Raw genomic sequence first — 60,948 nt, 5'->3', positions numbered from 1 at the left:
AGACGGGGGGCAGGGGGCAGGTGGCCACACTGGGGGGCTGAGGATGGGCAAGGGGAGGGCAGCACTGCCACAGAAGCCTCTGAGGACAGTTGTGACAAGATCATTCCATTCCACAGCCCCCGCTGGCGTCCGGTGGAGGGCAGAGCCTGGCCCAGCCCAGGCTGCAGGCGTGGAGGCAGGCAGGAAGGCCTGAGGCCAGTGTGCACTGTCAGCGTTTAATACAGAGAACTCAACAAGGACAAAGACAAGGACGGGCAGGCTGGGCAGTGACCGAGCCCCGTGGCTCAGGTCACATACTGGGACAGCTCCATGATGTCCCCCATGAAGTTCAGGTAGAACCTGCGGCACGTGGAGTCCGGGTCCTGCCTGAGGGTGTCCAAGTCTGCAGCAGAGACCCCGGGTCTGACTCGGCAGCCTGTCCCACTGGGGACCCGTGTGCAGCTGGGGAGTCCTGCCTGCCCCGGCCCGACTGGAGGGAAATGTGGGGCTCCACCCTCAGAGGCACCTCGCCACCAGAAGGACCCTTCCGGTGCTCGGGGAGAGACCCTGCACTGCCCAGCCCTGGGGCACAGGGTGCGGCTCACATTTCTTGAGGGTTCTTATGTCCCCTTTCTTTAGGTGGAAGCAGAGGTCAGTAAAGTAGTCCTGAAGCATTCCCCCTGAGACAGGAGGGGTGGTGGTGGGTGGTGGGCACAGGCCTGCCAGCCTGCAACCACCCGCAGGCTCCAGCCGTGGGGGCCGAGCTGGGCGCGGGTCAGCACCTACCAATGAACTTCATGGCTGCCAGCTTCAGGTTCTTGTGGGGGCTGTTCAGGTAGGTCAGGGCCTGCATGAGAAACTGGTGGTAGTTGCCAAAGTTGCTCTCCACCTGGGGGCAGAAGAGGTGGCCGATGGCCAGGCTGGGGCCCAGGTAGCACCTGGCCTCTGCGACCCTGCTTCTGCCAGAGGCCCCCACGGCAGTGCCAGGGAGTGAGGGGGCACTCACACCAAGCTGGGCCCTGAGACCCTCAGTGTGGCAGGAGGGAAGCAGAGTCACGTCCCTGCAGGCCCAGCTCCTTCACCCATCGACCTAAGGGTTGTCAAAGGGTAGGGACCAGCCTTGTCTAGGGCCCTGGACATCCTCTGGAAGGATGTCCTTCTGCTGCTATGCCCGGGGCCCAGTCCAGCCCCAGCACAATACTGGCTGCCGTGCTGAGTTAGAGTGAGACGCCGGGAGACCCTCCGGGTGAGCAACAACCATCTGCAGGACTAGCAGGGCTGGAAATGGCTGGAGAGGCCCACTCTGCTCCCCTCCTGGGCAGGCCTACTGTGGAGCCAGGACAAAGCCAGCCGAGGTGGCAGGGTGGGGTCCTCACTCAGCCTCTGATCAGGCCCAGCTGCAGCAAGCGTCTGGCAGCCTTCGGTCTGATAAACCAGTTTGTCTGAGCCTGTTTGAATGTGCTTTTGGGCCACTGGCATTCCAAGGATCCTGATGAGTATCATCTCTCTGGCCTCAGTCCCCATGCTCCCCACAGGGCCTTGGGGACATTTTGTACCCAGCCGCACTGTTGTAGCAGCTGCCATGGTCAAGGTGCTAATACCACCCGGCCGTCCCTGCCCAACCTGGGATGCGCTGATGGGCTTCCATCAGCTGAGTGGACTGAGCCACCCACAGCCACCACCCTTTCTGCCCAAGCTGGGCCTAGCCTAGCCTAGCCTTCCACACACAGCCCGGAGGCGACCGGGGCCCTGTGAAGTTCCTCCCTCCAAACCCACCTGCTCACCTCAGCTCACCTCCAGCAGAACAGCCCTGCTGTCAGTAGACCCTCAGCTAGAAGCTGCCACCCCCTGCTGCCTGCCCTGCCAGGTCCACCCCGCCAGCAGACAGACGCTGGCTAATGCCAAACTGCACACGTGTCCTCCAGCTCCCCAGCTCTGGTCCACCATACAATTTCCTGCTCCAAGGACCCGAGACTCCCTGCAAGCCTGATCCTGTGGCTGGGGTGGGGAAAACCAGGGGGGTCAGAATGTTTCCATGTAGCCAGGGAAGAATGTTTCAGAAGAACTCCAGGCAAAGGGCAGCTCCTGGCCAAGATGTGACCACCTGCCATTGAAGCAGCGATGCCAGCAGTTCCTGGAGCGCTCTGTATCATCTGCCAGGGGCCCAGCGCCTACTGCTCCGAGACGGAGCCTCCCACGGCTGGCAAGGGGAAACCAGGTCGTCAGGGTGGGCCCAGTACAATGGCTGCTCCTCATGGAAAGGCAACCCTGGCAGTCTGGCAGAGGTAGCCCGACTGCCGAAGTGCGTGACCGTGCACCAGGAGCTGTGGGGCCTGGAGCCAGCCTCCCGGGGCAGTGCAGCCCCTCCTGCCAGAGGCGACCATGTTCCTGGCTGTCTTGCCTGTCAGCCGGCAATGGTGCTTTGGTCAGACGAACGCGGGCCAGTAAGCAGAGAATCATGAAGCAAGCAGGAAGGAGGTGAGATGGAGGGAAGGGAAGCAGGGGCTCAGCAACTCAACTTCTGGTGTTGCCTCTCATGACTTTGACCCACGAAGCACTGATGGGAGCCGCTCCCGCTGTAGAACCAGGAGGCACCTTGGGCGGGGCTAGAGGGGACTGTGGCCATAGACCTGTGGCACGGGTCAGCTCCAGGCTAGGCAGCAGCCAGCGGGACAGGCTTTGCTGGCCCTTGCAACAACACTAGCCATGACACGTGGTCCACAGGGTGCCAGGCGAGGAGCTCCACCTGTGCTCACAGCTGGGCCGACAGCCCAACAGGAAAGATGCCGATTCTAGAAGTCAAGTCTGCTGGCCAGGCACGGCGGCCACGTCTGTCATCCCAGCAGCTCCAGAGGCTGGGGCAGGAGGATCTCGAGTTCACAGCCAGCCTCAGCAACAACAAGGTGCTAAGCAGCTCAGTGAGACCCTGTCTCTAAATAAAATACAAAACAGGGCTGGGGAGGCGACTCAGTGGCCGAGTGCCCCTGAGTTCAATCCCTGGTACCAAAAAGAAAAAAAAAAAGAAAGATAACAAGAAGAGGAAGAGGAAGAAGTCAAGTCTGCTTCCTAGGACAGTCAGAGGCCGCTGCAGCCAGATCCTGCAGCCAGCAAGCCCTGATGGTGGCCGTGACCAGGCGCCCAAGTGGGGAACCGACACTGGTGCAGACTGATGAGCTACAGACAAGCCAGGGGGTTCAGACTAGGGAAAACTCGAAGGGCCAGAAGGGCCGGCAGGGAGGGACATCGGCAGTGCAGATGCACACCCAGAAGACCACGCGAGGGTCTTCAGGGCTGCAAACGCTGGCAGAACCTGCTGCTACAACGTAGGGTTTCAACTCAGTGTCTAGAGCCGTGTGGTCATTGTTATAGAAATGTTCAAAGAAATTCACTTTGCTAAGTAAGACTTAATTCATAGACTGCCCTAGTGATGGGCAAATGCAATGTTAGCAAAGTTGACCTTTAAGGCTTTAAAAGGTGGTTTTGATGAATAAGATTTCCATGTTGGGTATTAAGACAATAGAATCGGTCGTGCATATACCTCTCCACGTAGGATACAGCTCCAGGATCAAAGACCCGTCAACAAATCCCTCCTAAAACCCTTCAAGCAAGCTGAAGAACATGGTGCTCCCCAGGGCAGGCCTGGAAGCAGAGCTGAGGCCAGAGCCCAGCACACTGCCCACTCGGAGCTGGGCTCAACTCCAGCACCCCACAGCACCCGAGAGGAGGCCCCAGGGCAGGCAGAGGCCAGAGAGGGGCTCTCCCCCTGCCGCTTGAGGCACGGCATGCCCAGGAGGGCTGCGGTGTGGACTCACAGCCTGCATGCCACAATCAGAAGTGGGAAGGAGATGACAATGCACCCCAGGTCAACAGCAAGCACAGACGCCTCCCGAGCACACGGCCGCAGGATTCCCACCAAGGCCACTGACGCATGGCAACAAGGTCACTAAAGGGGAAACTGGAGGGACGGAGGGAGAGCGCGGGGCAAGGCCAAGTCCTCGGTGGCGCAGGTGAGCCACCGAGCTGCAGAAAGGACAGACACAGCAGCAGGACGAGGCCCTCTGTGCTAGCCAGCTTTCTGCCTCTGTGACCAAAACACCTGCCCCAAACAGCGTAGAGCAGGAAGGCTGATTCTGGCCCACAGTTTGAAGGTCTCAGTCCATGAGTGGCTGGCCCCATTGCTCGGGGCCTGAGGGCGCAGGGAGGAGAGCTGCTCGGTGGGGAAGGGGCAGGTACAAGGCAGTCCCCCAAGGCCACACTCCCAGGGACCTGCTTCCTCTAAGCACGCCCCACCCACCTACACCTGCCACCTGTCACCTCCCGCTGTCTATTCAGATTATTAATCCATCAAATGGATTAATCCACGGACAGGTCAGGGCCCTAGGCCCCAATCACTTCCTAAAAGCCCACCTCTGGACACTGCTCACTGGGGTCCCATGGGGTCACTCCAGATTCAAAGGAGAGCCTTGAAGACGAGGCTGACGGAACTGCAGCCATCACCCCAGATGGGCAACGATGTCTGAAGAGTGAATCAGAGGAGGGGCTGCTGGGGGGCACCCAGAGGACCCCCAGCACCCAGCCCGGAGCGCAGCACCAGACGCGGGAAGAGGAATCGGAGCAGGGGTCAGGCACAGGCAAGGCGCAACCTCCTGCCCCCTTGGACTTGTCCAGCTGTGTCCACTGTGCTCAGGTCAGGGCCCTGAGCACATCCCTCTGCCAGCTGGCCTTGGAGGGTCCCCGCAGGGGAGGGTCTGCCACCCGGGGCCTCCAGCATCATGGAGCACGGCGGCAGCTTTGCCCCGGGAGCTCCTGGGGCGTGCTCGCGTGTACGGCCCCGAGCGGCCTTTCCGAGCTCCCCAAGGTTTACAGCAGCACCCCACTGCTTCTCCACTATCAACCCGTCACCCCGGAAGGCGTCTTCCTTGGCACTTCTCTTAGAGGAACAGCTACTACCGGGGACATACGCCACTCCTGTATCCTTGAGTCCTCTCCACTTCCTGGGGGCCAATCCCTCGTCCCCACAGCCACCTGCTGCCTGCTCCAGAGGGGCTGACCACAGCAAACACTTGGTCAGGACTCTGTGTTCAGGATTCTGTTATCACTGGCATCAAACATGTCCCATGGTGACACTGGTGCTACTGCATACAGTGTATGAGCAGCACCCAACTGCATGGATGGGGAGTTCAGCACCACGCCCCTGTCCACAGGCACAGTCCAGTATATCCTCCGTCCACGGGCTCAGGCCAGTATGCCCTCCGTCCACAGGCACAGTCCAGTATGTTCTCCGTCCACAGGCACGGCCCACTAAGTCCTCCGTCCACAGGCACGGCCCAGTATGTCCTCAGTCCATGGGCTCAGGCCAGTATGTCCTCTGTCCACAGGCACAGCCCAGGATGTCCTCGGTCCACAGGCACGGTCCAGTAATGCCCTCCATCCACGGGCACGGCCCAGCCTGGAGACCCTCACCACCCCACTCCAGGGCCTCCCCTGCCGGCACAGTCACATGGGGCAGGGAAGGCACAGGCCAGACGGGGACACAAGTGACTCCCCTACAACAAGATCTTCTGCACAACCAGAAACGCGTGAGCAAAGCAAAAGGCCGAGCTGCTGGCTGGGCGGGGGCTGCAGCACGGTACGAAGCTCAGAGCCCACCCCGGAGCAGGGCAGCCCACCCACACTTGCAAGCCGCAGACAGCAGTCTGGGGTCAGCGGGATGGCTCTGCCGAACACCTGGCGCCTGAGAGCGGCCGTGAGCTGTCACTGCCCCCAGGGAGGCCAACGCGCTGCAGCCAGCCTGGGCCCTGCCTCTGCAGGAAGGCCTCCCGGTCTGCTCCTGGGCCTGGAGACCAACTCCACCTGTCCACACCTACCACATGAGCCTGCTGGGTAGTGCCAAGACCAGCCTGGCTGGGCAGCGTCAGGGGACTGCCACTGGTTTCCCTCTTCCACTTCTCCCCTTGGGCCCGCCAGCAATGGCTCTGCCCTACAGCCGCTGGAGAGAGGGCGGGGCAACAGAGTGGCACCTTCCTGCCTTCTGGTCCCACAGACCTAGACCCTAAGGACACCGTGGTCATTCTGATCAGTGGAGGAATGAAGCTGAGGAATAGCAGGGGAAGGACAGCAGAGATCAGGAGGCCTGTGGACAAGACAGACAGCGTCCCCAGCTTGTGGGCCCTGGCTGTGGCCAGACCCAGGGAGGCCTGAGGGCTAAGGACAGGCCTGTAGCATCTTCTGGTAACCTCAGTCCTGCCCCAAAGCTTGGAACTGTCATCTGAACAGCCTGAGTCTCGGGTAAGACAGGAGAGGCTGGGTCAGAGACTGAACTGTCGCTGAACAGCAGAGGGCAGTGTTTCCTGCACCCACTGCCTGGCCCAGCTATGCCTGCAGTAGAGCTTTAGCCCTTTCTCCAATCAGGTCTGCACTGGACACGGGGCACCATGTCCTGAGGTCCCTCCACAGTGGCCTTGGGCACAGTTCAGGGACATGGTGTGGGGGTTGTGTCTCCCCAGCCCGCTGGAGAGGACCTGGGCTCCACTATGGAGGGAGAATGCTCCCCTCCCAGGGGCTGAGGCCACTTAACGGAAACCTGCAGAACAGGCTGTCCAGCGCTGATGGACCGCACTCAGTGGGCTGGGGTGAGCCGCACAACCACCTCCCTCCCTGGCCTGGGCCCATTCAGGGAGCGCCCACACCTTACCATGTAGATAAAGACGTCATTCTCGGCACCCAGGCCTCGGCCCCACGCCAACTTGCTGAACAGCTCCTTCTGGAACTCCCACTTCAGCAAGATGGCGCAGCGCAGGAAGGTGAACTTGGTCTTCTGTAGGCAGAGCAGGTGGGTCACCCCAGGGAACTCAGGCCTCTGCCTCACCACATCCCTCCCAAGCAGGCCCAGGGGAGGATCCCACAGGGACAACGACCCAGCACAAATGCACCCTGCTGGGGTGAGGAGACTATGCTGCCAGAGGAAGGGGCAACCACATAAGAGGATCTCCATTCCCTAAGCCCCATGGTGCCCTGCTCTAATTCGCATGAAGCTTCCAGAGTGGCAGTGGTCACCCTGGCTGCCCAGGCCAGGCCTCCTTCTTCAGGCCAGGAAGGAAATGGGCTGAACAACACAGACAGGGCCATCCGAGGATTCCAAGGAGGGGCCTCCGCTGTCTGGGAAGGAGCCTGTCTTCTAACAGGGTAAGCTGGAGCCCGGACCAGGTTGTTCGGTTGTTGAAGGTGAGGCCCTACTCCCAGAGTCCTGCGATGACAGTGGACAGCCTAGTGCTACAGAGTGGTCTGCAGAGACAGATGGGACAAAACTGGGGGCCCCCGGGCTACCCCTGTGGCTCCTTGTGGAAACAGAAACTCCCATCCAGGGAACTCCCGCGGATGGGGGCAGGGGAAGCAGGTACTCTTGTGCAAGATGCGGTCTGTACCTCGGGCCAGGGAAGGGAGGGCAGAGGCAGGAAAAGGATCCTGAAAGCCAGGTTTATTTCAGGCATGTGGGGGAGAGGGAGGGGTCTGCAGCATGGCGTTCCAACGGCAGGACCATCTCCTGGGTGGGGTCCCTTCCTTTTCTCCATCTGCCTGTTCCCCTGCAAGGCCAGATGTGGCCCTTCCTGGCCGAGTGGGTCCAGGCGGCTGCCCTATTCTTGTCTGCCCACGGGTGGAGTCCTCCAGCCCCACGGGCAGGTGTGCTCTCCCTACCCCGGGCTCTCCCGGCCCCCACGGCCAGGCCCGCGCCTGCTCACCATGACCACTGCAGGGCAGGGGTCTGCCAGGTGGAAGAGCAGCGGCACCAGGGCCTGGAAGGCAGAGGTCTTGAGTGCCTGCCGGAACTTCTTGCCACCACTGTGGATGACATCCCCGAACAACAAGATGGCACCTCCTCGCACCTCTGCCCTCACCTGCAGAAGGACGGGTCTTCCGCTCAGGCAGGCGACGTGCCGGAGCCCCTCCAGCCCGGTGGCCTCTCAGCTGCTGACCACCTGCCCTCCCTCTCTGCCCCAGACTTCAAGCGGCTGTGCCTGCCCCACTTTGGCTCTGTGCCGCTCAGGGCAAACCCCATCGCCGGCCATTGTGCGTGGGCTGAGTAGCTGAGCCCAGCAGCTACCCCATGGCTCTGCTGCCCTCTCTGCCCCAGCTAACTCCTCCATCTCCTCAGCTTCCGGATTTACTCTCCTGGCTTTCTCTCCTCTGGGTTTCTGACAGCTGCCACTCAGGGCTCCCCAGAGGGCTAGGGCCAGATCTGTCACTTCTTAGCTCCGTGACCCCAGCAAGGCTCCTTTCCTGAGTTTTGCCTTTGGTGACGGCAGGAAACGACCTTGCCTTCTCCCTGCGCCTGCACCGCACCTGGCCAGGTCGGCCTCGGTCCTTCTGCCTCCGTCCACCTCCCCCAGCCCTTCCCCAAGGCCCGCACACGCCTCAGGGGACAGAGCCTCGCGCCCAGGCTGCCTCCACCGCCGGCCTCCGCGCCCCCACCGCCGGGCTCGCTCTGGCTCCGCCTGCTCTGCGCGAGCCCCGGGCCGCCCGCTCGGCCCGCCTTTCGAACGACCTGGAGACGGGAGCCGAGGGCACGCGGGACGCCTCGGACACCTGGGGGGCGAACGCGGTCCGCAGGGCCCCGCCCTCCCCGGTCCAGCTCCCCGCGGGGCGCAGGGCCCGCGGAAATTGCCCTCGAGCGCCTCGAGCGCTGCGCGCACAGCGGCCGGGCTTCTCGGATGGGCACTCGGGAGAAACCGCGCAGGCGCCGTGCCTGCAGGGCCGGTTCCGGGCGGTGCGCGCGCCCTGTGCCTGCCCGGTCCCGCCCCTCTGTCACCCTGGGATCTGCTCACGTCCTCGAAGAAGAGCGGCAGGTGCTGGGCGATCTTGAGACTGGCGGCACCGACGCTCTGGTCGCCCAGGCGGTGCAGGATGTCACCCAGAATTTGCATCAGCCCCAGGGGATCCTTGGGCTCGGGCTGCAGGAAGTCGTCCAGCAGCTCCATCAGCCGGCTCTGGAGCAGGGCCACCTGCAGAGAGACCCACCCAGTGTCTCCAGTTTCCCCTGGTGGGGCAGGTCATCCAGCTGCTGGTCAGAGCTATTACAGGCAGCCGGACTCCTGGCTCCTCTCCAAACCCTCCCGAACTGGCAGGGCCTGTGGCAGGGCTCTCAGGTGGATGGAGGACAGAGTGCCTGACTGAGACCTGTCGGAGGCTGGCTCCCTCTGCACAGACAGGGGAGTGGACGGTCAGGGCAGCTTATCCCGGGCCTCAGTCCCAGCCCTGCAGTAGCACCCTAGGGGCACCGACCTGTTACCCAAGGCCAAGGGCAGGAGGAGGTGGGTGCAGCATGAAAGGAGCTGACAGTGGCTGGCAGATGAGGGCCTCCTACCTGCAAGGAGGTCAAGGCACTGATCCCAGAGGTCCCTCTGTCTCAGAGTCCCTGTCCTAAGCAAATGCTGCCACCTTCTCCTGCTCCAGGCCTGAGTGTCTTTCCCATCTACCTTTCCAACAAGACATCTACCCTGCTCCCTTCCCCTTGAAGCCCTTAGGATGGGAGTGGGCTTGTCCCCAAGCTCCTCCATGTCCCTAGCTCACCTTCTTTTGGTGCATGAGGATGCTGCTGAGGGCCTGCAGGCTCATGGCCTGCACCAGCTGGTTGGGGTTTTTCAGGTTCTGGTTCATGAAGTTGACCATGTTCCTCCGATTCACATGCTGGAAGACTTCTGGACTATTGAGAAACTGAGCAGAGTTGGCACCATCAATCTACCTGCCAACTATAACTGCCAGTTAAAGTCAGCACCACAGCATGAGATGCTGGGGTTAGACATAAGGAAGCACTTTCAGGCAGCAAGCAGATCTGATGCATCAGGCACAAGTTAGGATGTCTTTTATCAGAGGAAAGTGTCTTTTTATCCTGAAAGTAAGGAGCAGGTCAGGGTGGCAGGGGAGAAGCTGACCTCTGTGAGGATGAGAATAGCCACAATGTTGTCTCGCTCCTCATTGTTCTTCAGGAAGATGATGGCTTGCCCCAGAATGGCCTTGACCTCACAGTCATAGTGGGACACAGCCCTGTTAAAGGGAGGGGCAGACATGATCCCAAGTGCTTTTCTAGGACCAGGCCCAATTGGTGGTGGGGAGGAGCTGGGGACTGGACAGTGGCCCCCACCCCCGCAGACCTCATTCACTGCATCAGATCTGCTTGCTGCCTGCAGTGCTTCCTTATGCCTAACTCCAGTGTCTCATGCTGCACCTCGGACTCTACCTGGCAGCCGCAGTGGGCAGGTGGGTTGCTGAGGCAGCCCCGCCAGTTCCCGACGCCCAGACGTCTTCCAGCAGGCGTCTTGAGTCCAGAGTGCAGGGTGCAGTGGGGGGTGTGCTCCAGGCCTGGGCTGCTGCCCTTCCCGGCCCCTCCTGGGCTGAGGGGCTCCCGTCTAGGGACTCACCTGGCCAGGAGGCTCACGCCCTCGGGGTAGGTGTCCAGGCACTCCAGGTGCTGCCAGCCGTCCAGCAGCTTGACGTGGGCGAACACCTCCCAGGAGTCCGTGGTCCAGAAAAGGCCCTTCAGCGCTTCCAGGCAGGTTCTGGGGCAGGGCGGTGGCGGAGGGCAGTCCCCTGGGGCTGGGCCGGCTGCCCCCGGGCTCCCTGGGCCCACATCCTCACCGCTGTTGGCTGCCCCCACCCACAGGACGGAGCTCAGGCCTTGCTGGGTCCTGAGCATCCGGCCACACCAGCGCCCACCAGGGACTCCCGTGCCGTGCGGCAGGGGCCAGGAGGCCCTGCGAGGGCAGCCCCTCCCACGTCGCACCTGCAGGGCCCGAGGGGCCTGTCCTCCAGGATGTCCTCCTGGTAGTCTGAGAGGCCCTCCTCCATGCCCAGCTCCAGCAGGTAGTGCAGCTGCGTGAGCAGGCCCATGAAGAGGCCGGCGAAGGCCCAGCGCACGGTGGCCCTGTACTCGCGGGTGTAGAGGAGCTCATAGATGGTGTTCAGGGCCTGCAGCGGGCAGAGCAGGGCCGCGGGCCTGGTGAGTCAGGGTGGCAGGCCCCTCTGTCCCCAGGCCCCAGCCTGCACCTGCCCCAGCCCAGGAATCAGCAGCGACAGCGCCTGGCTGCTTCTGGCTGGCGGTGGGCTGGCTGCACCCCAGTCCCGGGCAGCCCCAGGTGGGACAGGAGCCCCTCGACCAGGGCTCCGCTTGGACCCCAGGCCCTGCCTAGCTGCTGCACCCCGGCTCTCCCCGGCTTGGCTCCACCCTCTGGCAATCCGCTGGCTTTGTCCAGGTGCCCTTGCCGTGGGAGGGCCTTTCCAGAGCTTCCCCCGAGGTGAAGGCCACGCCTGGTCCTGCTGGCTTCCTGGCCCTGGCCCTGGTTTCAGGTGGCTAACCCTGTGCCACCGCATTTTCTTGGGGTGGGATGTGAGTGCTGCCGCCTGCCTCCTCCAGCCACAGAACCACTGCCCCTGTGTCCTTGGCGGCCACGTGGCCCCACTGCGCCTCCCCACCCCAGGTCCTCCTGGAGCCGAGCCCCTCTGCGGCTTCCCCTCGCCCTTAACCACAGCCGGGCACTAGCAGCCTCGTCTCCTTGTCTGCCCTGTCCTCCCAGCCCCTGACTCCTCTGTCCCTGCGGCACCGGGCAGTCCTGCTGGCTCCTGACCTGCTCCCTGGGCACACTTGCTCTAAGTTCTTGGGAGCCTCCAGTTTCCTGTTCTGGCCAAATGGACAAAGCAGGGCATCCCCTGGAGAAACCAGTGCGGGTGGCAGCAGGGAGGCCCTGGGACTGGCAGCTGGTCAGTCACCAAGTGCAAGGGGTGGCCACTCCCCCTCGCGGAAGATGGTGACCTGCCCGTGACTGGCAGTGCACAGGGTCACCGTGGCCGAGGAGACCGTGGTGGGGCCAGGCCCTGCTCACCCTCAGGCAGACGAGCTGGGCCTGGTGGGTGGGCTGGACCAGCTCCCTGGGGGGCCGCAGCTTCAGCTTCATGTACAGAATAGTCATGACCTTCCGGGCCAGCCGCAGGTTGGTGGCCAGGGTCTGCCACAGGAACAGGGTCTTCCTGGGGAGACAGAGGCCCGTGCAGAGTGACTGCAGGCCACTCTGGGTACAGGCTGTGCTGCCTGAGGGCCCGAGGCCCACTGGGGGGCCTTCCCTATACCCTTAAATGGTGCCTCCTGAGCTGGCTGTCAACAGGACAGCTGGCCGAGGGTCCCGAAGTGAACACGGCCAGCCCTCAGGAAAGGTGACAGGCGGGTCCTGGAGTCAGTGCCCTGGTGACTGCTGACTGGGCCCTGCTCCGGGCTCTGAGCACAAGTTAGCTTTGCCCCATGTCTGGGCTGGCTCCCTCCTGGTGCCCCCTTGCCCCTAACTCCGAGCAAGCAGCTGCCATCCTCAACCTGCCTCCAGGAGCAGAGAGGAGACCAGGAAAACAGGAACCACGGCAGGCTGAGCTGCCAGTCAAAGGCTGTGACCCCCGGGCAGGCCAATGTCCCCAGCACCCTCAGACTGCAAAGTGTGCGCACACCCATTAGGTGGTTGGCATGTGGCTTCTGACCCCACGGGGCTGGCCAGGTCGGAGGCAGTGTTCCTAGCAAACGCCCTGAGGAGAGCAGCTCCGGAAGCCCTGTGGTACAGTGGTGGCCAAGGAGGAGCCAGCCAGGGGCTCGGGGCCATCAGGCCCTGCGTCTTCACAGTGCCAGGTTGGCCTCAGGGCCTCTCGGAGCCTGAGGGACGTTCCAAGTTGAAGTCCCTTCCTGGGAGCACTGAAGCCCTACATAGTCCCCTCAGCCCAGGGCACCTTTGGGGCCCAATCCAGTTGGGCCCCAGAAAGAGGTGACAGGCAGGAGCTGGGCTGGTTGTGCTGTCTCAGCCTGGAACTGCGCCTGTGGCCTGGGGCAGCGAAGACCAGAGGGTGGACACTGGGTGGTGGATGGTGTCCGTCTTGGGGTTTGCGGGCAGAGGGAGGACCCACCTCTCTAGGGTGTGACTCAGGGACAGGGTCACCTCCACCACCTCCTGGGTGTGCTGGTTGCCCAGCACTGCCGTGGCCTTCATCATGGTCTGCTGGACGCTCTTGAAGCGGATGCCTGGCAGCTCCTGGAGCAGGCTGTGCAGGATCTCGGCCACCTATAGAAGGGGCAGGCAGAGCGTGGCCCCCAACAGGACAGTCCACGGCGCGACCCAGCCCTGTGCTCCTGGCACGTGCCGCCTGCCTGTTTGCGCTCCAGCCCCTGGTCATGGGAGCGGTGGGAGGACGCGCTGTGGGGCAGACGTGGCTGATGCAGAGACATGCCCAAGCGGGGGTGGCAGGAGTGCGGGCGAGCCTGAGTTCAGTGGGCCTCGCCAGGCCGAGGGGCAGCCGGAGCTGCTGCCTCCTGCAGACTGGCACCCAGGCAGCCCTTGGCTCCAGTGGCAGTGGCAGGCCTGCCACCTTGTGGGGCACAGGACAGGAGCAGGTGGCCAGGGGCCTGGGGGTGTCCCTGGGCTGATGGGCAAAGGCAGCCCGAGGCAGGGCTGCCAGAGGCCGCCTCAGGGGCTGCACAACTGCGGGGAGAGGCGCCTGGCCGTGGAGAAGAGGTGTGGAGGTGGGCGCACGCCACGCGGCCCTCGAAGGGCGGCCGTCTGCTCCCCGGGGCTATGCAGGGAGGCCCCCTCTCGGCTGAGGCTGAGGATGTGGCCCTTGACCACCCAGAGGGGCCCTGGTGCCAGGCGCTACCTGCTCAAGCTTGATGCCAGCGTCCTGGAAGATCATGAGGAGGAGCCTGGAGGCCAGGTCACAGCGCAGGTGGCTGTGGCTGCGGAGGCCGTGCAGCAGCGTGAGGACCAGCTGCGTGTGCTGCGCCACCGTCAGGTCCCTGTGAAAGGCCTGTGCGGGCGGGGCTCTGCTCAGCAGCCAGCCTGACCCGCTGGGCCCAGGCCCCGTGCCAGGCAGAATGAGCGCCACGTGAACCTCCACACAAATGCCCTGAGCCCAGACCTGCCGCGGGCCAGAGCGGCCAGCACAGGCCCAGTGGCCACCTCACTGGAGAATTGCCCTGGGGACAGCAGGAGCCAGTAGCCCTGTGGGCCCCACTCGCAGCTGACCCCCGGCTGCCCTGCCCACGTGCAGCCCCTGCCTCTCTGTGCAACCCCTGGACCTCCTGCTGCCAGCGGCCTTCCCGCTCCGCTCATCCTGAGAGCCTGTCCTAGTGCCTCCTGCACCCAGATTCCCATCCGCTGTCCTCGGGAGGGGCTCTGCCAGTGCTCTTCTCAGGGGACTCCACTGCCCAAGGCCTCGCTGCCCCTACGGTAGCTTGCCCTGGGAGCAGCAGGGTCTCAAGCCCGAGCGGCCCTCACTTGGAAGGTGGGGACGCTGAGGTCCTGAAAAGTGGAACAACAGGCCCAGGGCAGCCCAGCCGGTCAGAGGCAGAGCTTGGACCCAGCCCAACCCTCAACTCCTGGTCCAGTGCCAGGAAAAGCTTGAGCCCAGAGCCAGGTGTGTGGGGAGGGAGCAGGACCCTCCTGGCTTGCCTGGCATGGAAGGGCAGTGCCAGACCACGATGTCCCAGCAAATCAGGCTGGGCGGCCACCCTTGCAAGTTCTAGAGAGGCCCAGCAGACACCAGCAAGAACGGGGGCCTGCACTTCCAAGGGGCCTGCGTCCAGTCCAGGGAGGGACTGAGGCGGGTGCTTCTCCTGGAAAGAGCCGTGTCGTGAGCCCTCCTCCTGGCCCTGCCCACACTGCTGCCCTGGCCCAGCGGGGAGGCCTCACCTTCACCATGCGGCAGAGCCTCATCCCCCACTCCTTGGAGGCCTTCACTTCAAAGTGCCTTGCTTTGTTCCAGGGCGTGAATTCCAGCGCTCTCCCTGCATGAGGCTGAGGGTCAGGGGAGCCACTGGGCAGGGGCAGCCCCTCCTCTCCAGCACTGTCGCCCCAATTCACAGACCAGGTGTGAGCCCGAGGCCCAGAGATCCTGGAGCCAGGATGGTGGCCAGGAGCCACCCGTCTCCCTCTCCCTGGCAGCTCACCCTTCTGCTCAACCGCAAGATGGAGGAGGAGGGAGACACACTGCTGAGAGCGGCTCCGGGTGACCTTGTCCCTGTCCCGACACAGCAGAGTCAGCAGGCCTATGTGGTGGCCCAGCATGGAGGGCGTGGCCTCTTCCTGTGGAGGGCGCCAGTGAGCAAGACGGGCAGGCAGGAGCCACCTCTGTTGTCTGGGGCTCCAGCTTCTGGGAGGCGCCCGTGCTGGGACCCAGGGGAGCCCATCCCAGGTCTGGGAGACCCTGCACCTCACTGGCCTCAGTTTCCTCGTCTGGAAAGGGGGCTGTTCCCATTACTCATGAGAAGTCAGGGAGTGCCATTGCTGCCTCCCCAAGGGCACCTTCCCCGTGGGCCACCATGCCTGTCCCTACGTGCCTGTACACTAGTGTGCACACAGCTTCTTCTTTTGGGATTTTAAGACTTTTCTACTTCATGCTGATTTTCAACAGTTTTGGTTCTGATGCTCTTGGATCTGTGGGTTCAAACTTTTCGTCGGGTTTGTCAGTTTTGACGTTCCATGGCCACCTACTCCTGTCCCCATCCTCCTGGGACTTCAGTTAGCTTGACATTGTTTCACAGCTTGCTGAGGCTTTGGCTAGTCTTTCTTTTTCCTTTAGTTCCTATAGGTTCTGTGTTCTGTCTTCGAGTTCACTGGCCTTTTCCTTTTCTTCTGCAGTATCTGACCTACTAGTAAATGGATCCAGTGGCTTTTGTACTTCGGATCTTGTATTTTGTTTGTAGCTCCATTTGATCCATCTAGTTGCTCCCATTAGTTATCCCTGGATGTTTCATATCTATTCTTTTATGGTGTTCATGTTTTCCTTTAATTCTCCCCAGTACTGAACACAGGTGCGCTCTACCACCAAGCTACACCCCTAATCTGTTTTATTTTTATTTCAGGACACCTCGAACCTGCGGCTCTCCTGCATCAGCCTTTGAGTAGCTGGATGGCAGGTGAGTCCCCAGGGCCAGTTTTCCCATTAATTTTCAAGCATGTAGTGTGCACTGCACCACGTTCCATGGGTTCCTGTTGCCATATGCATGTTTCACGTCAGTGAAGTGGGGTAGAGAGATGGAGTCTTTAACACAGCGGGGAAAGGGGCTTCTGTGGTGTCCCCTCTGGATGTCCAGCCTTGGAGACCCAGCAGCTGAAGTCTGGGTCAGGTAAGAGCTGTTTGTGGGGCCAGGCAGTCCAGCCCTGTGCAGGCCTCGGTGAACCTGGCCCACAAGGGCTGGGAGGTGTCCACGACCTTCCCCAGCCTCTGCTGGCTGCGGGGAGCCCTCCACCCCATTTCCTCAGACCACCCTACCTGTGCCTTGGCCACGGCACAGCCTTGTGCACCCCAGTGCCCTTCCCCGCACACACAGACCACAGGAGTCCTGGGCTGCTCCCTGGCCGGGTGTCCCCCTGGTGGCATCAACCTGATGGTCCTCCCCCACCTGGGTGACCACGAGGGGCAGGGCCGTGGGCACTCACGGTGAGCCTCAGGGAGTCCACCACATACTGCAGGAGCAGGAAGATGGACTGCACCGCCCGCTTGCGCTCGTGGCTCTTGTCCGACCTCAGCCAGCGTTCCATGTGCTGTGGCAGAAGGGAGGGCAGAGCTGAGCATGGCTGCCACACCCCTCCTCCGCCCCACCCTGCACAGACAGTGGGGCTCCAGGCCACTCGGTACGTTCAGTTACAGGGTGTTTTCGCCTCTCATGCCAACACCGACCAAGCAATCCTGAAGTGGGTACCAGCTGGGCACTCTCCAACTCCATCCATTCCAACACCACTTACCAGGAGGGAGTGTCAGATCCCACAGACTGAGGGCTCAGTCACCAAGAGGGACCCACTTCAGATGCCAATTGCAAGCCCCAGGTGTGGCCTGTTGCTTCTACCCAATCAGCTATAAATCAAATGTATTGGCCCATCTTTCATTACTATAATGAAATACCTGAGGCAGGTACTTCATAAAAAAGAAAGGTTCATTTTTGTTCACAGTTCTATAGGTCCAAGGTCAAGGGGCCACACCTGATGATGGCCTGCTTGCTGGCAGAGTCCTGAGGCAGCACAGGGCATCACATGGAAAGACACACAGAGTACATGTGCGTCTGTGTCTCTTCTGGTCTCTGTCTCTCTGCTTCTGAAGCCAGCAGGATGCAGTCATGGGCTTTGTCCTAAGGACCCGATCTAATCCTTTCCAGCCACCCAGAGGCCTCTTGACCCCACCATGGATTAGGTCTCCACCTCTAGTGCCTCTTGGTGGGAATTGAATCTCCACACAAGGAGCATGGGGGCCACTCAGATCCCAGCCACTCACAGCCGCTCCTTGGGCTCTGTCCTCCTCTAGAGTCCCTCTCAGGACCCAGGGAGCACCAGTATGCTCATATCCTATCATGAGGGCATGGCGAAGGCTGAGCCAGACCCCAGATGGAGAGGGACGGAGGACAGGTGGCAGGGGCTCCACGCCCTCTCTGCACAGTCCTGCGGGTGCTGCGAGTGCTCGGCCCAGGGTGAGCTCCCGAGTCCCGGCCTGGTCGAGCCAGACTCAGGGCCTCTCACCTCTCTAAGAAAGGCATGGGGACAGCAAGTGGCCCTTCAGCCACAGCTGGGTCCCCTGGCAGCCAGCCCCCAGCGGCCAGTCAGCACCTCAGCCTAGGGCTTTAGGAGCTGGGAGTCGAAGACCAAGTACCTCGCCACACCGCAGGCCACACCAGGCTTCGGGCTCTGCACTCGGGAGGCAGCCAGCGTCCGGGCCTGGATCGCAGGGTCTGCTGCTGTGTCAGCACGCGTGGGTTTGGAGCAGGGACACCAGGGAGGACCTGTGGTCTCTCTTCCCTCTGTATTCCTGAGCCTCTCTGGAGGGAGAGTCTGTCCTGGGGACCCATCCCCTTGCTCTGTGGTTCCTGTCCCTGAAGGACATGTTCCAAGCTGGTTCCCAGCTGCCCGCATAGTGTCCCTGTCCCCTGACCTCAGACCCTCAAGGACAGGTACTAGCCACTCTCCCCTAGACACGTACACCTCCCGCAGGGGCCCTCGCAGGGCGCCTACAACAGGGCGTGGCTGAGGGGACGTTTCTGGCCTGAACCGAGCAGTCCTGGTCCCCACCAGGGTCAGCCAAACTCCAGTCAACCCAGAGCACTGGCCACCGTGCACGGATGGCACCGGACACTGCCAACAGCTCAAAACCAGACCTCACGCTCTAGCCGAGGAGGGCTGGCGCCCCACACGGCCCAGCCTCCCTTGGGCCATCCTGCCCTGAAGTTCCCATCAGAGCTACAGAGAGGCCATGCCTGGCTCCTCCATGGCCCTCGGGTGGCACCTGGCCTCCAACTCCACCCCCAGGTCAGCTGTGAGAGTAGCACAGGGCAGCTCTGGACACGCTCCTCCAGGCCCAGCCCCTGTCACCCACACATGCCCGAGCCTCACAGCTCTCCTGGGGACACACCTGAGCCCACTGTGCTGCCCCAAGGGTGAGGACAGCACTGACCCCACACAAAGCTGGGGGCCCCTTTCCCTACCTCCAGCCCCCCATGAGGTCGGGGCAAGGGTGGCCCTCCCAGCCCACTTACTTCCCTTATCCATCAGAGGAGGGCACGGGGGCACTCTGGACTGGAGGGATTAATCCTGGCAAAGCACAGAGCCCAGGGCCCGGCACCCTCTGCCAACCTCTGTGGGGGACCTCAGCGGCATGGCTGACTCTGGCCCGCCTGCCCAGGGAGGAGCCGAGCACGGAGCGGGACCCCCCTCGAGTGCCCTTTATCGTGCTCAGTGACTGAAGTGGGGAACAATGCCGTCTGGTTGCTGAACAATGACATCGACAGGTGGGCAGCGTGAGGGCACCGGCCAGGAGGGACACCGAGCAGCCCTGGGGACCGGGAGGGCTAGCCGGAGCGGGGTTCACCTGCAGGAGGAAGCAGAGCTCGTCCATGCTCGGGTTCTCCAGGAAGAAGTTCTGGAGGAGCAGGTTCAGGGCTCTCTCCGTCTTCCCGTACAGCGCCTGGCGGAGAGGGGTCAGCCGGTGTCACAGGTGGGCCCCCTGCCCCAAGCTGCTGCTCCTCCCTGGGCTGTCCTCCCACCCAGGACAGGCCAGGCCAGGTCAGGCTCTGATGCTGGTGACTCCAGGAGACGACCATGTGCACGTGTGTGTGCGAGCACGTCCCTGCTGCTCGGGCCATCGCTGGCCCTGCGGTCCCCCCACCCCCGAGCTCCTGTGCCTGCTGCCAGGCTTCTTCCTTCTGCTGCCCTGGGCACTGGGCTCCTGAGGACACAGGTGTCCTCCTTCCTCTGGCCCTGCTTTTTCTCCTGGGAACCTCAGGTCTGTGGAACTCAGCAGGTCCAGCCACCTACAGACCTGCTGCCCTGTCCACCCTGGTGCCCTCTGGGCCCTGGGAGCTGCCTAGGGACTGGGGGCTGTTAGCGAGGGAGTCAGCCGCCGGGGGGAGTTCGGGTCCGATGTGCTGCAGGCCCTCAGCGGCTGCCCGGCACTCTGCCAGGGTCTCGCCCAGGGTGACGGACGCAGCTGGCACAGGTGAGCTCTGCGGCTGCTGCCGTGCCCTCCTAGGTGACTCCGTAGCCTCGATTCCCTCTCAGGAGCAGGGTGCTCACTGGGTGTGTCCTGGCCCCCCAGGGGACGGGGACGCCAGAGCTTCAGTGGAAATCTCTGATCCAGAGAACAGGTCCAGGCAGTGTGTCCGTGTGGGGAGGAGGTCAGCAGATGGCGGACAACCATCCCTGGGGTCCTGGGGTGGGCGGCTCCTCGCTGCACTGAGGTCCCTCCCTCCCACAGGCACAGAGTGGCGGGACGGGGCTGCCGAGGGCGTGGGGAGGCCAGCAGGGGCTGGAGAGTCACCCAGGGGTGAGGGGACCGTGTCCAGTGCTCCGAGGGCTGGTGCAGCTGCTGGTCATGTCGGCCTGAGCAGGACACCGCTGGCCACAGCCCAGTCTCACTCACCATGGCCCACGTCCTTGTGCCACCGCCACCTACACACACGCGCACGCACACACTCCACCAGGAGTGCAAGCCAGGACCTCCTGGGCCCCACACTTTCTCAAGATCAAGAGATGGACTGAGGGATGGACTGACGGAGGAAGGGTAGGCGCAAGCGTGGCTGCAGACAACTGTGCTAGAGCGGGCGGGTGACCTGGGACAGCTGGACAGGACAGCACAGATGGAGAAACACACCAAAGACGCAGATCGCAGGCCCAAGCCACCCTGGGCACAGCAGCACGTAACGGCAAAGCCGTGAACGGTGCATCGAAAGACGCTCCGCAGGGCGGGGCCCAGGCTCCGCGGTGGAGGCTGGCCTGGAGGCTGGCCTGGTCTGCGCGAGGCCCTGGGCTCCATCCTCAGCACCGCATACGAAGAAATATGTGAAACTGAAGGTCCATCAACGACTAAGAAAATATTTTGAGAGAGAAGTTCTACTGATTGAACTTCTGATTGAAAAGGCAGAAAGAGAGGAAAAGAGGGACAAAGACGGACGGAGAGAAACAACTAGCAAGACAGCCGTAGGGCAAATGCCTGGGGCCTCACCTCCGCGGAGAGGCGGAACCCAGCCAGACCGCTTCACGCGCTTCCCAAGGAGCCACTGCAGGAGTAACGGTGCCAAGGTCGACCACGGGGGCCAGAGGGAAGGCCAGCGCTGACCTGGCCGGGGCGGCAGGGGCAGGCGCTGCAGGGGCCAGCAGTGAAGACCGCCTTCCTGCAACACCAACCAGACAACCGAGGCCTCCGTCTTTATGGCCTCATAACAGCTTTGAAATCCAGCGGCCACCTCCGGAACACAGGGGTGGACAGTGCAGCTGTGGCCAGCATGGGCATCCCTTCCCATCACTGATGGTGCCAGGTGCCCGAGGGACAGCAGAACACTGCTCCTCAGAGGGACACACAGCTGGGCACCAGCACCAGCCACGTTCCGGGCCAATGGATCTGAAGGGATCTGCACCATGAAAAGTATTTTCCTGACAGAAATGGAGACATATGTGAAGGTGATCAGCATACTTCTAAGTCGTCAGCAGGTCAAAGAGAGAATAGAAGCTGAAATCAGAGAACCCAGGAATCAAACCGAGTGAAAGTGGAAACATCGCACCAACATGGGTCACCCCAGGGGCCCTGGAGGAGCACGTGCCCTGCTGCCCATCTGCTGGACCCTGACTCTGACCCTGATCCTAACCCGAGCGAGGGCAGCAGGCTGAGGATAGAGAGGGAGAACCTCCACCAGGAAGGAGGGATGGACCACCTTCAGGCAAGGAAGCCATGTGTCCAAGCCTGTGGGATCCGGGAACCCTGGAGGAGGGTGCGGCCAGGCAGGACGCGAGACACTGTGTTCACGAGCACCAGCAAGGAAACGTCCCAACACCACGGAAAATGGGAAATAGGAAAGAAAGTTTGGCCAAGGGACATGCAGGACAGCGGCAGGAGAGTGGAAATGGCCTGACCACCCCCAAGCAGCTAGCCGGTCCCACACCCTCAGAGTGCGTGCAGCCAGTCAGACTCCAGTGGGCAGACTGCACTTCACCAGCTGATCCTAGACTCTTCTGGAAATGCAGGAGCTAGGACAGCAGAAGCAACCAGAACAAGGGCCAACGCGGGCGTCTGAGCAACCTGACCCCGGGACCCAGAGAGCCCTCGGTCCATCCTGGCTGTTGGAATAGAACGCCGTGCACCCCGTGGCTCACGGGCCACAGGAACAGGCGTCTGCGGGAGTCCAGGAGCGGGGCACCACCGGCTCCACATCCTCACAAGGAGAAGGCAGACGAGCCACCGCAGGCCCCGTGTGAGGGTGTCCATCACGTCGCCTGGGGCCGGATGCCCGTGCGAATTTCAAGGGTCCTGCACTGCAGTCCACTGCACCCCTGCCACCGAGGCAGTGTGACGGTGGCGGATCACAGATCGGGAGGCAGGGCGAAGCGATTAGAAGGAGAGCCCTGCGTCTGTGCAGGCTGATCCTCAACGAGGTGACTGAATCAAGCCAGGAGGGTCTGGTACCACGTGCTTCTGCAGTCCTGGGTGTTCATGCCCAGAGTTAAACTCCAATCCACACGGTGAACCTCACAAAACCAGCTCAGAGTAGGGCCTGAACCATTACAACCTGAGCGTCTCTGTCCCCCCAGGCTCTACGCTGACGTCTCGGCTCCAGGACAATGGCGTCAGGAGGGGGCCTCCAGAGGGGACCTTGGGAGGTGCCCATGGTGGTATCAGTGAAACACCAGCTACGGTACTTGGTACAGCTGTCCAGACAGACCCCGACAGAGCCCAGGTGTCACCTCCAAAAGAACAAAACTTCTAGCAGAAAATAGAACATCTGAAACACTGTGTTAGTGGACTTGGGCCCAATGCACCGAGGCCCTGTGCACAGCTCTTGCTCAGACACAGAGCTCAGTTTCTGTGCGCGAGTCCCTGGGGTCGCCACAGTTTAACAAGTCACCAAACTCTTTTCTCAAGAAGCTGCACTATTCCACCTCCCACCAGAAAAAATAACCAAGCTGGATTCCCTCCACATTAGCAACTTGAACAGAGAAGAGGAAGCTACAAATTGGGAGAAAATAGGTCCAAATCACAGGTCTGATGACAAAGGGCTCACATCTGGAATCAAAAGTAACTCTAAAAACCACTTAAGAGCCACAGAAGTAACTCAGTTTTAAAATGAGCCAGGAGGCTTGGACAGCTGCCTCCCCAGAGAGACCACAGAATGGCTGGGAGCGTGGGAAGACAGAAGGAGACTGAGAACCAAGGTCTGACCACGTGGCACTGTCCAGGACCCGGAGCATCCGACCCTCACCCTCTGGAGAGCCGTCCGACGGCTGGCTCATCAGTTAAACCCGAGCCCCCGTGAGCTCACTAGCAACTCAGCAGAAACAAACCCCCTAAAGACCTGGCCACACACTCCTGGCTCCTTCATCTCTAACAGCCCAAATTGGAACGACCTATGCCACCAGCCAGTGTCCATGAAGGCAATGCCACCCTACTGTACCAGGAGTGGACTGCTGGCACAAGCCAGGACACAAGCTGGCAAGACCCTCATGGTGAGTCAGCACGCTCCCGTTCGTAGGAGACTCTGAGGAAGGCAGACCTGCTTTCCTGGGCTCTCTGCAGCTGTCCAGGATCCTCTGCCTGGGGGTCTGCTGGGGGACGCAGCCCAAGGTGCACAGGGCAGCCCCCAGTTGGCCTTTGACCTCGGCTGTTGCCCACTGCTTGCTGACCAGGCTGTCCCTGTCAGGTGTGGCGTGTGTCTGGCCTGAGGGCCTGTTACTTGCTTTGCTGTTTCCACAGAGCCTAGCCATCCAGGATTCTGTGCCGGCACCGACACTGGCAGCCTGGCCCCTGGGGCTACCTCCCAGCTCAGCTGCTCCTCCCTGTGGACAAAGGGCTTGACCCAGCCTTGGTTGCACCCTGGGATGTGCTTCGGGTCATGGAGTGTGAGGTGACCCTGCTGCATGCTGGGTCCAGGCGGGAGCAATTGAGGCCTGTGACCATCAGCCTGTCCCTGCCTCAGGGTCCTGGCAAGGAAAGACCCGGGCCTGTGTAGCCCGGGTGAGGAGTGCCCGAGGATAAGGGTGCTGCCCGCACTCCAAAAGCCGCTGGGCAGGCCACGCCTCATGGAACACCAGCAGCCTGACCAGCCTCCTTAGGCTGGAACACCAAGACTCAGGGTGTTTCCAAGGTCAAAGTCAGCCAGGAACAAAGGCTGGACCCTAACTCCTTCTTCTGCCCTCCCAGGCAGGGCTGGACAGCCAGGCCAGTACCCAGAACCCGCCACGCAGGAGGAGGGGGAAAGGCCCAGGAGCACAATGTCACCATGACATCCGGGGCTGGCTCCATTGGAGGGGACTTGCTCTTCAACTCCTCTGTGGGGGGCAGCAGGTACACACTCTGCAGGCAGGTCTGCAGGATCCTGGACTTGACCAGGGGCTTGAGGCTGGGCCGCAGGTTGCTACAAGAAACCAAAGACCAGGCTTTGCAGGGTTGTTGGGCTGGGGCCAAACTCTGGCTGAAGCAGGCTCCTGGTGCTGGGCACAGTGGCCACATCTATAATCCCAGCGGCTTGGGAGGCTGAGATGGGAGGATCACGAGTTCAAAGCCAGCCTCAGCAAAAGCAAGGCACTACGCAACTCGGTGAGACCCTCTCTCTAAATAAAATGCAAAATAGGGCTGGGGAGATGGCTCAGTGGCCCAGTGTCCCTGAGTTCAATCCCCGGTACCTTCCCCCCACCAAAAAAAAGGGGGCTCCTGGTGAGGACAGACTGGCTCAACTTGGGACCTGGAAGTGGACCTGGACAGTGACACTCCTGACACTGCCTGGGGAGGGTATGGGAATGGCACTTACTGTCCTGGGAAGGGCCTCTAGGGACAGGGACTGCAGCAAGCCATCCCAAGGGGCTCCACTCTCTCGGGTTCTTTGGTATTCGTGAAAAACTTAGGGATTACTCTGGGGTCAGTCAGGGCTGTGAGTGGGATCAAGGGCAACTGGTGACAAGACCAGAACTTGTTTGTGGCCAGGTCAGGACTCTATGGTGACAAGGCCAGGGCTTGACCAGGATCAGCGCCCAGCATGTCACCTGGGTCAGGCTCAGGTGCGACCAGGACACAACCACCTGTCTGGGCGGGGAACAGAGCAGACCTAGCCCTCCAGAAGGAATGTGTCCTGGCCCCAGCCCTGGAGTTCACCCCAGCTCTTGCATCCTTTTGCACACTGACCCCCTCTCCACACTCAGAGGGCCTGGCCTGTCTTTGTTCCTGGACCCCAGGGGGAGTCACCTCAGGCCCACAATGACCAGTATGATCTTCTGCCGGCAGAGGGTGACCAGGAAGTCGGGCTCCTTCTGGAGGATGCACTGGGAGGGTAGAGCAGGGGCCGATGTGGCAGTGGCACTGCACCCGACCAGCTGCGGGCCTGCCCGCCCCCTGCAGCCCTGGGGGCACCGCTCACCAGGAGGCACTGGATGAGCTCTGGAGTCTGAGCGAACTTGTAGTTCTGGGCGCCGTATTTCGGCCTGAGCACCCTTGTGAGCAGGATGGACGCGGAAAGGAAGCTCGATTCTAGGATTTTGTCCTAAAGGATGGGCCGGGTCAGGGGACAGTGGTGGACAGTTCCCCACAGCTGCCATGCAGCCCAAGCAGCCACCCTGACCAGGGGTCACAGCATGCATGTACGCACACACAAACACACCCGTGCAGGTGTGCAATGCACACCCCGCACGCCGGCCGCCGTGCACAAAGACACTCAGGGGCACAGCAGCTCGCACAACTCACGCCAGCCCCAGGCAGCCCCCTCCTGGGGCCACGTGTGCCACACAGCACACACACACCTCAGCCCCAGGGGCCAGCAGCTCTGGGCCGTTGAGAGCCACCCCTGTGCCGGAGCAGGAGCACCTGGCAGGAGCTGCAGAGACACTAGGGGCGCTCCCGCCGCCGGCGGCTCGGGGCTGTGCAGGCAGGTGCCCACCCCCTCTGCCGGCCCAGCCCGGAATGCAGGAAGCAGACCCAGGGTGGGCTTGGCCAGGCCACATCCCTGGCCTCAGCCTGCTGCCTCCGTGGTGCACATGGCCTGGGGCGAGGCGGCTTGAGGCGCCCTGCCCTCCCACCTCATGCGGAGGGCCGGCAGGGCTCACGTAGTGACTGCAGGAGAAGTAGTACACCATCCTGGAGATGATGTTGTCCACCCAGGGCAGGATCCGCTCCTTGGCATGTGTGGCCATCTGCCCGTAGCACAGCAGGGAGGTGCTGCTGACCCACTTCCAGTGCAGGTCAGGGTCCTCCAGCTGTGGGCGGCAGAGGGCAGAGGGTCTGAGGGCTCTATTTCTCAGCCCCCCTGGCTGCCCTCCTAGCCTGCACCCACCTGTGCCCCAGGAGGGCCACGCCCTCTGCTCAGCTCCTTATGGTGGTCAGCTCCTTGGGGGTCCAGTCCCAGGCCTGGCACCAGCCCTGCCCTCCAGGGACTCCCTCGAGCTGGTGCCCTGAACCCTCCTCCTTCCCGGCAGGCATCGCCCTCTGGGGCTCTCTGGTGCTCTACTTCTCCCAGAGATGATTCTGGGAGCCAGTGGCTGGGGAAATGAGCGGCTCGACACACCCTTCTAGGTCCAGCGCCCGGAGGAGAGACCGAGTCCAGGCCACACACAGCCCTGGGATCAGGGGAGCCCCTCCACTCCAGATCCTCAGCCCAGGATTCACGTCAAGTACAGAGAGGGGCTTCATCCAGCCTGTGTTGCACGCCGGCCCCTCCAGAACCCTCCTGTCACCAACGACACCTGAAGCCGAGGCCCACCCAGCCCCACGCTGGCAGCACCCGGGAGTCTCTACCTGGCTGCCTGGGGATGGGAGGGCCCACCTCAGGAATCTGGTGCGACCCATGTGCTCCAGCAGGGCCCACACCTGCTCCAAGTGCGTGGTGGACGCCAAGCCCACAGAGAGGGCGATGCCCTGTGGGCAGAGGTTCCTGTGAGCGGTCCCAGGCCAAGGTGCTCACCCTCCCAGCCTCCTGGGCCCCATCCTCCCAGGGAGGATCACTTAGTGCCCGATGCAGAGATCCCCCACCTGAGAGTCACACAGATCTCCACACAGTGAGGACTGGGGGCTGGGAGGTGGCCAGGGGCCTCAGGAGGCACGGTATGGAGAGGGGGAAGCCATGAGCACCAACCCACCTCTCGCTGGCTGCAGGACTGGTGGGAGGACTCCAGGAGGCAGGTCAGGTGCCTCCTCACCAGGTCTACATCGGTACACTCTCGAAGGAAGATCCCGTAGAGTTGGAAGAGGAAGGCCTGGGCAGAGAGAAGGGAGCGCTGACCCGCAGGCAGGGCCCAGCCGGGTGCTCAGCACACAGGCTGTGGGGCGGGAGGGGCCTGCTTGCTCCACGTGTAATGGCTACTGCAGGTGAAGCCCAGACTGCCCATCGACAGTGCTGTCCTGGGGCTCGGGCCCTAGGCCCAGGCCCTGTCCTTCTCCCATGGGTCCCCCACACACACTTGGAGTAGTGGGACAAACCACCCTCCCCGCAGACCAGGAGACTGCGGGTTGGCCCTCACGCCCCTCAGTGCTTCCCGCGCAGTCAGGCTGGTGTCTTGTCAGCCTGGGAGGTCGCCCTCTTGGGGGGCCTCTGAGCAGCAGAGGGAGGCCCTGGGGATCTGGCCCAGGTACTGACCTTGTCCTCAGCCTTCTGGGGGTCCAGCTTCAGGAGCTCCAGCAGCCTCTGGATGTCCATGCCTGTGTCTGGCACCCGATGCTTCACCACCAGCTGTGGGCAGAGCTCAGAGCTCAGGTCCCAACTCTGCTTCCACCCACCCTGCCAGGGCAGGACAGAGGCTGAGCCCTTAACACGCCCGGAACCCTGCCTACATCCCGGAGCACTCCCCATCTGTGCTGCCACCACGCTGGCCCCTGCATAGCCGGTTCCCTCGGACAGGACACTTCCTCACCCCCAGCTCCCAAGCCTGCCTGGCAGGTCCCCATACCCAGCCGCGTGCTGGGCAGCCTCCCTCTGCAAGCCTGGCCTGCGGCAGCCTGCCTCTGCCATTCCCCAGACCTCAAAGAATCTTCCTGAGTGGCCCACGGGTGTGGCCAGCAGCCTCCAGAGGATGGAAATGAAGACTGGAGCAGAAATTTGGGGGATGGGATCAGGCTAGCCTCACCCACTTCAGGACCGCAGCAACCTCTGGTGGCGGCTCAGGCCATCAGGCTGGTCTGGAGGAACAAGTCTGGGTCCTGCTGCCCCACATCCCACAGTTGGCTGGAGAGCAATTGCAGGAGTCCTGAGCCCGGGAGCCTTGGTGAGCATCAGCAGGCAGGCAGGAGGAGGCCCTGAGCGGGCAGGAGCTTCCTCCACCTGCTCCTGACCCCCGTGCCCTGACTCCCTCACACCTGGCACCTCAGGATGGCAGAGGCCCGTGGGAGCCTCGGGGGCGGAATGGAGGTGAGCCATGAGGTGAGCCGAGCGGGGCTCAGGCTTCAGAGCCCCGTGACTCTGGGGCAGACGCCGTGGGCGAGTCCCGGCCTACCTGGCTGTGGTCACACAGGTGGATGCGGATGTTCTCCAACACCAGGCTTTGCTCGGTGACCAGCATGGCCCTGGCTTTGCTGACCAGGTGGACCTCCCAGTGGGGGTTGTGACTCCAGCACTTTTCCGTGTCTCCTAGGAACCCCGAGTCTGAAAAATCTGCAGAGGGCCCAGAAGCAGGGAAGCAGTACACTCTGCCCACCAGTCGCAGTGACCCGCACCATGACCCTCGCGGGTGCAAAGGAGAGGCGGGGCTGCAGTGGCAGTACCCCGCCCTGGAGGCGCTGTTGTCCACCCGGGGCAGGAGACCCCCGCAGCCCACACCCGTTCCTGCGAGGACCCCTCCCCGGACCTGCCATCATGTTTTCTTTAAAATGTACTTAAAGCAAACTGAAAGCACGGATGTGGAGGGAGGGCTTGCCTTGCTGAGTGCAGGGACATGTCACAGAGGCACCACGACCAGCTCAGAGTAGGGTAGTGTGCAGCCAAATGCCTTGGGGACAGGGCTCTGACAGCCCAGGGCATCGGGACCAGACCCACAACCAGAACTCAAAACTGCAAATCAACAGGGAAATCACAGATGGGTCAATGGTGCCAAGTCATTTCTAATCGTTTGGATCACATTGACCTGGATCCCTACCTATTTCTCACACCAAAATAAATAGCAAAGAGCAGCAATGTCTGAAGGGTGACGGAGCTGTGGGCTTATTCTCTATGACCCCAGGTGGCAGAGAACAGGGACGGGGAGACCACTTCTGCAATCAGCAGCACAAACTGTCCTCCACAGCAAGGACAGACTGAGGAGGTGCTTCCACAGACACACAGGGCTCGGTTAACCCGAGTCTCCTCCACAGCGGCCAGCAGTGGGCCCCCCTCTGCAACTAAACCCAGACAAAGGAGACCTACGGGCCATCAAACCCAAGATGGTGGTGCCCACCAACGACCCAAGAAGAGTGAAACAACAAGGTGTGATATTTTTTAATCTGTCAATGACACAAACATGAGAGAGCATGAAGAAAGACATTCTCACACCCAGGAGGGTGACGAGCCATTAAACTGCACGTCTCAAAACACAAATAAAAGTGTGTTCAGAACCACAGGTGTGGGGCTCTTTTCTCCAGGCAGAGTGAGACCTGGGAGCTTGGCGGTGACGCCGCAGACTCCGCCTGGCCAGTGCGCTCAGGAGAGCCAGCCCTGCTTCCATTTGCAGAAGGCTGTGAGCCAGTCACGCTGCGGGGTGGGCCAAGCAGGTCTCTCTGGTCAGGGTCCCGCCCCCACCTGGCGTGTTGCTCATGAGGAAGCTCAGTCTCTGCCACGGATCCCCTGGGGACTAAAGGCCAGCACCGCCATGCAGGATCCTCTCCTGAGCCTCGCAGCTCCCCCACGCCTTCCCACCCCTGACCCTGGCCCCGTGCCACCTTGGGGAGGAGCCAGCTGTTGGCATTGAGAGTGTCGCCAGCCCTGACGCTAACAGGTGGCCAGGAGGGGCTGTGTGGTGGGCTGGAACTCTGTTGCTCATAGATCTATGCGGTCATTCACCCCATAAAATCCACTGACTGTCCACCTGGTCAGCCCTGGGGCTGCCAATCAGCCCAGATGTGTCTGTAATGGCTTTTGGAAGACCCACACCACCTCTTCTGGGTCCCCAAAGCCCCAAGGACTGGCAGCAGAGGAGCAGCAGCAAGATCTCTGAGAAGCTGGTTGGCAGGTGGCACCCAGCTGACCCTACCTGCTCCAGGAGGCTCTGAGCCCTCTTTGTCCTTGGATGTGAGGAAGGACGTGAGTAAGGGGGAGTGAAGATGGGCTGGTGGGGGACAGAAGGGGGCTGCCAGCAAATCCCACCTCAGGCCCTTGGGGCCACTGAAGCCGTCCCAGGCTTGTCTGGGTCTAAAGGGACTGCGATGCCCTTGCACAGTGCAGTGGGAACAGATGACCCCCTGCTGAGTCTGGGAGCCTTGGCACCCCCAGCTTTGTGCCCGTACCCCAGACTCTGCCCGCTGACCCCTGCTCACCAAGCTCCAGCTCTTGCTCCTCCCTGGGTGACAGGCGGTTGGACAACCAGAGGGGCTGGTGGAAGTTGTGGTTGGTTGGGGCCAACATGGTGCACAGTGCCTCGGGACCTGGCAGGGACAGGAAGGCTACGCCTTGCACCCCACCCTGAGTCAGGCCTTGCGAGGTCCCCTAGTCACCCCCAGCCTGATCAGGCCCACCTTGGACTCCTTGATCCTAACCAGTACTCCCCTGGTTACCCCAAACTCAACCACAGCCCCCCTCAGCCACCCCTAACCCTCCAGGGCCCTCACCATGGGGCCTGCGAAGGAGGGAGGGGTCCCTGCGCTGCCCTCCTCAGTGGCCTGGGCCTGGGGTCTGCTTGGCTGTGCACACTCACAGGAGCTGAGAGTGGAAGGGAGCCCAGCACCCCTGAGACACAAGGGTCAGTCTGCAGGCAACACCAGTGGCCAGTAGCCCCTGGGCCTGGGTGAACGTCCTGGCACCTCCTGTGCTGCAGCCTCTCAAGGCATGTGGGGACTCGGAGCCTCTACTGCCCTTGCCTCCACCTGGCCTCCCCTCTGATGCCTGTCAGGGCTCAGATCAGCACCTTCCTCTCATGCCCCCAGCCCTCCCTGAGCAGTCCCCCCTGTCCACACCTGCACCAGGGTCACCTGGGAGCGAGTGAGAGTGCACTCTTTTGCAGCCATGGGGCTGAGCCAGAGCTGCATGTCCAGCTAGCCTCTGGGGACCTGCAGGGATCCAAGGTCGCTGCAGGCCCGCAGAGCTCTCTGGACACCCGAACCCAGGTGCCGGCCACAGACTCACACCCACACTTGGGTGGCCTCCCTCAGGGTGCAGAGCCCCTGCCTGCTCAGCCAGGATCACCAGACCTGTCAACCTGACGAGTGAGCCCTCGGTGGTCTACCTGGCCCGCCCTGCCGCCACCCACCCCTCTGCCCAGCAAAGGCCCCCATGGGTCTCCTGAGGCCCCCCTGGGTACTTCTCCACCCTGACCTGGGACTGAACCTGCAAAGGCCTTGGTCGCCCCACCTGTCCTGGGCCCTCACTCCAGCGGCCTGCCAGGCCCCTGTAGCAGCCCTCCCGTTGCTCTGTGACCCAGGCAGCTTTCAGCATCCCTGCCCCAGGCCTGGTGTGCACCCAGCCTCCACATAGCTCTCCCCACCACCCTCCTCACTAACCCTCTGTCCAGGGCCTCTGCCTCTGCCTGGAGTGAAGGCTCCCGAGGGCAGCAGGTCCTCCTGGCCCTGTTCACCTCCAGGTCTGTGCCCCACAGGATGCCTGGCCCGGCAGCGCTCGCTGTGCAGGGCGGCGAGACCCATATCCATATGTGGGGTCGAGTGGGCAGGTGGGAGCAGGGCCACCATGAGTAAGAAGGCCTCGTCCTCCCTGTGGCAGCGGGCACTGCAGGGGTGCCTGACCTGAGTGGTATTAACTTCCCTGAGGACCGCAGGGCCCTGTTCCGTGAGCCAAGTTCATTCCATGTCCCCAGATCCTCTACTGTCCATCATCCCTGGCCCTGTGCCAGGCCCACCCCACCCCATCTTCCTCTGTCCCCTTCCATCCCAGTCTGAGCTGCCCATCTGCTCTCCAAGACGCACTGGCCAAACCACTCAGGAGGCACATCCTGGGGACCCACTGGCTCCACACTCAGTCCTGGTCTCAGCTCCTTCATGCCTGGCCTCTGCTGACCTCCCATTCCCCACCCTTGAGCACCCCATGGCCCCTGCTCCTTAGCTGCAGGGTGAGGCCTGGGTACCTATCTCAAGGACCTCCATAAAGTCTCCCCTCAGGAACTGCTAAGGTATTTGGAGGAGTTGGTTTTGTTGGGAGATCGAAACCCCTCTGGAAACCAGTTCTTCAAATGCTTTTCATGGAGATGGCAAAAGCCATTCTGAATCCATTGCCTTCCTAACCTGGGCTGAAGGTGCCAGAGGAAGTGGGTCTGGAGGGCTTCCTGGAGGAAGTGAGGTGAGACCAGGGAGCCTGAAGTCAGGACCACTAGCTGAGGAGGTGGGGTCAGGGTGGCCTGAGGCGATTGAGCCCCAGATAAGGGCCAGAGAAGGTCGACAGCAGGGACTTAAGCCAGCCTGCACCTTCCAGCCCCCAGAGCCACTGCGCCAGGGCCAGTCCACCTGTGGCCCCAGCACGTCCTCCACCCGTGTTCTGCCTGTCCTCAACTCGCTCACCTGGAGCTTCTTTCCCTCAGCCAGGCCCCAAGCCAGTTCAGCTGCCCAGAGTGACCAGAGAGAGCCCTGGAAAACTTCCTGGCTCCCTGCTGCTCTCGGGCAGAGGGGTCCCAGCACCTGCAGCCTGGTGTGCTCCCAGCTCCCTTCCCTGCAGCAGCCACAGCCCCTGCCCTTCCCCTGGGCCAGCTTCTCTTCAGCTTTCCCTGGCAGGCAGCTGGGACCTCCGCTCCGGCGTGACACTGCAGGGAACGTGCCTTCCAGGTGGCCCCCGCCCCGGGCCTGGCTCACCTGGTCAGCCCCTGCCTGCCCTCTCGCCCCTCGAGCACGCCGGCCCCGTTCGCTTCCTGTCTCTGAGGTGGTTGCTGCATGTGGACGGGGGCGGGAGCTCCCTGAGGCCTGCAGGTGGGACAGGCACCCATGTGGCTCAGGTGGTGTGGAAAAGGCAGCTCAGATGCCACCTCAAGGCCAATAAAAGAAGCAAAAGCTGAGTGCCCACGAGCGCAGATGGCATGAGCATTATGAAAGACAGGAAGCCCGAGGCCTCCGTGCTGCCAGGGGCCCCTCGCCAGGGACACGGCTGGCTTGCCCTGAATCCCACTTCTAGGAATTAATCTGCAGAAAAACCTAGAAGTGCCTGAAAGCCCAGGACTTGAGGTTCCTCCCAGGTTTAAAGCAGCCACGTGCATAGGAGGAGACCGGGCAACGTGAAGGCTCCCTTCTCAAGACTCGGGCAACGTGGAGGCTGCTGGGCTGAAGGGAGGAAAGTCCTGAGTCTACCCCAAGATCCACCTTCTCTCCAGGGATTGGGGCTCTAGGAGCTCTTTCTTTCCCCCGGATCCTTTTTGAAAGTTCCCAATGAGTCTGTAATGAGCATGACTCACTCTTGTCGGAAAAAAAAACAGAAACAAAAACAAAAACAAAAACAAATGGTGCTTACTTAACAACCAGAAAGGATGTGGGATTTCAAAAGACAAGAAAAGAGAAGCCATCATTCACTACCTTTGGCCCCACAGGGAGCTGGATGGCAGCACCTGGCCCAGGGCTCTGTCCAGTCCTAGGTCCGAGCCTGGTGACCTTGGCAGCCTGAGGAGAAGATGGGGGGCTCAGGCCTTTCAGGGTGGAGCCGCCGGCCAGTGGGGGCTGTGCAAGCCGGGAGCAGGTGGCTCTCTGCCCCTCGGGCCCTGGGCATATTTGCCGAGGACACCCGTCTCCAGGCGTGTGGCTGTGCCGAGATCCAGGAGGATCCATGGAGGCAGCAGAGGCTTCTGGGGAGACGGTGTGAGCGACTGAACCCACACAGCACCGCTGACACCTGGTCTCACTCTGCACCTGTTCCCAGGGCCACCTATGTGGGGAGCCCCACAGCCCTGGACAGGAGGACCGCCCTCCTCCCCCACAGAGCCATTGGTGGAGTTTCCTGAATGTCATCTGAGCGTCCAGAAAGGTCCCTGTGCTGGAGGGACCCTGGGCAGACAGGGCAGAACCAATACCACAGGTGACAGGGCCCGGGAGGGGCAGGAGGAGGCGGGCAGGGGCCCTTCTCAAGGGGCAGAGCACGGGAATGTGTCCCTGGAGAACATTTTGAAAGGGTTCCTGAGCCCCCACTGTGGGCAGGGGACAGGCTTGGAGGTGTCCTGGCAGGACTTAAAACTAGACCATGCCCAGAGCCAGCTGCCCACGCCCCCAGGGCAGCCTGACAACGTCATGGGGCGGGTGCCAATACCTCCCCAGAGAGAGCCTTCTTCAAGTCTGGATCAGTGAGTCCCTGTCCCCAGTGCTCAGGGGGGATCACGTCCGGAAAGAGCCCAGGAGAGGACAGGGTAATGAGGGGGCAGTTCCCAACAGTCACTTCCTAAGGCCTGGAGATCGAGGCTCATTCACCCCTGAGAATTCCGCCCTCAACCGACGTGGAGGGCAGTTGAGGGAACTTCCCAGCGTGCGAACTTCCCAGCAGGGAACTTCCCTGGTGACAGCTCTGGTGACCATGGTGCCTTCCAGGCCTGTCGGAAACTCAGCCCTGCATCATGAGAGGAGGGGCTGCTGGGAAGAGCCGGGACAGGACTCAGTGGAGGGGCCCGCTTCTGAGCCCTCAGCGCCTCCTGACGGCCAGCAGGAGGGGCGGGAGGGCACCTGCCCCGGGCGGCTGGAGTACCACATCCACGCTGAGCTCATTCCACGGGTTTGGGCTGACGCCCCCACGGCTCGACGCCGGGGCACTGTACAGACCGAGTTTTGAGATTGCTCGACCTCCTGAGAGCAAGAACAAACTCCGGGAGACTCCCTCAGGCCACAGGCTCTACCCTGGGCTCACCTGACCGCCCCCTTGGATTTGCAGTGCCCTCCCAGGAGTGACAGTTGGAGGGGGTGTGGCTAAGTCGACTGCCACCCTCAGATCTGAGAGAGCTCCAGCAAACTGCTACTGAGATCTTGGGTGACGGACGGCACTGGCTCAGCAGGTTGAGGACAGCCACTGTCCCAAACAGCACACGGCCCTCGGGCCCCTGACCACTGCTGCTGTGTGGCCTTGGGAATGACCCCCAGATGGGTCTATGCCCCCTCCAGGGCAGAACTTGTGCCCAGAGCCTGGTGTATACAGTGCAGAGCCCACAGGACTAGGCTCAGTGGCTTGTGTTCAAGTTTTCTCCCGGGAGAGCTGTGGATCCTCCCGGCACCCAAGGAGCCTCTGGGAAAGGTAGGCAGTAACTGGCCTCGGGTCCTGTGCAGGAAGGCCACAGACAGTGTGGCTCTCCATGTCCCGAGGTGGAAAAAACTCAGAAGCTGCAGGGCCCAGGCCCGGAGGGTCTGGTCTGCAGGTGCAGAACTGCCCCAGCAGAGCGAGGCTAGACCTCTCCTTGACCAAGATCAGGGCAGGCAGGTGGGCAGATTCAGTGGCCACCCCGTAAGGGTGGGAACCTGAATGAACCCCAAAACAGCCCCCACGAGAGGGCCACAGGCGGGGTCTCTAACCTACAGTCTGTCTCCAGAGGACTCAGGCTCTGAAGAGAACTGAGTGCTCAGAGTTAGAGGCCAATCTTGGGCCACAGAAAGTTCCAAAACGAGGATCCCTAGGCAGTTGGGTGAACTGCCTCAGGCCATGTGGAGGGGCTTCACGGACAAGAGCGCCTTCCCTTCCGGAAGCAGTGACTGGGTCCCCCTCCAGTGGGAATGGAACCCTAACAGAACACCGAGAATAGTTGTCACAGAATGAAATCCATCTGTAGCAAACAAGGAGACCACGGGCAATCCCTTCCACAACTGTCACCCCCAAAGCCAGGGCAGCTCACCTGGGCTGGGGATGCATACTTGGGAGGGGGGGACGTCATCACAGGCACGGGGGACAACGCTGTGTGCCTCCCATGTGGTGCAAACAGGCTGCTGCTCTGCCCTGGGTGCAGATTTGGGCGTCACAGTGAAGGGGAGCTCAGCTTTTGGAGGCTAGTGTGCAACTGGCCATGCCAGTTGCAGCAGGGAGGGGCTTTAGGCCAGGCCACGTAAGCATGGCCGAGCCAAGTCGCTTTCTTCCACTGTCTGGCCAGCCTTCCAAGGAGCAGCTGCTCCTACACATGTGAAAGTGGCTTCTACACATGGTTCCAGCTGCCCCGCTCTCACTGTGTGTCCCTTGGGACGCTTATCTGGATGTTTGGTCCAGGCCCACTCTCATGGTTCCCTGGACTTGGCCAGGTTCATGGGAATGCAAAGGGGTGACCTAGGGACATGGCGTTTCACTGTCCTCCTCCTCTTCAGGAATGACCCAAGGGGGCACGATTCAAAGGTCAAGACTGGTGGCTACTGCCGTCTAAGGGAGGAACCAGGTTCAGTTTGAGAGGACCCTTTTATGTGTCCACATTTGTGTGCCAAGTTGGTCCTTTCCTGGGTCACAGGCCCCAGGTGCCTCCCATGAAGTTTGAGTGGCACCTGTGCTGGTCTGAGCCGCCTGTTTGCCAGGTTACCTGCTCTTCCAGAAGGAACCAGCGATCTGATCATCTACGGTCATGGCTGCCGAGGAGTCTGGGGCTTCCAAGGCGGCTGGCAACGTAGCCTACTTCATCTCAGGGCCTTGGTGGGAGCGGCAAGCCTTTGGGTCGTGGCTGAGTTTTACACGGCTCTCCTGCGGGACCCAGCTGCAGCCACAGGCCTAGTTACCCCCATTCCACCTTTGAGAAGCCATACTGAGTCAGGGGCACAGTCGTGTTAAACATGGGTGAGGCCTTGGGGTCTGGGCCTCCTCTTCCCAGGTGCCAGTAGCCTATGAGTCCCTTGGGTCATTGAGATGGGAGATGGTAGCCATCCTTCCTGGGGGGCAGACTCAAGTACACTAGTCAGAGGCCTTAGTGTGTCTGTGTGGTCCTCCTTACAGGTCGTCAGGCTGAGGGAGATACTGGTGCACTGTGGCAGGAACTCAGCTCAAGGACAGAGAAGGGGCGGGTTCACTACCTCTGGAGGTGGCCCCACAGAGTCACAGGATGCATGCCACAGCTACATGGCAAGTCAAAAATAGATGGACTGTCAGGGCCCCACCCAGAGGCAGCCCAAGGCCAGGAGCTCTTACAGAACCGCTGGCCCAGAGACAAGAGATCTCTGTTTCTGGAGGAACCATGTTTTCATGTTGCTTTTTGTTTTGCAAAAAAGAAGTAAAAGACATTTAATGAGCTACAGATTTGACCAGCCATCCAGCCACAGATTGAGCAGGAAAAGGAAGTAAGTTTAAGAGCCAGGGCTCAGACCTCAGGTAGACAGACAGGGGACGGAAAGGCAGAGGAAGGTTGAGGTTGGGTGTCCCCAGGAGACAGAGAATGGGTCACAGCCTGGCACTGAGGGGTCACCCCAGGCTTGCGTGGCCCTGCTCTCGCTGCACAGGAAGCGATCCCTGCTTCCACCACCAAGTCCTGCAAACACCCAGACACCAGGCTCCGGTGACAGCTATAAACCCCCGAAATGCTGTGCCAAGGACCCAGCATCACTTTCTGCCTTGGGGTTCCCATCAGGTTCGTCAGTAGTGCTTGGGCATCCACATGAGTATCGAGAGGAGACTCTGGCCCAAAATGTGGCCTTAGCAGGGAGAGGGTTCCAGAGTCTTCTACGAGGTGCTTCTGGGTCACAACCATCTGTCACCAGACACCTCTTGGTGTCAACTGAATCAGAACAGAACCCTAAGAACAGTTGTCACATGGAGCAGTATTTATTTGCAGCAAATAACGAGACCTCTGGCATTCTTCCAAAACGGCGACTTCCAAAGCCAGGGCACACTGCAGCTAGGCGCAGGGAACAGGGACGCAGGAGGGGAGGTGTCCATGCTTGCAGGGTCATCCTGCCCAGGCACAGCTGACAGTGGCACTCCCACACTGCGGACGTGATGTGGCCACTGGCTCCTGGGGTAGCCAGTATGACATGACCGCACTACTTCTGAAAAGCAGCGCTCTTGGGGCTTGGGATGCTGCGTGGAGAGACCCTGGCTTCCCTGCAGCCCACGCCCCTGACCAGTGGCTTGTGAGGACGTCAGTTGCCCAGGGCGCTCCTTAGGGACCTGAAGGCTGCTCTTGCTGGAGACAGTGACTCTTCCCTTGTCCTGCAGGAGTCCACAGGGCAATGGAACGGGACAGAGAGGTGGGGCCTCCCTTCAGGTCAGAGTCTACCAAACTCTGCACAAAGACACGTTGAGCATTTGAGAAATGCTTTGTTCAAAACTATAATATAGGTTAACTTGACCTGGACTTGCCTAGACCCCACCCACTGGAGGCTAAAGACACCCACCAGCCAACCCCTGACCTCAAACATACCGTGAAAGGAATGACAAGAGGTGGTGCCTGAGTTCCCTGAAGACCCCTCCCCTTCCCAGGAATGGGGAAAACACCTGTCCCTTTCCCTCAGGACTCCTGGGTCTGTGACATAGGGCCTCAGCCCCTGGAGGGGTGTCATGAGCAAGCTGTGCCACTAACACAGACCAAACACAAACTAGCAATGAAGTCCAGGCCTCACAGCTGGGCAGTGGCAGTTGACTGACTACGTGCAGATCACCTGGTGGTCATGAGCCAGGCAATCCCAGGTTCTTACTCCATCTTAACTGCTAGTGTCTGTAGCTCCCAAGTCGCACATCATGCTTCACACAGCGACACACACGCAGGCCACAGAACAGCTAAGAAGGGGTCAAGGTGGCCACAGGGGGCGCAGAGGCTGCTGAGAGCAAGGGCAGTGAGCAGACAGAAGGCAGCCACTGCAGGCGGTCAGATACGATCAGAACCAGGGCCAGAGCTGTCAGCCGTTGGGGTACAGGAGCTTCTTGTAGGCCAGGGTCCAGTAATCGGCAGTTTCTGAGCATCATCTTGGTCAGCTTGAGGGGTCAGCTTGGACGTGGTCGTCACTGGCAGGAGACACCGCACTCTGCTAAAGCCCAAGGACAGGGATTTGGAGGTTCTTTGTGATTTTCCTGGGCAAGGCTGGTAACATGTGACCAGGTGGTGGGATTGGGGGCCATACCGTCCAGTCACAGGGTGGCCCTCCTCTGATGGGCCTCGAGGGAGGGGGTTGCGGCGTTCCTTGGTCTGGAGGGTCTGGTGAGCTCGTGGGCTCGTTGCCCACCGAGTTTGCTAGGGGCACGCGCCGTGCCTCTGACCCACTGGACAAGCTCGGGGCTCTTCTCAGGGGGATCGACCTATCAGCCTGTGCTTCGTGGCCGTGCCTGGCAGACGCTGGTGCCTGGCATGTGCAGAGAAGGTGTGGAGTCGCTGCACCTCAGCCCTTGAGCTGGCATGGGGTCGCCCGTGGCACACTGCTGCGCATGAATCGGCAGTGACGGTGTGGGCAGAGCCTGGGAACCGCTGCTCTCCCCGAGGGGTGACTCAGCAGGAGCCCGGCCGGCTCCCTGCTAGTGAGGAAGCTGACCCGCAGCAGAGCCGCCTCTTCCCACTCCCTGGTCACTGAACGCAGCCTTTCCTCCTCCCCAGTGTGTCTCTCTGGTGCTGCGATTTTCATTGGATGAGCCTCTAGACCTGGGTTGAGTTGCCCTGGGAGAATCTGGGCAGGCCTCACGGAGGAAGGGGCATTGGAACTGGGGCTTGAAGCTCAGAGAGGAGATGGCCAAATGGCTGGGAGAGGACAGTCCCATGGAGAGGGCCCAGCACGCACGGGCGAGGGGTGAGAGTGGGCGCTTCCCCCTGGGAGGTCCATGTGGCCCAATGGCAGAAAGGGCAACGCCCTCTAAAACATAGGGCACCTCACAGCAAAAGGACAGCCTCTGAGGGTTCCAGCCCCAAGGCGGAGGAGGACCCCGGGCCCTTTCAAGAGGGAAGGCACGCTGAGGGAGGCCGAGAGGCTGGCCACCCACTTCAGTCACTCAGCCTCCCAGCAGGTGTCCAGGTGGCTTAGGCCTGAGCGCTCACTCATCACAGGACAGCAGCCAGAGGTGGGCACCACTGGGGGCCTGGGCAGCTCTTCCTGGGAGCCCCCGACCACCACCGACCTCCTCAGATCCCCACACATGCCTGCCTTCTCCTGCCCATACCCTCATGTCCCACCAGGCCAATGGGGCTGGGAGGGGGGCTGGAGGCAGAGCCCAGAGGTGTGGGGTGGGGTGGGTGAGGACCCTTGCCAGGCTTCCCTGCAGTCAGTCTGTGCAGCACCCTCTTCCTGGGCCCAAGGGGCCAGACCCAGGGTGTTTTGGAGCTCAGCCCTAAACCCCACTCTTCCACTGTGTGCCGTGCGACCTTGTCACCGAATCTGCAGGCTCCTTCCCCATGTAGCACCCTTGGCAACCACCCCAGCAGCGGTGGGGCCGTGGGGTCTTGCCCAGTGGGCACGGCCTGAGAAGGTGGGCTGTGTCTGGAGGTCGGGACCAGCCTCGCCAGGGCAGGAGAGGGCAGCGTGGTGCCTGCACTGTCGTGGACGTCTGGGCGGACAGGGTAGCGACTCTGGGGACCAGGCGCCGCCCCCTCTCACCCAGCTTGGGCACAGTGGATCTGCCACTTGCTGAGGTATTTCCTCACTACAAAGAGGCTGTGGGTCCAGCGCCATTGGGAGGGTCAACACGGCACCTGGACCAGAGGGCACAGGTCCAGAGCTCCCATCAGGGGACAGCTGGGTGGTGGCACCCAGCTTCAACTCCTGCGGTGACAGCGTCTGAAAGCAAACAGCTGATGGTGAGGTGGCAAGACCAGGCCTGACCGTGACAGGACGTCAGGAACCTCAGGTAAGAGGCCGGTGCCGGGGAAGGGCCCTCCCCTCTCTCAGACTTTCTCCAGGAAGCCTCATTAACCATGGGTCCCCACCTCCAGGATGGTCAGTGACAGCCCTAGGCGTTGGCTGCTCCCTCTTGAAATGTCACAGATGCCTGTGAAAAGAGCCCTTTCCTCCCACCTGCTCTGTGAGCAGCTTTACCTCAGAGACCCTGCACAAGGCCTTCAGCAGTAGGTTAGGAAAGTTTTCAAAAGAGGGAAAAGCCCCAATGGTAGGATGGGTCTAAGATGGCGCCAAATAGCCTACAAATGTTGAGAGACACTGGATCAGGCTCCGAATTTGGAGTGTCCTTCTCCTCTGGGCCCACCGGTGGCGCCCTCCTCCTCTCCGAGTGCCGCTTGCTGCTTCTCCACCCTCTGCTTCCCACAACATAGGACCACAGGCTGCCAGGGTCTTGGGGTCAGCCTGGGGACCTGATGGCAGGTTACTGAGTGCTTGTGCTCAGTTCCTCCTGCAAACACACCCCTGCCATGTGTGGCGATGATGAGGGTGCTGAGCGTTTCCCTGTGAGTTTAGACAAAGCCTGTCAGAGAAAATGCAGAGCTGTGAGAGGACAGCTTGTGGGCCTGCATCTAGGCCTGGACGGGGCTGCAGGGCTGCTGCCCGTGGGTTGGGTGGTGCGGTTCATGCCTGAGCAGGTGATGTCCTGCAGATGCAGGAAGGAGCCAATCTGCACCCAGTGGGGGGCTTCCAGGCAGAGCAGCAGAAGCAGAGGTGTGGGGAGAGCAGTGCCCAGCTCAGGGAGCTGAGTCAGTGAGGAGGCAGCATGGGGCTGCAGGCCACCTTTCGGAACAGGTTCTGCTTTCCTGCTGCCTCCATCCAATTGACGAATAAAATAAGCATGCTCCGTGGTCATGCAGAGCACTGGGGGAGGCCGGGCCCAGCTGCCACGGTGGCCTGCTTCTGCCCTACCATGAGCTTCCCAGCAGGACTGGGCTCAGTCAAGGGAAGGGCCAGGCTCACGTGACCAACAGGCCCTAGCAGCCGGCGGTTCACAGTAGGTGCTCTGAGTGCACATGGCTCCCCCTGAGGCGGGACTGCTGGGCCTTGAAGCCGGGGCACTGTCCCTGAGGGGCAGAAGGTGGGTGCAGGGTGGCCCCAGAGGAGGGAGGCAGGGGAGAGAGGGAGGAGCTGCCTCAACCCTGGACTGCTGCAGGGCCAGGGAGGGCACTGCATGGGCGCCTGGAGGGCCCAGCCGGAGGCCACTGGTTCCCTGCTGCCCCACCCACACACCCGGCTGTCCTCCTCCTGCAGACTGGACCCCTCCCTCCCCTGGCCTCCCCACCCTCATGAATCACACGTTCCAGCCCTCAGCAGCAGGCTCCACCCACGGGCCCCAGGGGTGCTCAGCCAGAGTCCCTTGGAGGACAGAGGCTGTGTAGGGTGCCCACCAGGCCTGGGACGGAGCACCAAAAGCACAGCCCCATCTCCTGGAGGCCTCCCGGCTTTGACTCCCTTGCCCAGGAGCCCTTGGAGGCTCTCACCCTTTCTCAGTCTCTCTCAAGGTTTCTGCCTTGCTCCTCGGGCCCTTATGATGCTCAGCATGTGTTGAATGAGTGAGGGGCCAGCTGACAGAAAGGGCAGGCTCCCCATCCGGGCGACGGCCAGCTCTGCACCTGGGGAGACCAGGCAGGTGAGCACCGAACGCACAGAGGAGGCTTTCAAAGGACAGCAGCTCAGGGATGGTGACGGTTGCCCAGGTTCTCCAGGCAGAGGGGCTGAAGGCAGGTCTCAGGACAATTCAGGGAAGAAAGCCACAGCGGCCCAGCCCACCAGGGCCCCTCCCCACCCCAGGGCATGCAGCCAGGGCCCTGGGGCTCACCAGCGGCCCCCGCCCTGAGCAGATAGGACCCGGGAGCCATGGTGCGGATGGTGGGTTGTCATTTCTGTCATTCGTGTGTCTGTCCCTCCGTGAAGCCCAACCTCAGTCACTGTAGCCACTCAGTGACTTCGAGCTGGGGGGAAGGTTATTCTTCCCACTCCTCCTCCTCTCAGATTGCTCCTTTCCCTTCTCAGATCACTGCCAGGTCTCTTGTATCGACGCAGGTGTGTTCGGAGGTGGGGCGATGGGACTGTGAGAGCTGTGGCCTGCCAGTCCTCCTGGCTGGATGGACCCACCCAGGGTGACTGCAGGCAGGTGGGAAGGGCTGGAGGAGGCGTCCGGGGCGTGCCCTGGAAGGGCGGTCTGCGCGGCCCGTCCCCTCTCTGCTTCCCCACACTTCCCTGCCGCGATGCTCTGCCTCGGCTGGGCCCGGAGTCACGGACTCTGCCGACTGGGCACTAAATCTCCGAAGCCATGAGCCAAAATACAGCTTTCCTCCTCTAAGTCGCTCTTGTGACTGCGTGAAACCCAGCTCTCTCCTCGGTGCTGCCAGTCTGCTGTGGGTGGAGGGACTCCAGCTGCACAGCCGGATGAGGCAGGGTCCTCTTGTACTGGCGTTGGAGATGGGGCAGAACTGGCGCTGCCCCCTCTGGACCTTTGCTGGGTTGTGGCTGCAAGAGCCTGCAGACCATTTTTTAGTGGGTTTTTAATTCCACGTTTGTTTTCATTTCTCACTGGCTCCTTCGTTAGGCCTCAGCACGTGTCCCCTTGATATTCCCATGAATCAAGATTTTACTTTCTGAAAATATTCTTCTCCAGCTAGTGAGACCAGAGGGGGACTCATTTCTGACTCTGGAAGGGCAGTCAGGACAGGCCTTGGTGGCGCGGGAGGGTGGGAACAGCTGGCTGAGGGTCTGTGGTGCCATGGGCCATGGTGGGAGGGAGCCGGACTCCCCACCAGACACAGAGCTGCCAGCCCTTGGCCCCGATCCACTGCCCTGCGCTCATGGGTGGGGCTGCTCATTGGGACCTGCCCCCCATGCTGTCTCTTGCACCCGGCACACCCCTCACCAGCACAGAAGCCATGGGGCAGCGGTGGGACGCAGGTGCTCTACACAGTCCTTGGCCTGGGGCTTGTCCTAAGACACCAGTTGTCTCTGCAGGCAGGGAAAGAGGCCTATGAAAGTCTGGTTGTCCACCCAAGGTCACCTGATGGGGTGTGGAAGACAAGGGTGGACACCTGTGTCTTCTGCACAGGGATCCTGTCGGGGGCTTTGCAGGTGCATGCAGAGGAGACCCAAAGCTCTGGGCTCTGCCACCCAGGTGCCCCTGGTGATGGGACCTGTCCTGCGTGGGGCTGGGCTGGAAGGACAGCAGACTCTGGTTCCCTCTCCTGCGGTGGACACCTGGCCTACCTCCTTGGGGCAGCACTGTACACTGGGTACCAGGCATGACCACACTGGCCACTGGGAAGCTGGGTCTGGAGTCCAGGAGACTGGTCACAGCTTCACCACAAGAGGACAGGTGTGAGACACCAGGTACATTGGCTGGAGAAGAGTCCTGAGCACGTATCTAAAGAAGACAAAGGAACTTAAAAGTAGTGTTGGCCTGGTAGGAACTTAGCTGGCCCTTTCTTCCCCAAGTGGACTCTACCCTACAGGGCTGGCCCACAGGTCCTGTGGAGGTATCCAGTGGAGGCCCTACTATCTTTTGGCCTGGTTGACCCTGATTCTGTCTATGGGCTGTGGCTCAGGCCCTGATGACTGTGCAGGACAGAGGAAGTTCTGGCCCTAAGCTGCCCATCTAGTGCGAAGGGAGACCAAATTGTCCCCAGCAGAGTTGGGCCAAGAGCAGAGGCACACTCCAGGGCACAGCCCGCACTGCTGAGGGACTCTGGCAATGATGCTCAAGGCCTCGGAGATGGCACGGAGGATGCTCCCTCCTCTGTCTGGCCATCTCACAACCTCAGGTCTCAGAGGCCACCTCCAGCTGGCCCACGGGGCCTAGGAGTCTGAGCAGAGCCTTTCCAGGGCACCTGCCTGGCCCAGGGGTGAGGAAGCTGTGGATGGAGCGCCAGGGGTACCAGGGCCGCCTGGCACAAAAGGGACACCCGGGGAGTCCAGATCAGCAACCTCAGCCCCTGACCCCCAGGCTCACTGGGGCCAGGCCCAACCGTGTTTGGGAAAGAAAGTCAGTCCCTCGTGCTGTCCCCACCAGCCTTCTGAGGGCAAGGACATGTGGGTGGCATCAGCAGCACCTCACAACAGAAATGCAAAGAGCCCCAGTGTGACTCAGCAAGTCCCACTGGCCCCAGGGGAAAATAAGAAGAGGTTGGTGAGGTTGATTTTGTCATGCTTTGGATCTGGAATGTCCCCCACGGGCGCACGTGCTGAAGGCTTGGTCCCTAGGGCAGCTGTGTTCGGAGGTGGGGCCTTTGGGAGGTGACTGGCACAGAGCCATGCCCCTTCCCCAGCTTACCTGTAGGCAGGCGTGCAGACTGGGCGCAGGTGGGCTTTGGTGCCTTGCAAACAGCCCAAGTTCCCCACCGCAGTCGTGGGGAACTGAGGCAGGCGGCAGGGAGCAGAGGGGCTCACAGGAAGGCCTGCAGGCCAGGCGCGTCCCCGCCCTGAGTCTGGCCACGGCCTGCAGCCCCATCGCCCTTCTACTGCTGGGAGGGCTGAGGCGCAGCGATGGGGAGTGAGTGGGCCTGGGGAGCCGGAGGCCGGGATCCAGCTTCCCACAGGGGGCGGGGGAGGTCAAAGGCCGGCAGCGGGAAGGGAGCCAAGGCTGCTGTGATGGTGGCATCCCCAAAAGTGATGCCACCCACGGGGCTAACAACAGGAGAGAGAAAGGGCGAGTGGCAGTGTGGGCTGGGCACAGGGTGGGCTGCTGGACACGTCACAGGAACCCTTCTCGAGCTGCCGATCCCTCCAGCCCACACGTGTTTGCACACAAGGCACAGACCACACACACACCTGTGGCCCTGCCTGGGCCTGAAACCCATCCACCAGGGATGCCATGGGTACCCCAGCCTGGTTCCCATAGCAACGCCTGGATGGTGCAGAGGGGAGAAGGTGGAAATGCAGAGAAATGGCTCATAAAGATCAACAGCTTCAAACTGAGCAGCAAGGGAAACAGCCGTGAGGACAGCCCAGGCCCTGGGCTGAGGCCATCAGATGCGGTCTTGCTGGTCCTGCTGGCTCTGCGGCACAGGCAACGTGGCCCTCATGCAGCACATGCCTGGGGCCAGGCAGGGCAGCCAGGCTCCAACTCCCCCAGCAGAGGGGAGATGGCGACTCTCACCCCAGCCCTGGGGGCAGCTCTGAGGACAGGATGTCCACAAGCCCCATGGCAGCCCACTGGCCAACACTGTCATCTCCCCATTTCACGGATGAGGCAAGTGAAGCACAGAGCAACCACACAGAGCAGGGACACTGCAGCCAGGCTCAGAAAAGGCCGCCAGGGACCTGCGGGGGCCCTAACAAGACCGAGGCTCAGTGGCCCACAGCGCAGGCACACATCTCTCGTGGGTCTGTGGTCAGCTAGCCCTGCGCCCTGCCGGGCTGAACGGAAGTGCTGGCAGAGCCGGCTCCCCGGGAGGCTCAGTGGAGAACCCACAACCCTCGGAGCCGCCAGAGCCACCCACGCTCCCGGCTGCAGGCAGCTTTCTAGGTCTTGGAAGCCAGCCACACAGCCCGGCGCCTTGGGGGAGTCACTCTGGCCTGGCGCTGTCCCCAGTCCAGCCCTCACTGTCACCCTGCACTCTCTTGGGCCTTGTGAGTCCACTGGGCCCAGCCAGGTAGCTGGCCCGGCTCCTCCTCTCAGGCTCAGTGGTAAGCACCTCTGGTCCCCCGTGCACACCAGCAGCCCAACAGGGAGGTGCGGACGCGGGGGCGTCCTGCCCACCACAGGTAGGGTAGGCAGGACGGGGGTCCTTGCCAGGGCCGAGCCCACGGGGAGCTGCCCAGGGCTGGCACGGGGCAGAGGCTGGCTGGAGGAAGGTGTGCCTCAGGAGGACTGCCACTCCATATGGGGAGGGCACAGGGCGGGCCTGGGAGCCAGGAAGTCCAGACGCTCGGGACCCCTGTGGTCCAGGGCTGGAACCCCTGCCCTGCCAGTCAGCGCTCCTGGGTGACTAGCACACCCCTTCCCTCTCTGGCTAAGAAACCTGCCTCTTCCGGTCCCCCTCCCCAGGGGCCCACTTCCAGCCCAGGGAAGCCCAGCCCACACCCCATCTGCTCTTGGAGGGAAGCAGAATTGCCCAGCCTCTGCCTGCGGAGAGGGCTCCCAGAGATGTGGGGGTCCGAGTGGATCACAAGCCTCTTGCAACCAGGTTCAGTGCCTCTGCTCTCTGAGGCCAAGCCCTGTTTTAAGCTATGGGGGCACCATCCCATGCTAGGGGATGTCAGAGCCTCCTGTGAAGTCCTCCTGAGTTGTCGTGGGGGGGCCAGCGTCTCCTGAAGTGGACAGAGATGGGGGTTTGTGAATGAAGGAGGTTCTTGGTCCCCATCACAGCCCCCCACTCCCATTCTGGTGGGGACAGGGAGGCTTTTCCTTAGTGGCCCTGAGTGTGGAGAGAAGAACTGACATTTTCCTGCAAGATCATACCATACAGGGCAAAGCAAGATAATTAAGGGGCACAGCAGAGGCTGAGAATAGCCTCCTCTACAGCCCAGCCTCCTTCAGGGAAGAGCCAGCAGCAGAGCCTGGGGTTCCAGTCAGAGAGAGGGCTGCACTTCGCTGTAAGGCCACTTCTGGGATTGTGCTGGCCACGGGCATCGCAGGGCTTACTTGGGGGTCTCTGTCCTCAGAGAGTACCAAGTAAGGGCCAATCCAAACAGCGGGGTCAGGGATGCCCACTGCCCAGCAATGTCACCTGGGTGAGCCCAGGTCTCCTTGAAGAAGCTGAGAGAGCCGTGTTCGGGGAGAGAGGAGATTGCAGACAGCGGCCATGCCCTGCAGAAAGGGGGGCTCTGAGGTCCCCATGGGACACCCGAGAATCGGAAGGCAGGTAAGGGTGGTGCCACACATGGCACAGGGGCCCTGCCCAACCTACTCCAAGCTGAAGAGATGTGGGCCGTCTTGGCAGGGACTCAACGGCCCCCGTCTGGACCCCTTGGGTGCTGTCACTTGTGACTGCTGTCTTGGGGACAGCCTTCCTTGCAGCGCCCCTGGATGTTCTGACCGCCCTGGGCCAAGGCCCTGCGTGCTCTGCACAGGGATGGGACCCAGTGTGATGGGGGGATCGGGTGCTGCTAGCCGCAGGTCCAGTTCCTGGAGAAGGGAGAAGGCACGCTGGAGGGGCCCTGGGGCACTGAGTTGAGCAGAGAACACTGGAGAACCTCAGGCAGGCAGGGTGAGCCATGAAGGGCCCCAGGGAGGGAATGAGGTCAGGAGTCCACACCTCGCAGGGGCTCCGGTGAAGAAATCCTGGAAGGACCGAGAGCCTGCAAGGGCCGAGAGAGGCTAGGGCAGTGGAGAGACAGGGAGGCTGAGACACAGGGAACTGAGAGGCAGAGGGAGACAGAGAGACAAAGTGAGACACAGAGGAAAGAGTGAGACCGGGAGGCAGAGACAGAGGGGCAATGGAGTCTGCAGACCTGACCAGGAGGGTGAGGCGGGGGTAACCTGGGCCTCCTGCTGGGCCCAGGAGGCTCCCTAGATTTGGACCCAGCTTCCAGAGTCAGGGAGTCCACCTAGAGGCCTGGGGAAGTGACAGAGGAGCCAGGCCGCTGCAGGACAGGCAGGCTGTGGACAGGGGGGAAGTGGCCACATCTAGGGAAGGTTGCGCAGCTTGCCCGGGGCATGCAGGGCCCCTGGGAATGGGGAGGGCAGGTGGGTGCCAGGCCTGGGGCTGAGGGCACTGCCCGGGATGGAAGCAAGATGGAAGAGGTGGGGCAGTGGAGTTGCGCCTGTGGCCGGGGCTGGGTGCAGAGAGCAGAGAGGTCGTGGGGGTGGGGTCACCCACGACCAGTGGGGTGGGGAAGCCAATGTGTACCACCCCATGTCCGTAAAAGCAGGGGACCGCCTGGGAGCTCTGGGCAGGCCTGGGGCGGGGGTCAGACGTTAAGGCTTCCATGACGGTCAAGAGCCTCCCCTCACCAGGTCATCCCCCTGAGCATCTCGGGGATGCCAGGGGCAGGGCCCTGAGTCCCAGCCTCGCTCCCTCACCAAACCCGGAACCCAGTAAGCTCACATCACCTCATCTCTGGCAGGAGAGGTAGGTGGGGCTCAGAGTGGGCAGTAGCAGGAGGTCACCTTGCCATTGAGGATGGTGGCTCCTGGAGTGGGGGACAACTGGTGTCCCCTGCAGAGCACTGCTGACCAGGGCCAGGGCCAGCTCCTGAGGGTGGGGGCAGTGCCCTGCACCCTGAGGCCCTGGTGCTAAAGCCAGCCCGATCAGCCCCCTGGTTCACAGGGAGCACCAGGGCCCACAGTGCTGCCCACACCTGTGCCCACCCAAGACTTGCCTGCCCCCTGCCCCACCTAGTCTCAGGCCAGCGTCCCAGAACATGGGCAGGTGCCTCACTGAGGCAGAGGCCCCGGCCTCCAGCATGGGCTGGGAGGGAGGAGGGGCAGGAGGGAAGAACCCAGGCAGGAAGTAGGGGGCCTTGGCCATCCCGCTTGGGCAAGGTGGGCCCTTAGAGCCTATGTCAGTGAGCCATGGGCCACAGCACCTCCCAAGGCACCAAGTATCCCCAGGCCCTCAGCGATGGCAGGGAGCAGATCGGAAGTTGACAGGCCTTTCTGACAGGCCAAGAATGCCTATGGGGCAGGCCGCTGCTCGGGACTCCTCTCACTGGCCGGCCAGATACAGTGGCCTCTTTGGGCAACTCCACCTACTTCTGTGGCTAGCTGCCCCATCCTGGGTTGGGGAGGCTGGGTCTGTGTCCGTCTGGGTAGTGCTGGGAAGTTGGCCTTGGCCTCCAGGGCGGGAGAGTCCGGCCAAGCGACCAGACCCTGGTCCACGTGCACAGGCCTCTTGTTCATCAGACCTTCTCTGTCCTTGCAGCAGGGAAGGACTGACCTCTGTCCCCCAGCCCAGCACTTGTGTGATCTGGGGAGGGAGGAGCGGGGTGAGCAAGCACCCTCAGGGCCAGGCATGGCCTCCAAGTACCTCTGGACCCCTGGCAGAGGGCAGGGGTCCAACGCTCTCCCATCTTTGGGGAGGGGCTCTGCTTGGAAGGGCATACTGATGGCAGATGCTGATCACCTGTCTCTGGGACTGGGCCTCAGGGCCTCTGCAGCCCTGCCTCTCCCACATCACCCTCACTGCCCTGGAGTCAACTGGGTCTTGCCAGGTCCAGGGAGGATTCAGCACGCAGTTTCCAAGTGGCCTCCCATGCTGGCCTCTGTGCCCCCAGGGTCTGTTCCTGAGGAAAGAACTCAGTGCAGAGGCAGAGCAGGACTGGAGGGAGTGGGACCAGGCTGCCCAGTCTGGTGACCCCTCCCTGCCCCCCGGCAGGCCCAGCCGTCTCCACTTCCTCCCTCCCTTTCCCACCTTGGCCACCAGGCTCAACGCCCTCTCCTCCCTCTCTCCCCTCTTCCCCCAGCTCGCCTCCAGGTTCCCCACCTGCATGCCTGTGGACATCCAGCCTGCACCCCCCAAAGAGCCACCCCAGCACTCAGTCCAACACGTGGTGACGGGTCCAGGTCACTGGGGCAGATCCTGGGTCATGGTCTCTGCACCCACAGGCCGGTTGCCCAGGGACAGGGCATAGCTGCAGCAGGTCTGGGTAGGGAGCCAGGACTGAGTTGTGCTGGGCCGTGGCCTCCTGCCCCTCCTGGCCTGGGCTCCCTCATCCCCACCTGGGCCTCCTCACAGCTGTGCTCTCCTGCACCTTCCTCTCCCACTTTGGACAGTGCCCTTCACCCCCGCCCTACCCTGCCAAGTGCTCCTGCTCAGGGGCTGTCTGTGGGTCAGTGGGGCACTGCCCTTCCTGGCCCGGCGCTTCTGCAGCTTGCTTCCTCTCTCAGACCCGAGGTCAGACCAGTGCACACCCCACTCTGGGCATGGAGGTTCCTTGGTTAAAACTTGGCACCACACAGCCTGATGCCACCCTCCCATCCTGGTGCCCACTTGCTGAGGCAGACTTGATTTAAGGGAAAGGCAGTGGACAGCATGTGGCAGCCCTGGGTTTTTTGCCTGTGCCCACCTGGCCAGAGACCTCCTGCCAAGCTGGGTCTGCAGGTGGGCCCTCAGGTCTCCCGGATGCCTGCCCCAGTCTCGATTCTGTTCCAAAACCCCAGAGCAGCCGCTCTTTGTGTCCCAATCTCCCTGCTCCACGGCAGATGAGACTGAGTGGCCAGTGGTGGCTCCTGGGCAGGGTGGCCAGGGTCAAGGCCACTTTGGGAGCCTCCCAGCCTGGGGACTTGGGTCACAGGAGGCCGGGTGCCCCACCCCATGCCATGCCCTGCGGCCAGGCCCTCTGCCTGTTCTGGGAACAGACACCGAGCTGCACTCCAGCCTCGTCAGTGACTTATTAAAGGGAAGTCCCATCCCGGCTGCCAGCCTTTCATGTGAGCGTAGCGTGTGGGGCACAAAGTGCTGTTCCCCGCATGGCGGCACGGCCTCCTGTCCCTGCCACTCTCCTCTCCCCCTTCTTGTCAGCTGTTCCATTATTTAAAAGAAACACAAGAGAACAGGGCAGAGGAAGCCCTTTGTCATGCAGGCTGCACTCAGGCTGCCCGCTGGTCCTGCCCGAGGGCCACATTTCCTGGCGGCAGGTGGCTGTCTTCCCTCCATCTGTGTCCTGGCCCCCAGGCCTCCTCTCTATGTCCCAGCAGGCTCCATTCTGCCCCAGCAGGTGCAGCAAGGGCCATCCTGCGGCCAGGCGCCCAGCAGGGCCAGCTCAACCTAGGCTGGACTGGGCTGGCACTGCCTGCCCTGCCCTCACAGCCTCCCGGGGACCCCTCAGAGCAGAGCAACCCCGTCAGAGGGGTCAGTGGGCGATGGGCGGCACCTGCAGGTAACCTTGGTAGTCAGTCAAACCTCCATCCAGTGAAGCACCAAGGTGTTTTGTAGATGTGAGGAATGCCCAGAATCCTCGGCTTACGGAGGACGACCTGCAGTGCGGATGACCTGACAGCCTCTGGAAGGCCAAAGGGCAGAGGGGAGGCTCCCCTGCGAAGCTCTACCTGTGGACGCTGACTTCACACCGTGCCAAGAGTTCCAACTGCCCACAATTCTAGGCTGTCCTAGTGCCAAGAAAACAATTCTTGAGACAATTCCCTCACTGTCTTCTACCAGCCCTGCTTCTCACTGACTGGTACGGGCTTCAAGCCCCTATAGGCCACCTCTGCCCCCCGGCTGGGAACCTGGCACTACCCACAAAGGCTGGCTTCCTACAGGCAGCAACTACCTCACTTCCAAGTTCCTGAGCCCATGCATGGATCCTCCTGAGGGAGAGTTCACCCTCAGAGAGCGAGTCCATGGCCCCTGCTTGGGCCACATCCCTCTGGCTCCAGGGCCTGAACAGCTGTGGATCCAGCTGTGGCAGTGGAGACCCCTTGGCACACCCTATACTCCTGCAGAACTCAGAGGGACAGTCCTCTGCTCAGCGTGAACAAGGGCTCCTGCCCCACGGCCTCAGGCCTGGAGGCTGCAGGGGGACGACCTCTGGGGTGGAGCCTCAGGTCCCGAAGGCTGAGGACCAGGACACTGGAGGTTTCTCTTGGTGGGAGCAGGGGAGGATGCAGCGGTGCTCCCCTGCCCCAAGACTCTCCCTGCACCATGGGTCCTCCCTCAAACCTCCCCCGCAGCCCAGCCTACCCCCAGAGAGGCAGCAGAACACTCCGCAAGTTTCAGTGTTTTATTAACAAAATCTTATAAAAAGAGTCTGTCTTCGAGGTAAGGTGGCAGGGGTTCAGGCCTGGCTGGACTTTCAAGGCATAGTTTGGGGGGTGGCCACACCCTCTGAGGTCGCCCCAGGCCCCAGGGCCTCCCTGCAGCCTGTGCTGGCCAATGAGTATGAGTTATGGCTTATGTGCAAAAATAAAATCTGTGGAGGTGGGCAGGGACACAGGGTGGAGGATCATCAGGTCATCTGCAGAGTTGGTCCCCAGAATCTGGAACCCTAATAGGCAAGGCAGAAAGAGAAACCTCCAAAACTTCAGCTTGGGCCTGCTCCAGCTGCAGACATGAGTGGCCCAGCACCAGCACAGGGTCTAGCCTGGGCAAACGCAGGGCCAGGGCAGGACAGAGAGCCTGGGCCAGCCCAGGAGTAAAGGCCTCAGGATCTCCTGGGGCTGGGCTTGTGCTGCTGTGCAGGGGTTGGGGCCCTAGCCTCGGGCTCCTGAAAGGATCTGGCAGGAAGCCATGGCCACACAGCAAGCAGGGGCTCCCTGCTGGAAGGGCCAGGGTAGTGGACCCCTGGCTCTGGCTGCAGTGGCTCTAGGGGCGGGCAGCCGGTGGCCAGCGGGGCGAGCAGAGCAGCAGGCCCTGGCCCTCACGCTGGTCCGTCCTCAGCACCAGCTCTCGGGCTGAGCTGGGGTGCTGCCCTGTGCCAGAACGCCTCCCCTCTGCAGCGGCCCTCTCGGCCGTCCTGGGCTTCTGTGCAGGCAGCCTTGGGAGAGGGGAAAACGGTGCCAGGCTCAGCAGCAAAGACTTCAAGGCAGCGAGACCTGAAGGGAGAGAAAGCAGGGCCATTAGCAACACAGCAGTGGGCTCGCAGGCGGGACGGGGGGACAGGTGCTCGGGCTGGAGCCTCTGGGGTCCTGGCACAGACTCGGCTTTCCCAGAGTTGGGATGAGTTCACACCTGGGCGGGATGGCAGGGGGCAGTCAGGTAGGAAGGATGGGCTGTTACCTGTTGTTATTCTCCTGGCTCCCAGTGCTGGCTGCTGCCTCAGCCGGATTTGAGGACTTGGCCCCTCTGGGACTCTGCGCCCGCCACAGCTGAGTCACCGAGCAGAGCTCAGACCTTTCTCGTCTGGCATGAATCACTATGCTGGGATGAGAAAGCACAGGGTCCCTGTGAGCTGGCTTAGCAAGCTCCCCCAGCACTGCCTCCCACCCCAGCCCTCTCCTTGATCCTTGGGGCCTCTCTGCACCCCCATGATGTCGCCCTCACCCCATCTCTGCAGCCAACTTGCTACCTGGAAAATGGGCTGGGCCCTGGACACCACCCCCCCAACTCTAAACTGCCACAGAGGCAGGGACTCACCTGGGGGCCAGGAGGCGCCAGGATGCCAGGTCTTCTGCTGCTGCTGCTGCTGCTGTCGCTGCTGCATGTGCAGCTTAGGTTCTCCCTGGGAAGGGAGCTGTGCTGCCCGAGGCTGGCCGTCTGCCCTGAGGGGCGACGAGAGCCAGCTGGCTCTGCAGTGTCTGCCAGGAGCGGGTGGCGGACCGGAAGTTGAGGCTCGGCACTGGTTCTGCCTTGCCTTCTGCCTGGGTGCCCTGTGAGCGGTCCCTGCCTTCTGGACATTTGGTTTCCTGTGTGCCAGAGGCACTGAGCAGAATGAAGAAGCTGGGGATCTTCTGTGGTGGCCTGAGAGTGGGGAGGGTGGGGCTGCCCCCGGGCCAGGTAAGCAGGACCAGGAAGACAGGAGGGGGCGACAGCAGGAGCCCTGGAGAGGAGCACCCCTGCTGCTGGGGTGCTGCACACATGTGGGTGTCGTGTCTGCAACAAGGCCTGGAGACTGGGGGTGCCTGGATGAGGGCTGCCCCACGGGAATCAGTGCCAGATCAAGTCCTGGTTAGCGAAAGCCACAGGTTGGCTGTGGCGGGCAGGCTGGGGGCCCTGGGCTGCCCTCTATTCAGGCTGGGTCCGGTCACTGGCCACAGACTCACTGGTGAGAGCGGGAGTGAGGGCCTCTGCCTCGTCCTCAGTGGGCGCCTGGGGGCCGGCTGGCTCCACTCCCTGCTCCAGGCCGTCCTGCACCTCCATGCCTCTCTGGATGAGTTGCTCCAGGGTCTTGGGCAGTGGGTGGCGCAGAAAGCGCTTCAGCTTGGGCTGCAGGGTGCCCACCACATACTGGATGATCTCCTCCTCCTCGGCGTCCACGTACAGTGTCTGGTACAGGTCCCGCTTGCGCCACAGGAACTGATCCAGCGGCTCGCCCTGCTTCTGTGGCAGGTCCAGCTCCCGCTGGATGGCCTCCCGGGACAGTGTGCCCTCGCTGTACTGCAGGAATTCCTTCTTGAACTCCACCCAGTTCTTCACGGAGCCCTGCTTGAACTCCCACCACTTCTTGGCTGGCCCGTTCATGTGGTTCTGAATCTGGGAGAGCCAGTACTCTTCAGAGCCACCCACCTGCCGCAGGTACTCTTCCAGGTGGCTCAGGAACTCCCGAGGGTCCTCAAAGATCTGTGTGTCTACACCAGGGCTTGGCTGCCCATCCTCTCCAGGGCCCCAGGGCTGGTACTGCTGGGCCTCAGCTGGTTCCTGACCCGGCAGCTCACCAGCAGCTGGTGGCGGGGTGATGGCATAGGGGCTGACCGTGTAGTCATAGGCATCAGTCTCGTGGCAGTAGCTCTCAGGACCCCCCACGCCCACGGAGACCGTGTGGCGGGCTGGCTCATTGCCCACTGGGTACTTGCCGCCCATGGACTCCAGGCGGTCGGCCCACTTCTCCAGTCTATAGAAGACCTCCCGCCACACATGCATCTCGCGCTTAACCCAGCGCTCCAGGTTGGCGATGGTCTCTTGGCAGCGACACAGGCAGGCCTTGATGGACTTCTTCCAGCGCTGCGAGTCGCCCGTGGGCACGTAGCCGTCCAGGTTGTTCTCCAGCTTGCCCACCGACCTGTGCAGCCCCTTCAGCTCGCGCTCCACCTGCTTGGACACCTCGGTCAGCAGGTGCCGATGGGTCCTCCGCACGTGCTCCAGCATCTCGGCACGGCACTTACCGATCTGCAGGATCACGTTAGGCTTGGCCGCCGGCCCGCCCCGCGGCCCGGGGTAGGCGTGGAGGCCGCCGCTCGTCATGTGGTCCAGCTCCATCTGCGCACAGGTGGCGGCGCTCCGGACAGGCTGCGAACTATTTATTCTGGGACAGGCGCTGTGAGAGCGCAGGGAGCCGGCGGCAGCGGAACGCGGGGAAGCGTGCGGAGCGGCGGGAGCCCGAGTGCGGCAGCCGCGGTGCGGCAGGCGCGGCAGGTACCTTGCGGCAGAGGCTGAGCGAGGACGCGGCGCCCGAGCTCTGCGCCTAGCTGCCGCCGCGGGCTCTTTATGCTGCCCGCGGCCCGTGGGCGGCCCCTGCCGAGCCCGGCTCCCATTGGCCCAGCCGCAGGCTCCCGCCAGCGTCCCGCCCGCGCCCGCCGCCGCAGGCCCCGCCTCCCCGCGCCCACGCGCCCCGCCCGGGCGGGCGGTGCGAGGACCCGCCCCCTGCACACTTCGGCTGACTAATCCGCTCCCCTGCGCACCTCCCACTCGGGACTCTGGCTTCTTCAGCCTGACGGCCCAGAGGGGCCGCGCTGGGGACCAGCGAGCCCCGCGCCCTCGCAGTGCTGGGCAACGAGGTGCGCAGGGACAGGTTGTTTACCTGCTACATTCGCCCAGGGTCTCAGGATATCTCACCCGAAAGCAGCGGGGCCCGCTGGACACTGCCCTTTTGGATCCTCGCTGCCCCTGCCCCTGCCCATCCTGGCTTTGCAGTATGAGCAACCGCAGAAGAGCCCTAGCAGGACCCTTTCCTTTCGGAGCCCTTTATCCTCACCTGTGGTTTCAGTGGGGTGCGCGCTCGCGCGCGCGCGCGCACACACACACACACACACACACACACACACACACACAAGCACATGCAAGCGCGCGCACACACCGGCTCCTGCCCAGCTCTGCCCCCAGTTCCTTGAGTCCAGGTGCTGGCCTGGTCCTCCCAGCTCTGTGTGAGACATGCACCCAGGCAGTCTGCCTGGGCACTAGTTGTGTGACACCCAGCAGGGTGGCCATGGGTGAACAGGACTGCACAGTGCCCGCAGCCAGGTCTTCGGTGCTGCCAGACATTTTACTTAGGTCTCCAGGTGATCTGGAAGTTGCTACCTAGGGACAAGGGTGGGGGTTGGAAGAGATGCAGGATCATTCAGCCCCCAAAATACTGACCCCAAACCCCCAGGTCACAGCCAGAACCTGTCCAGAAACTGCAAGACTAAGGATGGAACAGGGAGGAGGGGCAGAGAGGAGGGAGGAGGAGGGTGCTGGCAGGCTGGCAGCAGAGATGCAGAGGAGAGCAAGACACCATATAAGGAACGGGGCTCCGGAAGCTGCGATTCCCTCAGGAGGGAGGCCCCTTCCGCTTCCCTGGCAACCGCAGTGTGTTGGGGGAGGGAGGGACATCCTTTCTGGATTACTCCAATGCTGGATGGGTGGGTCTGGGTCTCACATCTTCTGATGTTACCTGGAAGCAGGTGACACACTAATACCCCCTCAGAGAGCCACAGATGCACAGTGACAGCCAGGACGCCTTATTCCCCACGGCTCCTGCCTCTGCCTCTCTCAGACTCAGGCACTGCACACTCATGCCCCCCGCTCAGCCCCCCACGTACTCACTCATGCCCCCCACTCAGCCCCCCACATACTCACTCATGCCCCCCACTCAGCACCCTCTGTACACTCATGTCCCACGCTGTCTTGCTCACACACTGGCTGCAATCCCCATGCCCTGCCCGCACCCCCTGCCCCCACCCCACTCTCTCTGCCCGCCTCACAGCGGCCTGTCTCCTCCTTTCCCCCCTGGGCTTCCGCCTCTGAGGGGAATGTCTTTCTGGCAAAAAAAAAAAAAAAAACTCCCCAAAAATGGCTCTCCTGGCATTTCTAATTAAAGGCAAGTGGGCGGACAGAGAAGGGAGGGCGGAGGGGCACCTCCAAGCTGGGAGGGAGAGCCAGGCAGAGAAGCTGCGAGAACAGGGACCAGCCTGAGTCTTTGCAATGAGGATTCCCAGAGTCGGAGGCTGCAGGATCTGTGCCTGACTCTGAAAGGTCTGGGCAGCAGTCACCAAGAGGACCAAAGGACTGTGCCGGCGGGATGGGCTGATGAAGCAGCTGGACATGCACTGGTCCTGTGTCCCTGAGTGTGGGAGCCAGCGCTTCAGTGACCAGGGCTGGCCCTCCATGTTCAAATGCCTGACCACTTGGCCCTGGGGCAGCCTCACCAGCTGGGCCAGGATGACTCTCGGGCCTCTGGCCCACAGGGGCCTCCAGCTCCCCTTTCTACCTCGACCTTAGGTCGCAGCCAAGGACAGGTTTCCCAGAGTGGGAGTCTAGGGAGAGTGAGCAAGGACTGGCATGGCTGCAGGCACAGAGCCCTATGGTGCTGGGTCTGGAAGGCCAGCCCCTGGGTGCCCAGGCCTGGACAGGGATGGCAGTTCCCAAGGTGGCCCAGGGAGGATGCCGTGTGTTCAGATGCGTGACACTCACTCCCCTCCCTGACCACTGAAGAGCTGGACAGTTGGCCCCATGCAGCCCCTGTGGGTGGAAAGCACATTCTGGTCAGCACAGCACAAGGACAGGCATCCCCGCCCCCTCACAGGGTCTGCAGAAGCTCTGAACACTGGTCCTGCAGTGACAGGTGACAGGTGACAGGCAACAGCAGCTGCTCTGGGAACACTTAATCGCTGCCCAATTATCGCCCCAGAAGCCTTCAGCAAAACCCCGCACTGGAACCTGGGGCTCTGTTCCTCCGCCTCTGGAGAGGAGGCCGGCAGCAGCCCGATGGGCTGCCTGTCACAGGCCTGCACTCCTCAGCAGCCCCGCCAGGAGGGGCTGGGCACCAACGCTGACCCCCAGCCCCTGTGGGCCTGGGAGAGGACTGGGGGACCACTCCCAGAGCCAGCCTGGGCTGTTTCTTCAGGCTTAACCTGCCTGAGCAGAAGGAGGTCCTTCAGGGGAGGGGACAGGTGGAGGTGACCACAGGGGTCTACACAGCACTAGGATGTAGGCACCCCTCATTCAAGCCATTCTCCCCATCTGCTCCCAGGCTCCAGGCTCCCAGCCCCAGGTTCTAAGCTTGTGATGGAATCTCCCTGCCAGATGCATCTCAGGGAGCCCACCCCCAGTGTCTGGTCTTTCTAACACCCTGTCCTGCCCCCTGCCCCTGGAGCCTCCCTTCCTTCCTGAGTCTGCTTTGTGACATGCTTTCTGATAGGGCTCACACCTGCCTCCAGGGATCCCCACAGCCTGGGCCCCCAAAGGGGCTGCCTGATCCCTGCATCTGCCCCCTATTCCCCAGAGGACATGCTCCTCAAGCCCCTCCAGGTTCCCTTACAGGGGTGCCCTGCCATCCCTGCCAGGCTCCAAGGAAGGGGTCTCCTGGCAGGCTATAGCCTGAACACAACCTGGCCAGCCCACCGGACCCACATGCCGCAGACTGCCAGGTGTTTCCGAGGGATGCCACCACCCAAGTCCAGCCTGCTCATCCTGTTGACCCTGCCGTGGAGCAGCCGAGAGTGCGAGGACAGCCTCTTCAGGGCATCTGCACCCGTGTGCACACCACAGGTCTGCATTCGCAGGTGCCCAGGCAGGCCGACGTGTGCGTGCACTTGCATGTGCTCACACTTGCATCTGTACAAACAGGAACATGCTGATCACTTGCCTCATGCTCCAGGGACCCTTTTGCCCCCTTCGGCCTGGGTGGTGGCCCCCCAGCCTGGTCCTCATCAAGCAGGAGGCCAAAGAAAATGGGTGGTCTGTCTATGCCAGGTGATGGCAATGGTCCTGCCATCGTGGTGTGGGGATGCACAGGGGTTGGGGCATGTAACTTCCTGTCTCTTGCTCAGGCTGAACTGTAGAACTTCCTGTCCAGCCCCCATGTCCAGGCTCCCCAGTCCTACTGTCCTGCAGGGTCATTCCAGGTCAGCTGGCCTCATTCTATTGCCAACCACTGCCCAGTAGGGCTGGGAGAAAAGGATCGGCCTGACCCTACGCCCTCAGGGAGCCCACCACAAGCCCAGGGTCCTTGCCCGGATCTGGCAGATGGTCTCCCATCCACCTGCTTTATGCCAGGTGTTCATTACTGTCCTGGCCCAGGGGTTCCAGAGCTGCAAGATCTGCTGGCCTTGGCCCGCAACCTGCTCCCAGCCCCTGCCCTTCTTCTCAGCACAGGTCAGGGCTTACCATGGTGCTGTCTTGGAGCCTGGAGTGGGGCCTGACCAGAACAGCACCTGGCCGGAGCCAGAGGAACCAAGGAGGGTAGCTTCTCCACCCCTTGCTAGTCAGAAGACCTCGGCTGCCCACCTGAGCCCCGCCCTTCACCTGCAGGAGAGGTGATGGTGCCAGGGCTAGGTGTCCAGCAAGGCTGCAGGTCACAGGAAAGCCAAGGCTCTCTTGCCTCCTGCCAAGCTGCCCTCAGACTGTCACACCTGGAACAGAGGGGGAGAGGTGGGCTCCCCTGGGCTCCTCAGGAGAGGGCTCTGGGGCATCCTGCCCACTGCCTCTGCCTGCCCAGGTTGTTGTTGCTGACACAGGCGAGTCGCTGGCAGAAGGCAGGACACCCAGCCCTTCCACCAGCCCCACAGAAGCCTCTGTGGCCAGCCTGGGATGCAGAAATGAGGGCAGGGGAGGCCTGGACCAGGAACTGAGGGGTGAGGGTCCCAGGCTCCACCAGAGGGCCTGGGCTGAGACTGGGAGAAAAGACAAAAGAAGGAAAAGGAGGATGGAGGTGGGGAATTGGGTGGCAGAGAAGGATCCAGAAAAGCGACTGTTCTTGCTAATGCTCACAAAGACAGCCTTGACTCCACCCAGAGTTCCTGAGCGGGGGACCTGCCTCAGACCGGTGAACTGGCAAGTGCCAGGCGGGCGTTCAGGGCAGGGACTACGGAGGCCTGAGCTCTCCCCCGCCCCCCCCGAGCTGTGGGAACATGTTCTCTCTGCCCGCTTCCTTCCTTCCTCTTCCGTCTGGCAGGCCGTGTGCTGCATCCCTGTCCCCGGAACAGGCAGCCTGTGCATTCCAGGCCCCCACACACCAGACCCTCCTCCTTCCTGCCTCCTGCCTCAGCACCTCCAGTCCAGCCTCCCAGGGAAGCGTTGTATTTTTCCATTGATCCTGCAGAGCCCCATGAGGCCCAGAGGCCCAGGGAGCCCAGACCTGGCCCCACTGCCGACTGAGAAGGGTGAGAAGGCTGAGCAGCTGTCCTCAAGGGACCTGCCCTAGTCTTTCCCCAGGAGGGGAAATGGCGGGGGCCCTGAGAGGAAGCCCGGGGCAGGGCAGGCCAGAGTCAGGTGGGAAGGGCAGGGCAGAGCCAGGCAGGCGCATCCCACGGACACTTTCACCTGTGACCGTGGGCAGGTCTCCACAGCCCCCACCCTTCGTGGACCTCAGGGGCCCTACCAGGGGCCCTCACCTGTGCTGCCAGCAGGGCCACTGCCGTCTGCCCTGTCAGCACCAGGAGGTGGCCTGTTGTGAGCGTCAGAGCTTCTTGGGGGTCTTCTGACTGGCACTGCCCACGCTGGGAAGAGGGAGGAGGGCCCCCAGCTCCAGGGTGGGTGAGGATGGGACCGGGGAAGGGTCTCTCAGCAGAGCCAGCCCCTCAGACGCCTCTGGCCCGCTCCTCCCTGAGCAGCGTGGGACCGCGCACCTTCACCCTAGCCTTGGGCCCCTCCCCTCCCCCTCCTCCTCTGCACCTTCTCAGCCTGGGCAGCGCCGCAGGGTCAGGAGTGATGGTTGGACCTGTGCCCACCATGTTCCCCACACTGGGAACACCATCCTCCCTGCTTCCCGCCACCCTGTTCAGTTGACAGACAGCTCAACAGCTGCCTCTCAGTGTTGCTGCCTCCAGGAAGGCCCCTGGGCCGCAGCCCTGCTGAGGTTCCTGACCTCGCCCTCCCA

At 62.1% G+C, this 60,948-nt stretch overlaps 2 protein-coding genes across 3 annotated transcripts; both read right to left on the bottom strand.

Annotated features, from left to right (window-relative positions):
• Window positions 1-255: 255 nt before the first annotated feature.
• LOC124994999 (maestro heat-like repeat family member 5) lies at window positions 256-30,037 on the bottom strand. Its single transcript, XM_047567383.1, has 25 exons — window positions 29,950-30,037; window positions 27,939-28,096; window positions 27,086-27,178; window positions 26,589-26,705; window positions 26,248-26,367; window positions 24,878-25,000; window positions 24,706-24,782; window positions 23,746-23,881; window positions 18,850-18,945; window positions 16,437-16,541; window positions 14,945-15,080; window positions 14,688-14,782; window positions 13,654-13,803; window positions 12,906-13,064; window positions 11,853-11,993; window positions 10,757-10,941; window positions 10,395-10,532; window positions 9,909-10,020; window positions 9,547-9,690; window positions 8,802-8,978; window positions 7,719-7,874; window positions 6,674-6,796; window positions 766-868; window positions 585-659; window positions 256-382 (listed from the first exon to the last, which is right to left on the bottom strand). Exons 1-25 carry the CDS (start codon window positions 30,035-30,037, stop codon window positions 285-287), a joined length of 3,105 nt encoding a protein of 1,034 aa, XP_047423339.1. The 3' UTR covers window positions 256-284.
• Window positions 30,038-51,997: 21,960 nt separating this feature from the next.
• Arc (activity regulated cytoskeleton associated protein) lies at window positions 51,998-55,388 on the bottom strand. Of its 2 annotated transcripts, XM_047566331.1 has the most exons (3): window positions 53,352-55,388; window positions 52,995-53,135; window positions 51,998-52,810 (listed from the first exon to the last, which is right to left on the bottom strand). In XM_047566331.1, exon 1 carries the CDS (start codon window positions 55,128-55,130, stop codon window positions 53,940-53,942), a length of 1,191 nt encoding a protein of 396 aa, XP_047422287.1. In that variant the 5' UTR covers window positions 55,131-55,388; the 3' UTR covers window positions 51,998-52,810; window positions 52,995-53,135; window positions 53,352-53,939. The 2 variants fall into 2 exon arrangements, with proteins under 2 accessions (XP_047422287.1, XP_047422296.1); XM_047566340.1 differs by lacking the exon at window positions 52,995-53,135.
• Between the last annotated feature and the right edge of the window lie 5,560 nt (window positions 55,389-60,948).

The sequence above is a fragment of the Sciurus carolinensis genome, chromosome 1 (assembly GCF_902686445.1).
Source record: "Sciurus carolinensis chromosome 1, mSciCar1.2, whole genome shotgun sequence".
Lineage (NCBI taxonomy): Eukaryota > Metazoa > Chordata > Mammalia > Rodentia > Sciuridae > Sciurus > Sciurus carolinensis.
The sequence above is the reverse complement of the archived record's forward strand: the minus strand, read 5'-3'. Positions and strand labels throughout refer to the sequence as shown.

What these genes read in the sequence shown, in the direction of transcription:
- LOC124994999 (XM_047567383.1), bottom strand. Translation starts at nt 30,037, where the DNA reads ATGTTGGCCCCAACCAACCACAACTTCCACCAGCCCCTCTGGTTGTCC. An exon ending in AGTCCTGCAGCCAGCGAGAG is followed by an intron (nt 26,368 to 26,588) that starts GTGGGTTGGTGC and finishes CTCTGCCCACAG; the next exon opens with GGCATCGCCCTCTCTGTGGG. An exon ending in GGCAGCCATGAAGTTCATTG is followed by an intron (nt 660 to 765) that starts GTAGGTGCTGAC and finishes CTCCTGTCTCAG; the next exon opens with GGGGAATGCTTCAGGACTAC.
- Arc (XM_047566331.1), bottom strand. Translation starts at nt 55,130, where the DNA reads ATGGAGCTGGACCACATGACGAGCGGCGGCCTCCACGCCTACCCCGGG.